We start from the raw sequence: 60948 nt of genomic DNA, 5'->3' as shown, positions 1-60948 counted from the left end.
TATTATTGATCTACTAGTGGTGTGTCATGTTAATCACACTGTGTTATTGATCTACTAGTGGTGTGTCATGTTAATCACACTGTATTATTGATCTACTAGCAGTGTCATGTTAATCACACTGTATTATTGATCTACTAGTGATGTGTCATGTTAATCACACTGTATTATTGATCTACTAGTGGTGTGCCATGTTAATCACACTGTATTATTGATCTACTAGTGGTGTGTCATGTTAATCACACTGTGTTATTGATCTACTAGTGGTGTGTCATGTTAATCACACTGTATTATTGATCTACTAGTGGTGTGCCATGTTAATCACACTGTATTATTGATCTACTAGTGGTGTGTCATGTTAATCACACTGTATTATTGATCTACTAGCGGTGTGTCATGTTAATCACACTGTATTATTGATCTACTAGTGATGTCATGTTAATCACACTGTATTATTGATCTACTAGTGATGTGTCATGTTAATCACACTGTATTATTGATCTACTAGTGATGTCATGTTAATCACACTGTATTATTGATCTACTAGTGGTGTGTCATGTTAATCACACTGTATTATTGATCTACTAGTGATGTGTCATGTTAATCACACTGTATTATTGATCTACTAGTGGTGTGTCATATTAATCACACTGTATTATTGATCTACTAGTGGTGTGTCATGTTAATCACACTGTAATACTGATCTACTAGTGGTGTGTCATGTTAATCACACTGTATTATTGGTCTACTAGCGGTGTGCCATGTTAATCACACTGTATTAGTAATCTACTAGTGGTGTGTCATGTTAATCACACAGTATTATTGATCTACTAGTGGTGTGTCATGTTAATCACACTGTATTATTGATCTACTAGTGGTGTGTCATGTTAATCACACTGTATTATTGATCTACTAGTGGTGTGTCATGTTAATCACACTGTATTATTGTGCTGACAAACTGCCTGGGAGCTCCTCAGTGGTGAAACTCCTCCTCCTTCAATCAGTGGTGAACCAGGTGGAACAAATCTTCCAGGCAATCAGGGCGTGCCAGCACCTGGCTCTGCTGTTGTCTTTAGACCGCAGTGAAAGGAGCATTTATAACACCACAAGACCAAGGAAACTTTATCTTTGTGATCAAGGTGACTGTGCAAGTCCAAGCCCTCCACAAAACTGTGAAAGACAGCCGGTAAGCGCCATATTGGCCATGCTTGACTATACTGACTTAAGCAGTGCACTGCTAATGATACTCTGGAAAACACAGACTCTTAACTCTTAACTTTGATAGGACTTTTGCAGTGGTATTTATAACTTCAAATGTTGTTTGTGGGGTATAAAGGAAAAGTAAGAAGAGCCAAATTCATTGTTGACAAAGAACTTGTTTGAAATGGTTAAAAGTAATTTAAACTTTGTAGAAATCTTAGTAAACCAAGTTCTTAATTCAGTAACAAATGTATAGTCTAAAAAATCTTTGGCTAAAAAATGAAAGATTTGTCTGTTTAAAACTACTGATTAGAAAATAAATGTAATTTTTTACTACTAAAAATATTTTGAATGTATTTGGCTAAAATGCAAATTTAGATAAATATACAGATTCTGCTCATTTGATTAAAAATGGTGGGTTTCTATTTTGGGAAACATTTGCTTAAAAGTGGAAACCTTGTATTTTATAATGGCAGAAATGTGTTTATCTGAGGTGAATGTGGATAATTTTGTGTATTTAATTAGGCTGTCAACTCAAATAATAACTTGTATTTGTCATCTCTTTTTTGAGGTTTTTCACCTGTTTACTGCCAACCAAAGAATGGTAAATAAAAGACAAACAACTGATTCCATGGCTGTTTATTGAGTGAAATCCAGTTAAAATCTTCATGTGGAGGGACTGTCCTTTTCAAGTGGGGAATTGCACAAGAAAGAGGTCAAAACTTGACAATTATTGATCTACTAGTGGTGTGTCATGTTAATCACACTGTATTACTGATCTACTTGTGGTGTGTCATGTTAATCACACTGTATTATTGATCTACTAGTGGTGTGTCATGTTAATCACACTGTATTATTGATCTACTAGTGATGTGTCATGTTAATCACACTGTATTATTGATCTACTAGTGGTGTGTCATGTTAATCACACTGTATTAGTGATCTACTAGTGGTGTGTCATGTTAATCACACTGTATTAGTGATCTACTAGTGGTGTGTCATGTTAATCACACTGTGTTATTGATCTACTAGTGGTGTGTCATGTTAATCACACTGTATTATTGATCTACTAGTGGTGTGTCATGTTAATCACACTGTATTATTGATCTACTAGTGGTGTGTCATGTTAATCACACTGTATTATTGATCTACTAGTGATGTCATGTTAATCACACTGTATTATTGATCTACTAGTGGTGTGACATGTTAATCACACTGTATTATTGATCTACTAGTGGTGTGTCATGTTAATCACACTGTATTATTGATCTACTAGTGGTGTGTCATGTTAATCACAATGTATTATTGATCTACTAGTGGTGTGTCATGTTAATCACACTGTATTATTGATCTACTAGTGGTGTGTCATGTTAATCACACTGTATTATTGATCTACTAGTGGTGTGCCATGTTAATCACACTGTATTATTGATCTACTAGTGGTGTGTCATGTTAATCACACTGTATTATTGATCTACTAGTGGTGTGTCATGTTAATCACACTGTATTATTGATCTACTAGTGGTGTGCCATGTTAATCACACTGTATTATTGATCTACTAGTGGTGTGTCATGTTAATCACACTGTATTATTGATCTACTAGTGGTGTGTCATGTTAATCACACTGTATTATTGATCTACTAGTGGTGTGTCATGTTAATCACACTGTATTATTGATCTACTAGTGGTGTGTCATGTTAATCACACTGTATTATTGATCTACTAGTGGTGTGTCATGTTAATCACACTGTATTACTGATCTACTTGTGGTGTGTCATGTTAATCACACTGTATTGTTGATCTACTAGCGGTGTGTCATGTTAATCACACTGTATTATTGATCTACTAGTGGTGTGCCATGTTAATCACACTGTATTATTGATCTACTAGTGGTGTGCCATGTTAATCACACTGTATTATTGATCTACTAGTGGTGTGTCATGTTAATCACACTGTATTATTGATCTACTAGTGGTGTGCCATGTTAATCACACTGTATTAGTGATATACTAGTGGTGTGTCATGTTAATCACACTGTATTAGTGATCTACTAGTGGTGTGTCATGTTAATCACACTGTATTAGTGATCTACTAGTGGTGTGTCATGTTAATCACACTGTATTAGTGATCTACTAGTGGTGTGTCATGTTAATCACACTGTATTAGTGATCTACTAGTGGTGTGTCATGTTAATCACACTGTATTATTGATCTACTAGTGGTGTGTCATGTTAATCACACTGTATTATTGATCTACTAGTGGTGTGTCATGTTAATCACACTGTATTATTGATCTACTAGTTGTGTGTCATGTTAATCACACTGTATTATTGATCTACTAGCGGTGTGTCATGTTAATCACACTGTATTATTGATCTACTAGTGGTGTGCCATGTTAATCACACTGTTTTATTGATCTACTAGTGGTGTGTCATGTTAATCACACTGTATTAGCGATCTACTAGTGGTGTGTCATGTTAATCACACTGTATTATTGATCTACCAGTGGTGTGTCATGTTAATCACACTGTATTATTGATCTACTAGTGGTGTGTCATGTTAATCACACTGTATTATTGATCTACTAGTGGTGTGTCATGTTAATCACACTGTATTATTGATCTACTAGTGGTGTGTCATGTTAATCACACTGTATTATTGATCTACTAGTGGTGTGTCATGTTAATCACACTGTATTATTGATCTACTAGTGGTGTGTCATGTTAATCACACTGTATTATTGATCTACTAGTGGTGTGTCATGTTAATCACACTGTATTAGTGATCTACTAGTGGTGTGTCATGTTAGTCACACTGTATTTGTCATGTTTTGTCTTTGATCATGTCTTGTCCCTGTGCTTCCCTCTGCTGGTCTTATTAGGTTCTTTCTCTTTCTCTCTCTCTATCGTTCCGTTCATGCTCCCAGCTGTTTCTCATTCTCCCTACGACCTCATTTACTCTTTCACACCTGTCCCCTATTTTGCCCTCTGATTAGAGTCCCTATTTCTCCCTCTGTTTTCCGCTCCTGTCCTTGTCGGATTCTTGTTTGATGTTTGCTGTTCCTGTGTCCTTGTTTCGCCCTGTCGTGTTCTTTGCCTTCTTCAGATGCTGCGTGTGAGCAGGTGTCAATGTCAGCTACGGCCAGTGCCTTCCCGAAGCGACCTGCAGTCTGTGGTCGCGTCTCCAGGCGTTCCTCTCTATTGACGAGAGGATTTCAGTTTCCTGTTTTGGATTACCATTGATTATATCCAGGAGAATCATTATTTGTTTAATACTGGAATAAAGACTCTGTTACTATTACGTCGCTTTTGGGTCCTCATTCATCAGCATAACAGAAGAATCCGACCAAGATGGACCCAGCGACTATGGATTCTCTCAACACTGCCGTCGAGTTCCAGGGAGCAATGCTCGGCAGACACGAGCAGGAATTGTTTGCTGCTCGTCATGCCGTTGAGACCCTGGCCGCTCAGGTCTCCGATCTCTCTGGACAGTTTCAGAGTCTTCGTCTCGTGCCACCAGCTACTTCCTGGTCTTCCGAGTCTCCGGAACCTAGGGTTAATAACCCACCATGTTACTCTGGGCAGCCCACTGAGTGTCGCTCCTTTCTCACCCAGTGTGATATTGTGTTCTCTCTCCAGCCCAACACGTACTCAAGAGAGAGAGCTCGGATCGCTTACGTCATATCACTCCTTACTGGTCGGGCTCGGGAGTGGGGCACAGCTATCTGGGAGGCAAGGGCTGAGTGTTCTAACGATTATCAGAACTTTAAAGAGGAGATGATACGGGTTTTTGATCGTTCAGTTTTTGGGAAGGAGGCTTCCAGGGCCCTGGCCTCCCTATGTCAAGGTGATCGATCCATAACGGATTACTCTATAGAGTTTCGCACTCTTGCTGCCTCCAGTGACTGGAACGAGCCGGCGTTGCTCGCTCGTTTTCTGGAGGGACTTCACGCTGAGGTTAAGGATGAGATTCTCTCCCGGGAGGTTCCTTCCAGCGTGGACTCTTTGATTGCACTCGCCATCCGCATAGAACGACGGATAGATCTTCGTCATCGAGCTCGTGGAAGAGAGCTCGCGTTAACGGTGCTTCCCCTCTCCGCATCTCAACCATCTCCTCCCACCGGCTCAGAGACTGAGCCCATGCAGCTGGGAGGTATTCGCATCTCGACTAAGGAGAGGGAACGGAGAATCACCAACCGCCTTTGCCTCTATTGCGGTTCTGCTGGACATTTTGTCATGTCATGTCCAGTAAAAGCCAGAGCTCATCAGTAAGCGGAGGGCTACTGGTGAGCGCTACTACTCAGGTCTCTCCATCAAGATCCTGTACTACCTTGTCGGTCCATCTACGCTGGACCGGTTCGGCTGCTTCCTGCAGTGCCTTGATAGACTCAGGGGCTGAGGGTTGTTTTATGGACGAAGCATGGGCTCGGAAACATGACATTCCTCTCAGACAGTTAGGGAAGCCCACGCCCATGTTCGCCTTAGATGGTAGTCTTCTCCCCAGTATCAGATGTGAGACACTACCTTTAACCCTCACAGTATCTGGTAACCACAGTGAGACCATTTCCTTTTTGATTTTTCGTTCACCTTTTACACCTGTTGTTTTGGGTCATCCCTGGCTAGTATGTCATAATCCTTCTATTAATTGGTCAAGTAATTCTATCCTATCTTGGAACGTTTCTTGTCATGTGAAGTGTTTAATGTCTGCTATCCCTCCTGTGTCTTCTGTCCCCTCTACTCAGGAGGAACCTGGTGATTTGACAGGAGTGCCGGAGGAATATCATGATCTGCGCACGGTCTTCAGTCGGTCCAGAGCCAGCTCCCTTCCTCCTCACCGGTCGTATGATTGTTGTATTGATCTCCTTCCGGGGACCACTCCCCCTCGGGGTAGACTATACTCTCTGTCGGCTCCCGAACGTAAGGCTCTCGAGGATTATCTGTCTGTTTCTCTCGACGCCGGTACCGTGGTGCCTTCTTCCTCTCCCGCCGGAGCGGGATTTTTCTTTGTTAAGAAGAAGGACGGTACTCTGCGCCCCTGCGTGGATTATCGAGGGCTGAATGACATAACGGTTAAGAATCGTTATCCGCTTCCCCTTATGTCGTCAGCCTTCGAGATTTTGCAGGGAGCCAGGTGCTTTACTAAGTTGGACCTTCGTAACGCTTACCATCTCGTACGCATCAGAGAGGGGGACGAGTGGAAAACGGCGTTTAACACTCCGTTAGGGCATTTTGAATACCGGGTTCTGCCGTTCGGTCTCGCTAATGCTCCAGCTGTCTTTCAGGCATTAGTTAATGATGTACTGAGAGACATGCTGAACATTTTTGTTTTCGTTTACCTTGACGATATCCTGATTTTTTCTCCGTCACTCGAGATTCATGTTCAGCACGTTCGACGTGTACTCCAGCGCCTTTTAGAGAATTGTCTCTACGTGAAGGCTGAGAAGTGCGCCTTTCATGTCTCCTCTGTCACTTTTCTCGGTTCTGTTATTTCCGCTGAAGGCATTCAGATGGATCCCGCTAAGGTCCAGGCTGTCAGCGATTGGCCCGTCCCTAAGTCACGTGTCGAGTTGCAGCGTTTTCTCGGTTTCGCTAATTTCTATCGGCGTTTCATTCGTAATTTCGGTCAAGTGGCTGCCCCTCTCACAGCTCTGACTTCTGTCAAGACTTGCTTTAAGTGGTCCGGTTCCGCCCAGGGAGCTTTTGATCTCCTCAAGAAGCGTTTTACATCCGCCCCTATCCTTGTTACTCCTGACGTCACTAAACAATTCATTGTCGAGGTTGACGCTTCAGAGGTGGGCGTGGGAGCCATTCTGTCTCAGCGCTTCCAGTCTGACGATAAGGTCCATCCTTGCGCTTACTTTTCTCATCGCCTGTCGCCATCGGAACGCAACTATGATGTGGGTAACCGCGAACTGCTCGCCATCCGCTTAGCCATAGGCGAATGGCGACAGTGGTTGGAGGGGGCGACCGTCCCTTTTGTCGTTTGGACTGACCATAAGAACCTTGAGTACATCCGTTCGGCCAAACGACTTAATGCACGTCAAGCTCGTTGGGCGTTGTTTTTCGCTCGTTTCGAGTTCGTGATTTCCTATCGTCCGGGAAATAAGAACACCAAGCCTGATGCCTTATCCCGTCTCTTTAGTTCTTCTGTGGCTTCTACCGACCCCGAGGGGATTCTCCCTGAAGGGCGTGTTGTCGGGTTGACTGTCTGGGGAATTGAGAGACAGGTAAAGCAAGCACTCACTCACACTGCGTCGCCGCGCGCTTGTCCTAGTAACCTTCTGTTCGTTCCTGTCTCTACTCGTCTGGCTGTTCTTCAGTGGGCTCACTCTGCCAAGTTAGCTGGCCACCCCGGCGTTCGGGGTACGCTTGCTTCTATTCGCCAGCGGTTTTGGTGGCCTACTCAGGAGCGGGACACGCGTCGTTTCGTGGCTGCTTGTTCGGACTGCGCGCAGACTAAGTCAGGTAACTCTCCTCCTGCCGGTCGTCTCAGACCGCTTCCCATTCCTTCTCGACCATGGTCTCACATCGCCTTAGACTTTATTACCGGTCTGCCTTCGTCTGCGGGGAAGACTGTGATTCTTACGGTTATCGATAGGTTCTCTAAGGCGGCTCATTTCATTCCCCTCGCTAAGCTTCCTTCCGCTAAGGAGACGGCACAAATCATCATTGAGAATGTGTTCAGAATTCATGGCCTCCCGTTAGACGCCGTTTCAGACAGAGGTCCGCAATTCACGTCACAGTTTTGGAGGGAGTTCTGTCGTTTGATTGGTGCTTCCGTCAGTCTCTCTTCCGGGTTTCATCCCCAGTCTAACGGTCAAGCAGAAAGGGCCAATCAGTCGATTGGTCGCATTTTACGCAGCCTTTCGTTTCGAAACCCTGCGTCTTGGGCAGAACAGCTCCCCTGGGCTGAGTACGCTCACAACTCGCTTCCTTCGTCTGCTACCGGGCTGTCCCCGTTTCAGAGTAGTCTTGGCTACCAGCCTCCTCTGTTTTCGTCCCAGCTCGCCGAGTCCAGCGTTCCCTCCGCTCAGGCTTTTGTCCAACGTTGTGAGCGCACCTGGAGGAGGGTCAGGTCTGCACTTTGCCGTTACAGGGCGCAGACTGTGAGAGCCGCCAATAAACGTAGGATTAAGAGTCCTAGGTATTGTCGCGGTCAGAGAGTGTGGCTTTCCACTCGTAACCTTCCCCTTACGACAGCTTCTCGCAAGTTGACTCCGCGGTTCATTGGTCCGTTCCGTGTCTCTCAGGTCGTCAATCCTGTCGCTGTGCGACTGCTTCTTCCGCAACATCTTCGTCGCGTCCACCCTGTCTTCCATGTCTCCTGTGTCAAGCCTTTTCTTCGCGCCCCCGTTCGTCTTCCCTCCCCCCCCCCCCGTCCTTGTCGAGGGCGCTCCTATTTACAAGGTACGGAAGATCATGGACATGCGTTCTCGGGGACGTGGTCACCAGTACTTAGTGGATTGGGAGGGTTACGGTCCTGAGGAGAGGAGTTGGGTTCCATCTCGGGACGTGCTGGACCGTTCGTTGATTGATGATTTCCTTCGTTGCCGCCAGGGTTCCTCCTCGAGTGCGCCAGGAGGCGCTCGGTGAGTGGGGGGGTACTGTCATGTTTTGTCTTTGATCATGTCTTGTCCCTGTGCTTCCCTCTGCTGGTCTTATTAGGTTCTTTCTCTTTCTCTCTCTCTATCGTTCCGTTCATGCTCCCAGCTGTTTCTCATTCTCCCTACGACCTCATTTACTCTTTCACACCTGTCCCCTATTTTGCCCTCTGATTAGAGTCCCTATTTCTCCCTCTGTTTTCCGCTCCTGTCCTTGTCGGATTCTTGTTTGATGTTTGCTGTTCCTGTGTCCTTGTTTCGCCCTGTCGTGTTCTTTGCCTTCTTCAGATGCTGCGTGTGAGCAGGTGTCAATGTCAGCTACGGCCAGTGCCTTCCCGAAGCGACCTGCAGTCTGTGGTCGCGTCTCCAGGCGTTCCTCTCTATTGACGAGAGGATTTCAGTTTCCTGTTTTGGATTACCATTGATTATATCCAGGAGAATCATTATTTGTTTAATACTGGAATAAAGACTCTGTTACTATTACGTCGCTTTTGGGTCCTCATTCATCAGCATAACAGTATTATTGATCTACTAGTGGTGTGTCATGTTAATCACACTGTATTATTGATCTACTAGTGGTGTGCCATGTAAATCACACTCTATTATTGATCTACTAGTGGTGTGTCATGTAAATCACACTGTATTATTGATCTACTAGTGGTGTGTCATGTTAATCACACTGTATTAGTGATCTACTAGTGGTGTGTCATGTTAATCACACTGTATTAGTGATCTACTAGTGGTGTGTCATGTTAATCACACTGTATTATTGATCTACTAGTGGTGTGTCATGTTAATCACACTGTATTATTGATCTACTAGTGGTGTGTCATGTTAATCACACTGTATTATTGATCTACTAGTTGTGTGTCATGTTAATCACACTGTATTATTGATCTACTAGCGGTGTGTCATGTTAATCACACTGTATTATTGATCTACTAGTGGTGTGCCATGTTAATCACACTGTTTTATTGATCTACTAGTGGTGTGTCATGTTAATCACACTGTATTAGCGATCTACTAGTGGTGTGTCATGTTAATCACACTGTATTATTGATCTACCAGTGGTGTGTCATGTTAATCACACTGTATTATTGATCTACTAGTGGTGTGTCATGTTAATCACACTGTATTATTGATCTACTAGTGGTGTGTCATGTTAATCACACTGTATTATTGATCTACTAGTGGTGTGTCATGTTAATCACACTGTATTATTGATCTACTAGTGGTGTGTCATGTTAATCACACTGTATTATTGATCTACTAGTGGTGTGTCATGTTAATCACACTGTATTATTGATCTACTAGTGGTGTGTCATGTTAATCACACTGTATTAGTGATCTACTAGTGGTGTGTCATGTTAGTCACACTGTATTATTGATCTACTAGTGGTGTGTCATGTTAATCACACTGTATTATTGATCTACTAGTGGTGTGCCATGTAAATCACACTCTATTATTGATCTACTAGTGGTGTGCCATGTAAATCACACTGTATTATTGATCTACTAGTGGTGTGTCATGTTAATCACACTGTATTATTGATCTACTAGTGGTGTGCCATGTTAATCACACTGTATTATTGATCTACTAGTGATGTGTCATGTTAATCACACTGTATTATTGATCTACTAGTGATGTGTCATGTTAATCACACTGTATTATTGATCTACTAGTGGTGTGCCATGTTAATCACACTGTATTATTGATCTACTAGTGGTGTGTCATGTTAATCACACTGTATTATTGATCTACTAGTGGTGTGCCATGTTAATCACACTGTATTATTGATCTACTAGTGGTGTGTCATGTTAATCACACTGAAATTATTGATCTACTAGTGGTGTGTCATGTTAATCACACTGTATTATTGATCTACTAGTGGTGTGTCATGTAAATCACACTGTATTATTGATCTACTAGTGGTGTGTCATGCTAATCACACTGTATTATTGATCTACTAGTGGTGTGTCATGCTAATCACACTGTATTATTGATCTACTAGTGGTGTGTCATGCTAATCACACTGTATTATTGATCTACTAGTGGTGTGTCATGCTAATCACACTGTATTATTGATCTACTAGTGATGTGTCATGTTAATCACACTGTATTATTGATCTACTAGTGGTGTGTCATGTTAATCACACTGTATTATTGATCTACTAGCGTCTGCCATGTTAATCACACTGAAAGTATTGATCTATGTTTACCATTCAAAGTTCACTGTAAACTAGTGTTCTTCCAATCTTTTAGCTGGCATAATATGGACATGTCATGTTTTACAATTTTAATGCCAATGGATTATTGATCTACTCCAAAACATATTTAATGCAACATTTTTTACAATTTTTCAACTTCATATTCATCACCACCATCAACATCTGTGAAAATGGCACATTCTATGTTTTGGAGTAAAAAACATAGAGGAAGATGTGTTTCCAATGACATCATCATGTGATTTTAACCAATTATGAGAAGGCATTACCTACTAACTGCCTGCTAATTGGTTGACCATGTCATTGGAAACACTTGTCTTCTATCTGGTTTACTCCAAAACATAGAAAAGCTCCATTTTCACATGTTGATGTTGGGGTGTTGTTGGAGATGATGAATATGAAGTTGAACATTTTTGATATTTCCCTTTAAGCATAATATGGGCATGTTATAGTATACAATAGTCATCACACTGGATTCATTATCTACTAGTGGCACACAACAAAGTCTACCAGCCATTATTACAGTGATTGTTGTTTTTACATAGGGTCTTCAAAAATCACTCTAATATAGCTACTTAAAAAGTTAAAAGATAAAGAATGTGGGGATAGACCAAGTAAATGTAGCTATTGAACACTTTTTTAAATTGACAATATATCTAATGAAACATATCAAGCTCACTTAGATCTTACTGTGAACGTGTGTGGGTATGTGTGTGTGTCTGTGTTTGTGTTTGTGTGTCATGACTGTAACACATCTTGCTTTCACAATTTAACATTTCCTAAACAGCACCCCCGTTAAACTAGCTTCACTTTACCCCGATATCAAAGTCATTTTAAATAAGGCCGACAAATTAAAGAAACGATTTGGTATAACTTTGATTGAGTAAGTGTGCTTCAGACGTTTTGCTTGGAATGCTTTGTAGCTATGATCTTTATCTGTGCATGAGAGTGCATCATACTCAGTTTCCGTACCAGAAAATGCATCTGACTCAGTTTCCCTACCAGAAAACACGCTATACCATAAAGCAGTGGTCACCATCACCTGGTCGATCTTCACGGCATTCTTAGTTGATCACCAAACATTTCTTTAGAAAAGCCAACTATGAATACAGATGGAAACTGATTAGGCGATGTCTTGACTGTGTTCTGCGAGTGTCGGCTCACTTCACCGAAGTGTTTTCACTGCATACTTATAGATGTAATTTAAGATGATACATTATGCTACCAGCCTTATTGCAATAATAATGGCACATTTCTCTATAATCGCCTACACAACCAGAAGGCCTAATTATAGGCTGATGCTTGAATTCATGAAATATTTTGAGCAAATTTCGAATCCTAATTAGAGCCAATAAACACACAATTGTGAAATTGATTAGGTTAATCTGCGTTTATTTTAATTAATCATATTTGACAATAGCCAAAGTAGCCTAAACGTGTCTTTGATATCAATTTGATATCATATGAGCTATGCAAAATTGATTGAGTCTCTTTGAAAATGTTTTAGAAGAACAGACGGAAAGTTGTTTGTCCTGAATTTATAATTTAATATATATAAATGATTCTGGCCAAGCTAAATGTATTTCCTAAATGATGTCGTCGCGGACGAAATTGAAAATAGGCTATATTCATAGAGTTAGATAGAGGACTCATCATGGATATAACCTATTATAGCATGGATATTGCCATTGAGGGCTTCTACTATTTTGAAGTAGTCAATTGGGTGTGGATTTCTATGGGTTGTAGCTTCAGTGGCGCTGCCCAAGATGTCACAAACGCTAAAATTGCACAGATATAAAGATCAGTCCTCTATCTATCTCTATGGCTACAGTCTTTGGGCTCCAACCTGCACTAAGGCAAGAAGAATGTTTGTCCACTCATACAGGAGTAATAAAGGCTTTTATTTTGATTTATTTCATTTTGATTTAGCAGGGGGTGCTGCACCACCCTCAGCACCTCTACAAATGTGTCTACAAATCCCTGTTAGTGAACATTTCTCCTTTGCCAAGACAATCCATCCACCTGACAGGTGTGGCATATCAAGAAGCTGATTAAACACCATGATAGTTACACAGGTTCACCTTGTGCCGGGGACAATAAAAGGCCACTCTAAAATGTGCAGTTTTGTCACACAACACAATGCCATAGATGTCTCATATTTTGAGGGAGCGTGCAATTGGCATGCTGACTGCAGGAATGTCCACCAGAGCTTTTGCCAGAGAATTGAATGTTCATTTCTCTACCATAAACTGCCTCAAATGTCGTTTTAGAGAATTTGTCTGTACGTCCAACCAGCCTCACAATCACAGACCACGTGTAACCACTCCTACCCAGAACCTCCACATCTGGCTTCTTCACCTGCGGGATCGTCGTAGGGGAGGGTGCTGAGGAGTATTCATGTTTGTAATAAAGCCCTTTTGTGGGGAAAACTCATTCTGATTGGCTGGGCCTGGCTCCCCAGTGGGTGGGTCTGGCTGCCAAGTGAGTGGACCTAAACCCTCCCAGGCCCAACCATGGTTGCACCCCTGCCCAGTCATGTGATATCCATAGTTTAGGGCCTAATGAATTTATTTCAATTGACTGATTTCCTTATATGAACTGTAACGCAGTAAAATTGTTGAAATTGTTGCATGTTGCGTTTATATTTTTGTTCAGTATACATGGGAGATGTGAGTTACAGGCTATTACCAAGTGTCTTGTCCTCAGGTAGACGCCACATTAGCATAGCCATTAACCCAAACGAAGAAACCATGTTTCAGAGTTGATATATGTGCATCCAGGTATAATTATATGTGTGAGTCAACATATTTCATATGATTTAATGCATGTTATTAACAAAGTTTGCTCCATTTTGAAGTAGACATTGAAAATACACTTTATTACTTTAAACAAAATGTTGAATCATTTTGAGACTACAGGAAATAGGTTGACTGCTATGTTAAACAACTGCTGTCATGGATTGCCTTGTGGATAATATTTTCACTGTGGAAAAACAGGGATATCTAAAGTCAGAGATGGTAGAGAAAGCGAGACCCCACTCCCTAATTTATTTGGATTGGGGAGGGGCCACTCGAGTGGACTACTTATTGCCCCTCCACGCGGAGGGGTGCCCCTGGGTGAGACTTCTCACTGGCAAATTCTTTCTGGTCGGGGCAGTGTGGGTGGGGGGAGCAGGATGTGACAATAAGTAAACTCTCTCGAGTGAGCATGCCAGATATTATGGAGGAACCGTGACCTCACGCAGGGAAAGCATGCTCACCATCTTTGCTAAAGTTGTCCCATGTGATGCGTGCACAGATGCTCCTCCCCTCACCTCCTGGCTGTCTTCCTCGTCTCACCTCTGAAACAGCACCTTAGGTTTCAACCCTTTTGTTATAACCCTGTCAGTACATGCTCCAGGCTACTCTGAATGCAGCAGGAAAATGGTAAGTCAACATATTTTTATAAAAGTGTAGCGGTGGAAAAAGGACTCAATTGTCATACTTCAGTAAAAGTAAAGATACCTTAATAGAAAATGACTCAAGCAAAAGTGAAAGTCACCCAATAAAATACTACTTGAGTAAAAGTCAAAGTATTTGGTTTTAAATATACTTACGTATCAAAAGTAAATGGAACTGCTAAAATGTACTTAAATATCAAAAGTAAAAGTACAAGTATAAACCATTTCAAATGTCTTATATTAAGCAAACCAGACGGCACTATTTTATTTTATTTATTTATTGGCGGATAGCCAGGGGCACACTCAGACATAATTTACAAATGAAGCGTTTGTGTTTAGTGAGTCCGCCAGATCAGAGGCAGTAGGGATGAACAGGGATGTTCTCTTGATAAGTGTGTGAATTGGACCATTTTCCTGTCAAAATGTAACAAGTACTTTTGGGTGTCAGGGAAAATGCATGGAGTAAAATGTACATTATTATCTTTAGGAATGTAGTGAAGTAAAAGTAAAAGTTGGCAAAAATATTCATAGTAAAGTACAGATACCCCAAAAAGTACTTTACACCACTGTGAAGTGTCAGGTTAAGATATGTTTTGATGACTGGCAGGTAGGCTGATTCTTATTCAAACTGGGGAAGACTTTAGAGCTCACAATGTCGTAAAAATTGCAATTCCTCTCAGGTAATTTGACCAAGTAAAAATCAAATGGCCCAGATCTCAAATGATGACAGAATGCAAGGAAAATTACAAAAATGGTTTTATTTGTTCTTAGCATACATGAAACAATTGTCTATTGTTAATGTTATTTTTGTAAATACTTGCAAACTGTCTGGCAGCGTTCCAGGTACTTTTTTTTGCGGCTGCGCTGCGAGTCTCAGAAGATTGCAACATGATAATATGTCACATGAAGGGGTTTCCTGATGTGATACATACTTCTCCAGGCGTTGTGAGATGTGATAATGTTCCTATACAGAAAAGACGATCTGGAGCACCATCTTTCTCTCAATGTATTTAGTTTTAGGCCTAATCCCCTCAAATTCAAATCTGGATTTCTAAACCAGTTCCACTGTTTTTCTAAAAGTATTCCTCTAATCAGGGACTGATTTAGACCTGGGTCACCAGGTGGTGCCATAAATTATCAGGTTGAACAGAAAACCAGCAGTAGTCCTCGTAGAGTAAAATGTGAATACCCCTGGCCCAATTGCTATAGCTACATGTGAGGTTAATAGCTGTGCACATAATCCTAATAGGCCAACCTCTTCATGGACTACATTTGAACATTTTCATATTTTAGGGCATGGGTATTCAAATCTTGAAATAGGGCTGTTTTCTCTTCTACCTGATGATTGATTGCACCCACCTTGTGTACCAGGTCTAAATCAGAGGTCCAGGTCTAATGTCCCAGGTCTAATTTGAGGTCAAGATTTTGAATTTGAGGGTTTCAGGGCATGAACTTTAGGGCATGAACAGATTGAGTTAAAACATTGTTATTTTAACAATGCTGGTTATGCATCTTGTTGACATTCATCCAATGACACCTTGACTTGCTTTACACACCCCTTACTGCAGAACATCTTTCTCATGAAATCATGTGACTTATAGTTAGAACGACTCCTGTAACCGCACCCTGCTACAAGCAAGAATCAAGTGGACAAACCAGAAATATTACATATCTGTTTGATAGCAAACCTAGATGATAAGATGAACTGTCATCTTTTTGGCTAACCACATTGGAACATTCTAATCTTTTAGGACATGAACTGGCAGAGCAGGTTTAAATAAAGTGTAGTGCCATTGTTTTCAGTAAGATGTATCCATGGTGATAGGAGGGACAGCAGGCAGACTAAGGGCAGGGCAGCCACCTGAGGACAATATTCACTTGTCTGTGTCAGCTTAATATGGCCTAAAATGGCAGGTGGTAGACTGTCTATTACAAATGAAACTCTACAATTGATGACTATAATTTCATAAGAAATGACTGACATGAAAATTATGAACTAAATCACATGATGATGGTGCACCTTTACAAGTAGTCCATCCTAAATCAACTGATTTATCATACTAGACAAATACAGCAGCCATCAGCATTATGACATTATTGAGGCAGTGCTGAACAGATACCTTGATTTGTTAAGACACCATTGTTTATGTGTCTACTGTTGTCTACTAGTGATCATTACAGAGCTCCAGTCCATGGTTTCATTATACTGATAACTACTGTAGTGTAACCTACTAGTGAACATTACATCAATCCAGTCCATGTTTTCATTATACTGATAACTACTGTAGTGTATCCTACTAGTGAACATTACTGATAGTCCAGTCCATGGTTTCATTATACTGATAACTACTGTAGTGTAACCAACTAGTGAACATTACTGATAGTCCAGTCCATGTTTTCATTATACTGATAACTACTGTAGTGTATCTGACTAGTGAACATTACTGATAGTCCAGTCCATGGTTTCATTATACTGATAACTACTGTAGTGTAGCCTACTAGTGAACATTACATCAATCCAGTCCATGTTTTCATTATACTGATAACTACTGTAGTGTAACCAACTAGTGAACATTACTGATAGTCCAGTCCATGTTTTCATTATACTGATAACTACTGTAGTGTATCCTACTAGTGAACATTACTGATAGTCCAGTCCATGTTTTCATTATACTGATAACTACTGTAGTGTATCCTACTAGTGAACATTACTGATAGTCCAGTCCATGTTTTCATTATACTGATAACTACTGTAGTGTATCCTACAAGTGAACATTACTGAGAGTCCAGTCCATGTTTTCATTATACTGATAACTGATGCACTCAGAATTCCATTCCATGTTTTATTCATGCACTAGTTAGGTACAGGTGTAGTGAACAATGATGGGAGATTCTCAATTAGAAAAAGTTTGTCCTGTCCTCCATCTTCCTTTCAACCATAACCTAGAAACCGATAAGCGGTCAGAGGTTGAGGAAAGTGTAAACTGGTGAATGAAGGAGTTTGCTCCTCAAAGTTGAAGCTCATTTACTGTATTTCTATACAATAAAAAAACGTTAAAACTCTATTTGGAGAACAGCAAAAACAAGCAAAAATGACCCCAGCCATTATCACCTTGGCTGCTGTAGGTTCATTCACCTTAATCAATCTAGAAACACATAGCCTAGCTATACAACTGTACCGTTATACACTGAAAGAGGGGAGATATGTGAAGTGATTCACACTGACATGTAGCACCAGAACAAAAACATAGGACATGTTTAAAACCACATTGGTTGCATTTTAATGTAGGCATATAGGGGAGATGGGGAATGTGAAGATGTTCATATTGAAACATATCTTTTTTTTTTTTTTTTAAAGTTCGTAACTTTAAAGTTCGTAACTTGTTTGATAAGATTAGTACAGACCTGAGTTTGGGAACCACTGTACTAACCTCTGTCTCCTCTGCTTCCTCCTGCATGCATTGCCTGTATCAGCCTCAACACTGAGCGCCACATCTCTCTGTCTCAGTAGCCTACTCTCTGTAAAGTATTGTGACAACTATTTTTTCTCCTGCTGAGATAGGCTCTGTTTAACGTCAGCTTCTTACTTCATACTTCTAGCTGGCTAAGTAATATTATCCAGAGCCCTTCAACGTTCCTGTAACAGAAGTCTCTGTCGGCATCTAGCCACCTGACTGACATATCTAAAAAGCAACTATTTACCAGTCGGTTTTTGTTTGTTTGAGGGATGTCCTTAGTCACGGCAGGGGTAGTGGAAAAGTTTTAAAACTGCCTTTTGTCCGGCATCTCGCAAACACAGTGTCTCCATACTACTCCGTAGCAGAGGAAGCTGGTTGGAGGAGCTATAGGAGGACAGGCTCATTGTAATGACTGTAATGGAAACAAATGGAATGGAGTCAAACAGAGTTTCAATATGTTTGATGTGTTTGACTCCAATCCATTTATGCCGTTCCAGACAATCTCTACAGCTAAACATTGGAAGTAGAATTGCCTTACTGAACAACTCAGTGAAGCTATAACAGTAGCGAGGCTATACAGTTGAAGTTGGAAGTTTACATACACCTTAGCCAAAAACATTTAAACTCAGCTTTTTCAGTTCTGCCCACACATTTTCTACAGGATTGAGGTCAGGGCTTTGTGATGGCCACTCCAATACCTTCACTTTGTTGTCCTTAAGCCATTTTGCTACAACTTTGGAAGTATGCTTGGGGTCATTGTTCATTTGGAACCCATTTGCGACCAAGCTTTAACTTCCTGACTGATGTCTTAATATGTTGCTTCAATATAACCACATAATTTTCCGTCCTCATGATCACATCTATTTTGTGAAGTGCACCAGTCCCTCCTGCAGCAAAGCACCCCCACAACATGATGCTGCCACCCCCGTGCTTCACGAATGGCATGGTGTTCTTTGGCTTGCAAGCCTCCCCCTTTTTCCTCCAAACATAACAATGGTCATTATGGCCAAACAGTTCTATTTTTTTTTCATCAGACCAGAGGACATTTCTCCAAAGAGTACGATATTTGCCCCCATGTGCAGTTGTAAACCGTAGTCTCCTTTTTTATGGCAGTTTTGGAGCAGTGGCTTCTTCCTTGCTGAGCGGCCTTTCAGGTTATGTCGATATAGGACTCGTTTTACTGTGGATGTAGATACTTTTGTTCCTGTTTCCTCCAGCATCTTCACAAGGTCTTTTGCTGTTGTTCTGGGATGTATTTGCACTTTTCGCACCAAAGTACATTCATCTCTAGGAGACAGAATGCGTCTTCTTCCTGAGCAGTGTGACGGCTGCGTGGTCCCATGGTGTTTATACTTGAGCACTATTGTTTGTACAGATGAACGTGGTACCTTTAGGCGTTTGGAAATTGCTCCCAAGGATGAACCAGACTTGTGGAGGTCTACAATTTTTTTTCTGAGGTCTTGGCTGATTTCTTTTGATTTTCCGATGATGTCAAGCAAAGAGGCACTGAGTTTGAAGGTAGGCCTTGAAATACATCCACAGGTACACCTCCAATTGACTCAAATTATGTCGGTGAGCGATCAGAAGCTTCTAAAGCCATTACATCATTTTCTGGAATTTTCCAAGCTGTTAAAGGCACAGTCAACTTTGTGTATGTAAACTTCAGACCCACTGGAATTGTGATACAGTGAAATAATCTGTCTGTAAACAATTGTTGGAAAAATTACTGTCCTAACCGACTTGCCAAAATTATAGCTTGTTAAAAGTTCTTTGGGGTAGGGGGCAGTATTTTCACGTCCGAATGAAAAGCGTGCCCAGAGTAAACTGCCTGCTACTCAGGCCCAGATGCTTGGCTATGCATATCATTAGTAGATCTTGATAGAAAAGTTTCTAAAACTGTTTGAATGATGTCTGTGAGTATAACAGAACTCATATGGCAGGCGAAAACCTGAGAAAAATCCAACCAGGAAGTGGAAAATCTGAGGTTTGTAGTTTTTCAAGTAATTGCCTATCGAATATACAGTATCTATGGGGTCAGATTGTACTTCATATGGCTTCCACTAGATGTCAACAGTCTTTAGAACATTGTTTCAGGCTTCTACTGTGAAGGGGGAGCGAATAAGTGCTGTTTGAACCAGGTGTCTGGTGAAAACCTTTAGTTTTGTCACGCGTGCAGCCGTGAGCACGAGCTCCGTTCCCTTTCATTTCTAAAGACAAAGGAATTGTCCGGTTGGAATATTATTGAAGATTTCTGATAAAAACATTCTAAAGATTGATTTCTGCTTTTTGTGACTCCTCTCTTTGGCTGGAAAATGCCTGTATGTTTTTTGTGACTAGGTGCTGACCTAACATAATCGCATGGTATGCTTTCACCGTAAAGCCTTTTTGAAACCGTACACTGTGGTTGGATTAAGGAGACGTTTATCTTTAAAATGGTGTATAATACCTGTATTTTTGATTCATTTTAATTATGAGATTTCTGATGTTTGAATTTGGCGCCCTGCACTTTCACTGGATGTTGGTCAGGTGGGATGTTAGCGTCCCACGTACCCTAGAGAGGTTTAACAAGACATTTGTGGAGTGGTTGAAAAACAAGTTTTAATGTCTCCAACCTAAGTCTATATAAACTTCCAACTTCAACTGTATATATTTTTTTACATAGTGATATTATTCATAAACACTTTTTCTGCCATTTGCGTTTTTCACAATTGCGTTCTGTACCAAATGCTTTACAGAATGCCATTATAACGTCAATTTAAATCCCCAGCACAGCAGGCCAACTGTAGGCCTACTCGGCTTTTGTATTTAAACGTTTTAATATAATGCTGTTTACTCTTCTTATTTACAGATTGATATGGGACCAGACCAGTCCTCTTCAGGATGCTGAGATCTCCTCTCTGAGAGTTATAATGAGTTATCATCAGATTGTTATGGGACCAGACCAGTCCTCTTCAGGATTGTGAGACCTCCTCTCTGAGAGTTATAATGAGTTATCAGCAGGGGGCTGAGGGTGGAGCCATCACTAAAGAAAGACTGAAGGATGGGTCACCAAACAAGGATCTTGATGAGATCATGGACCCTGATATGAAGAAGTGTGTGTGTTTGTGTGTGTGTGTGTGTGTGTGTGTGTGTGTGTGTGTGTGTGTGTGTGTGTGTGTGTGTGTGTGTGTGTGTGTGTGTGTGTGTGTGTGTGTGTGTGTGTGTGTGTGTGTGTGCACACAAGTGCTCGTTGAAGACTTAGATCTGTATCCTATTTTATAAGTAATATATTTTTAGAAGGACACAGAGTTACTGCACAGTACATTTAACTGAAAATATAAAAGATTTGGTTAGCGTAAATGACTGAGGACAAACCAAGGGCCGACGTTAGTTCACTTCTGTAATGCTGCATTTGATTTGATTTGTCTTGTATTATTAGCAGTGTCCATCCAGAGAGAGACGAGTCGGTTTCCTCTGGTTGTTTATCAATGAAGAGTGGTGAATCTATGGATCGCCCTCTTCATTTCAAAGAGGGGGCCACTTCACAAAGAAAAGGGTGAGTTTCTACATGTTACCAGGTAATAGAACAGTGATGTTATACATGTAGTTGTCTAGAAGAGAAGCTTCAATTCACATTACTGCTATTCACATATTTCACATATTTAGAACCATCTCTATAATTAAGTGATAATGCCAGAGAAGTCGGTGTTTGGAGCATATGTTTGCATGGGTGTTGTTAGGCCCGAACAGCAGCTTCGAGGGCATTATCACTGTTATACAACGGGTTACCAACATATTCAAATAATGATTTACATATTTTCATTAAAAACTTTATTTTGATTAATTTATTCATACTATTTAATTCTTCCACAAGATATAGTCCCGACACAAATCTAGGGTTGCTACCCAAGCCGGCTGTTTTTTTATTTGTGTTTTTTTACCCTTTATTTAACTAGGCAAGTCAGTTAAGAACAAATTCTTATTTTCAATGACGGCCTAGGAACACTGCCTTGTTCAGGGGCAGAACGACAGATTTTTACCTTGTCAGCTCAGGGATTCATTCTCGCAACCTTCCGGTTACTAGTCCAACGCTCTAACCACTAGGCTACCTGCCTTGTGTAGTCGTTGTTCGTTCTATTGGTTCGGTTGCCAGAGACGTGACCCAGTCGTTCGTTCAAAATGTTTCATTGCCCTACTGGCTGGTAACACTCTTATCCCATGCTTTCCAGCTAGCCAACTACGGCTAACTTACAGTCACGTCAAACAGTGCAGCCAGAATAACAACAGTAGCTGCATTTGCATTTGTTTAAACTGTTTTCTAGTGACATTTATTTGGATACATCCATAACAATGAGTATATGAGGAGCGATTTCACCTGGATTAGAACATGTGCTCTCTCGTCAGGACACTGTTGTTCAGAGGTGCTAGCCAACAACACAGCTAACACAATCACTTCAAATTGAAGCTGGAAAGACTAAACTAGCTGCATTTTGTTTCGTTTGACCTTTTTTCAATTGACATTTCTTTGTATATATCCATAAAAATGATGCCAGCTGATTCATGATTTCAACTGGCTGAGAAACACTGCCTGTCTGTCTCATCCTGACCCCTACATGTTCATTACTATGGGACAGCAGGATATCGAATTTCAATATTGAAACAATGTTGCGAATGTCGGAGACAGACAACAAGGTTTATACAAATCTCTGCTGTTGAAAACTAAATGTTAGTCTAAAAGAAATGTGAGATAATGTCTAGATGCTTTTTATAGTGGAGATCAATTTCATAAAGTGCCTGTCTGGGCTGATGAGACAGTGGATTGTGCAGTCAGATGGAACAGAGTAAATAGGCATTTTAACGTCATAGATTAAGCCGGTGGTAATTTATAGAATAGACACTGACTGGAATGCGGTTGTAACCAATCAGCATTCAGGATTAGACCCACCCGTTGTATAATTTAGTAATAACCACCTATAAATCTATATCTTCAGTTATCACATGGTTTACTTTTTCATCTTAATGTTGCAGTGCAGAGTAAACATCAGAGAAAATAATCTGTTCATCAATATATTTGATAAATGGATAAAGGATCAAAATAATTTTACGTCTGTAGAAATTAGTTTAACTAAAATGATGAATTCTGACTCAATATTCATTGTTGTATTATGTTGCATGACTGTCTTGTACTACTAGCAGGGCCCAACCAGAGATGGCAGAGTCTGTTTCATCTGGTTATTTATCAATGAAGAGTGACCAATCCATGAATCACCCTTTTCATTTCAAAGGGTAATATTTTCCATACTCCTTTGAGCCTATGTCGTAATAGAAAAAAAACGTAATTATTTGTGACTGAAGGTGAGACAAAAATGCACAGAAGATATGATGAGTAGGTTACCATGTGTTATATTATCATGATAGCATAGAGTTATAGGAAGGTTACCATGTGTTATATTATCAGGCCATTATGTGTTAAACTGAATGGGTCAGGTTCTTGTGATCAATGTATTTGATAAATGTTATTTCCGATTCCCAACCAGGCCAGGAGAGGTACCCTGTGATATCTGCTCTGAGGTCCAAGCTGTGAAGTTCTGTCTGAACTGCAGTGTGTCCTACTGTGAGACCCACGTTAGGAAGCACTATACAATATCAGCACTGCAGAGACACACACTGGTAGAGGTGACTGGAGACCTGGAGGAGAGACTCTGTCAGGAACACCACAGAGCTCTGGAGGTGTTCTGCAGGACAGACCAGAAGCTGATCTGCTTGGAGTGTTCGGTAACAAAGCACAAAGGTCATGACACGATCATTGAAGAGATAAAACAAGCTGGAAAACAGGTAGTTATTTACCCCCTCATTATACCTGAATATACACTATAATGCCAAAAGTATGTGGACACCCCTTCAAATTTGTGTATTCGGCTATTTCAGCCACACCCATTACTGACAGGTGTATAAAATCTAGCACACAGGCATGCAATCTCGATAGACAAACATTGGCAGTATAATGGCCTTACTGAAGAGCTCAGTGACTTTCAACGTGTTACCATCATAGGATGTCACCTTTCAAACAAGTCAGTTCGTCAAATTTCTGCCCTGCTAGAGCTGCCCCGGTCAACTGTAAGTGCTGTTATTGTGAAGTGTAAACATTTAGGAGCAACAACGGCTCAACCGTTAAGTGATAGGCCGCACAAGCGCACAGAACATTACCACAGTGCTGAAGCGCGTGTCCTCAGTTGCAACACTCAATACCGAGTTCCAAACTGCCTCTGGAAGCAACGTCAGCACACTAAATGTTCGCCGAGAGCTTCATGAAATTAGTTTCCATGGCCGATCAGCCACAAACAAGCCTAAGATCACTATGTGCAATGCCAAGCGTTGGCTGGAGTGGTGTAAAACTCCCCGCCATTGGACTCTGGAGTAGTGGAAACGCGTTCTCTGGAACGATAAATCACACTTTACCATCTTGCAGTCCAACAGATGCATCTGGGTGAATCTGGGTTTGGCTGATGCCAGGAGAACGCTACCTGCCCGACTGCATAGTGCCAACTGTAAAGTTTGGTGGAGGAGGAATATTGTTCTGGGGATGTTTTTCATGGTTCGGGCTAGGCCCCTTTTGATCCATTCTAGACAATTCTGTGCTTCCAACTTTGTGGCAACAGTTTGGGGAAGGCTCTTTCCTGTTTCAACATGACAATGCCCCTGTGCACAAAGCGAGGTCCATACATAAATGGTTTGTCGAGATCTGTGTGGAAGAACATGACTGGCCTGCACAGAGCCTTGACCTCAACTCCATCGAACACCTTTGGGATGAATTGGAACACGGACTGCGAGCCAGGACTAATCACCCAACATCAGTGCCTGACCTCACTAATGCCCTTGTGGCTGAATGGAAGCAAGTCCCCTCAGCGATGTTCCAACATCTAGTGGAAACTCCATTTTAATGCCCATGATATTGGAATGAGATGTTTGATCAGCAGGTGTCCACATACTGTTGGCAATGTAGTGTACTTATTACAGAAGATTTGCTAATACTGTTTATGCAAGTTCAAGCTACAAGCTTTGTCATTGCTTGTTTTGCAACATAAACATTTAGTTTTTTCAATGAAAAGATTTCTTACTCTGTTTCCACTGCTCAAGACTTTTGATGGAGAGCAACACCAAAGGCCAGTGTCAGTCGACAGTAAGTGCATGTACAATCAATAATTAATTGGCCCAAAAGTTGTTCTTTGAGATCTTTAGTGAGAACTTGTGAACAATTATGAATATACCATTTTTTAAATTATTGTTTAAGATATGATTTGTTACTTCTTAAATTCTGATAAAGTAGTATGCATTTGTGGTTCCAATGAAGTCTGTTTTTTTCTCTCCTGTCATGTCTTCACCAGTGCTGCCCCCTCCTGGGAAGATCCGGGTCCTGTCAGTGACATCAGACTCTGTGTCTCTGAGCTGGGGTTCTCCTGAGGGGCTGAAGGGGCCACACCAGTTCAGAGTGACCTGGGGGTGTGACCTGGGGGAAACGGACTCATCAAAAGTGAAAGGCGGGTATCATCTGAAAATAAGCAGTCTCCAACCTGGTGAAAAGTACCAGTTCAGTGTGGCCACAGAGGGAGAAGATGGAAGACAAAGCAGATGGGTCTCAGCATCGTTATCCACAGGTAAAGAGTTTGGTTTTAGTCATGTTTTAAGAGATTTTGTTATGGATCTTCTTAACATAAAAATATTTTTGTTCCAGTGGTTCCACCCAGAGATTTAAAGATAGACCATTTGGAAGAGACCTCCTTCACTCTCCACTGGACCAAGGCTGAAGGAATGGAGAAAGTCCCACAGCGCTTCCTCATATCCTACTACAGCCCAGGAACAGACCTCCATGCAGAGAATACTAAAGACTGCCACAACACATTCTCAAACCTGCAACCTGGTACTGAGTACACTGTCAGCATCTCTACTGTGCTGAAGAATGGGGAACAGAGTGAACCAGTCTCTACAACCATCTGCACTAGTAAGATATCTACCTCACCTTGTTACAGCTCATCTCTTTACCAGTAAACAGAACAGACATTATGTTATATTATAAATCCAACATCTGTTTTAAGCTTATTTCTTCCCATATCTAAAGGAATTGCAAGCTGGCCTTTAATACTTTTTCGACTTATATTCTACTTTTCCTCCTGTAGTTTATTTCTAGAGTTAAACTATAGCACTGACAGTAATGTATTTTCCCTTAGTACTTCCTGCTCCAGACCAGCTGACTGTTGACTCAGTGGACACCACATCAGCTGCTGTTAGCTGGAACCAGCCACCAGGATTGGAACAAACCCAACATCATTACCAGATCTCCTACCACTGTCCAGGGACAGAACCACACATCACTACCACATCTTCACACAGATTTACTCTCTCTGACCTGGAACCTGCTACTGAATACTCTGTCATTGTCTGCACTGTGCTGGAAGATGGAAAGCAAAGTCAACTGGTGTCAACAACCCTCACCACAGGTAAGGAAGTACCGAACTTAATTATGATGTCTGGTGTAAATGTGTATTAAACTTGAACTAGTTATCAAAATAACGATGAACTAATCATAATGGATGTGTCAATATGGGATGTGAAGGTACAATATCTTCCCTGATGAGAAATATATGATGGTGAATTCCCCAGATCTCATCATGCAGTTTGGTGCTGAAATTAATACAAGTTTTTATAATATCTGAATTCTTGCTTCCCATTAGTGTGAGTCATTATGTCAAGGAGTTGATCTGCCTCTGCTTGCTTTAACTTTATCAGTAGCACAGTGTAAAACACTATTTATTGTGGAAAGGATTTATAATCACAGCGTTCTTTTATTTTATATTTAAAGAAATTGGTGTGGTTGCAACAATTTAGCAGCAGTGCTAAATGAATATAGCTGAAACCCCTCATTTCTGTTACTTTACAAATCCAAATTTTGTTGTGTGACTTCTGTTTTAAGCTTATTTCTTCCCATATCTAAAGGAATGCAAGCTGGCCTTTAATACTTTTTCGACTACTAAGGACTGTTCTTAGAGGGTGTTTTTCATGATAATTCCCGGTTTCGAGAGCCTTTTATAAAACGGTTGCCAACATATAGAAAAAGTAATTTTATGAGTTACTTAGTTTCATGTCATCCTTTCACCAGACAATATAGTCCGGGCAAAAGCCATATGTCAAGGACTCCAGCCACCCTAGTCATAGACTGTTCTCTCTGCTACCGCACGGCAAGCGGTACCGGAGCGCCAAGTCTATGTCCAAGAGGCATCTAAACAGCTTTTAGCCCAAAGCCATAAGACTCCTGAACATCTAGTCAAATGGCTACCCAGACTATTTGCACCCCCCCTCCACACCACTGCCACGCTCTGTTGTCATCTATGCATAGTCACTTTAATTAACTCTACATACATGTACATACTGCCTCAACTACATTGACTCTGTACCGGCACCACCCTGTATATATATATATATATATATATATATTTTTTTTTTTTACTGCTACTCTTTAATTACTTGTTACTTTTATCTCTTATTCTTATCCGTATATATATTTTTTAAACTGCACTGTTGGTTAAGGGCTCATAAGTAAGCATTTCACTTTAAGTCTACACCTGTTGAATTCGGTGCAATCAAATACAATTTGATTTGAACCACACTTTCATTACGAGCCCCAGGTGTGTCTGGGTCGACTGCTGTTGACTTCTTTATCTTCTCCTAGTCCTGCTCACTGATGGCTGCATGGTTCATACATGTTTATCCCTGGACTTATTCTACTTTTCCTACTGTAGTTTATTTCTAGAGTTAAACTGTAACATTAACAATAATGTATTTTCCCCTAGTACTTCCTGCTCCAGACCAGCTGACTGTTGACTCAGTGGACACCACATCAGCTGCTGTTAGCTGGAGCCAGATACCAGAATTGGACCAAACCCAACATCATTACCAGATCTCCTACCAGTGTCCAGGGACAGAACCACACATCACTACCACATCTTCACCCAGCATCACTCTCTCTGACCTGCTATGTGGTACTCAGTACTCTGTCACTGTCTGCACTGTGCTGGAGAATGGAACGCAAAGTCAACTGGTGTCAACAACTTTGACTACAAGTAAGGATGTACCCTACTTAATTTATCAGCACTACAGTATAAAACACTTGTTATTGTGGACAGGATTTATATTCACAGCATTCTTTTCATTTACATTTAAGTAATAAGGCTTGAGAACCTGTGGATTATCGTGTGAATAACTCCTGACTAAGGACTGTTCTTAGGAGGGTGTTTTTCATGATAATTCCCGGTTTCGAGAGCCTTTTATAAAACGGTTGCCAACATATAAAAAAAAGTAATTTTATGAGTTACTTAGTTTCATTTCATCCTTTCATCAGACAATATAGTCCAGGAAAAAGCCATTTGTTTAGGACTCCAGCCACCCTAGTCATAAACTGTTCTCTCTGCTGCCGCACGGCAAGCGGTACCAGAGCGCCAAGTCTATGTCCAAGAGGCATCTAAACAGCTTTTAGCCCCAAGCCATAAGACTCCTGAACATCTAGTCAAATGGCTACCCAGACTACTTGCGTTGCCCCCCTCCCCCCTCCACACCACTGCCACTCTCTGTTGTCATCTATGCATAGTCACTTTAATTAACTCTCCCTACATGTTAATACTACCTCAACTAACCGGTGCCCCCTCACATTGACTCTGTACCGGCACCCCCCTGTATATATTGTTATTTTTTTTACTGCTACTCTTTAATTACTTGTTACTTTTATCTCTTATTCTTATCCGTATATATATGTTTTAAACTGCACTGTTGGTTAGGGGCTCGTAAGTAAGCATTTCACTGTAAGTCTACACCTGTCGTATTCGGTGCATGTGACGAATACAATTTGATTTGATGTGAACCACACTTTCTTTACGAGCCCCAGGTGTGTCTGGGTCTACTGCTGTTGACTTCTTTATCTTCTCGTAGTCCTGCTCACTGATGGCTGCATGGTTCATACATGTTTATCCCTGGACTTATTCTACTTTTCCTCCTGTAGTATATTTCTAGACTTAAACTGTAACATTAATAATAATGTATTTTCCCCTAGTACTTCCTGTTCCAGACCAGCTGACTGTTGACTCAGTGGACTCCACATCAGCTGCTGTTAGCTGGAACCAGCCACCAGGATTGGACCAAACCCAACATCATTACCAGATCTCCTACCACTGTCCAGGGACAGAACCACACATCACTACCACGTCTTCACACAGCATCACTCTCTCTGACCTGCTATGTGGTACTCAGTACTCTGTCACTGTCTGCACTGTGCTGGAAGATGGAACGCAAAGTCAACTGGTGTCAACAACTTTGACTACAAGTAAGGATGTACCCTACTTAATTTATCAGCACTACAGTATAAAACACTTGTTATTGTGGACAGGATTTATATTCACAGCATTCATTTCATTTATATTTCAGTAATAACGCTTGAGAACCTGTGGATTATCGTGTGAATAACTCCTGACTAAGGACTGTTCTTAGGAGGGTGTTTTTCCTTGATAATTCTCTGTTTCGAGGGCCTTATTGCTTTTATAAAATGGTTACCAACATATTCAAATAATATAATAATAATAATAACATGAAATATTAACTACATGTTTTCATTAAAAATGTACTTTTTATGAGTAACTTAGTTTTATTTCATCCTTTCACCAGACAATATAGTCTGGGTTAAAGCCAGTTGTTAGTTACACTCTGTGCCTCTTCTTGTAAAGTTTTTATTACGAGCTCCTCAGGTGTCTGGTTCTACTGCTGTTGACTTCTTTATCTTCTCGTGGTCCTGCTCACTGATGGCTGCATGGTGCGTTGCCTTGTCCTTCCCCTGTCGCTGCAGTTGTTTAACGATGTCCACGAGACGTTGGATGTTGTGAACTCTGAGTCTTTCATTAAACACCAGGAAAGGCTCAGAGGGGGGGTCGTTATGTATCAGTTTAACTGGGTACAGAGACCCGTGTAGCTGCTCAGCCTGTACATTCCACCCTTAATATTCCTCACACTGCCATAAAACTCCCCTGAATAGTTTTCTACCTTTCTTTTGCAGTTGTCTCAAAACAGATAGTTGTCCCCTTTTCACTAAGCCAGGCCTTGAAACATCTCAGCCCAGTTTGTCTGCTTGACTGTGTTAGCTTCATTACAGCTCCTGTCCAGGGGGTTATGTATCACTATATTGGATCACTCCAATATGATATACTTCCGTGCGGCAGAATACATTCCGAGTAAGGATTTCAGACTAGTCCTGTGTACCTGGTAGTGCTGAGGCTGACCCCCTTAAATAGCTGCCGACACATTACTTCCTCCTTTTCTCGGCTCATTCCAGAGAGAAGTGGCTTGGTAAGAGCTCTATGTTAGTGTGTAAGAGCAGAAGTATACCTGCAGCTATTCAATAGCTTGGAGCAGCTAGCTAGCCTTACCATCTGGGTGCTCTGCTGTCCTCCCACTTGGTTTGGCTTGTGCCATCTGGTTTGGGTTTTGTCTCTGTTTTAATTACTTGTGACAGTGTACCAACCTGGGCGATACTTGGTTTGGTCTACCAGTATTGCGGCGCTGAGGGTTTGTCTTAGTTGTCTGTGAGACTTGTCTGTCCACCGGTACCCTCCCGGTTATAGCCTTCGGGTTCGGGGACCGCGCCTAACCTGCAAGATCGGGAGACTGTGTGTTTCACTCCGGGAGGTGTTGCGAGGTGCACCACATCTCTTCTCTCACAGGGAGCAGCCATCTTGCCTATTATCTTGTGTGTTCCATGGTGAACGAGCTATGCAAAGTAGCTAGCTTAACGAGAGGTGAACATTGCAGGACTAAGCACAGATATAAACACATTTTCCCTTAAGTCCTGCCAACCTGAACCTACACGTACCTGTATATAGCAAGAAATAACTTATAAACGTGTGTTGGGTAGAACGTCCCTTCACGGATAGTGTATGAGACTAAGGCTGATACTCTAGGTCTTATTATATACTATCATACAGTATTGTGCAGTGTTTACTATAGACAGAGTATTATTACACTGTTTATGCCACCATAGTGAGATTACACTGTTATTCACACAGTTGCTGGGTTAGATTTCTGTTACACTATTTTACAGTACAGAGAGTAACTGTCATAGTTTCCAATGGAAACTCACATCTTAGCTCTATTACAGTCCTTGTGCCCAAGAACACCAAGGTAACCTGCCTGAATAACTACAGACCCGCAGCACTCACGTCTGTAGCCATGAAGTGCTTTGAAAGGCTGGTCATGGCTCACATTAACACTATCATCCCAGAAACCCTAGACCCACTCCAATTTGCATACCGCCCCAACAGATCCACAGATGACAAAAGGAACACGTATGTGAGAATACTGTTCATTGACTACAGCTCAGCATTCAACACCATTGTGCCCTGAAAGCTTATCACTAAGCTAAGGACCCTGGGACTGAACACCTCCCTCTGCAACTGGATCCTGGACTTCCTGACGGGCCGCCCCCAGGTGTTAAGGGTAGGCAACATCACATCTGTCATGATGATCCTCAACACAGATGCCCCTCAGGGGTGCCTGCTTAGTCACCTCCTGTGCTCCTTGTTCACACAAGAATGCGTGGCCAAGCACGACTCCAACACCATCATTAAGTTTGCCGACGACACAACGGTGGTTGGCCTGATCCCCGACAAAGATGAGACAGCCTACAGGGAGGAGGTAAGAGACCTGGCAGTGTGGTGCCAGGACAACAACCTGTCCCTCAAGACAAAGGTGCTGATCGTGGACTACAGGAAAAGGTGGATCGAGTTTACCCTCATTCACACTGAGTGGGCTGTAGTGGAGCCGGTCGAGAGCTTCAAGTTACTTGGTGTCCACATTGTTAACAAACTATCATTGACCAAACACACCAAGACAGTCATGAACAGGGAACGACAATAGCTATTCCCCCTCAGGAAGTCTAGGTCCAAAGGGCTCCCTAACAGCTTTTACCAACAAGCCACAAGACTGCTGAACAGTTAATCAAATGGCTACTATTTGCATTGACCCCCCCTTTTTTTTTCTACACTGCTGCTACTCTCTGTTTATTATCTATGCAAGTGTCACTTTACTCCTACCTACATGTACATATTACCTTAATTACCTCCACTAACCTGTACCCCCGCACATTGACTCGCTCCCGGCACCCCATGTATATAGCCTCGTTATTATTATTTTATTGTGTTACTTTTTTCAAAAAAAATTTAACTTTATTTTATTTAGTAAATATTTTCTTAACTCTTCTCTTTCTTAAAACTGCATTGTTGGTTAAGGGATTGTAGGCATTGCAAGGTAAGGTCTACACCTGTTGTATTCAGTGCATGTGACAAACATTTGATTTGATTGTACCTGTGTTTACTATAGTTGTTACACTTTACAGTACAGACAGTAACTATCTCTTAATTAGAAACTGACATCTCTATTACACTACTGTTTACCCACACAGTGTATAGCTGGGTTTACCATAGTTTTTGTGTTGTACTACTTACAGTAGGCTACATACAGTAACTATGCCTGTTTCCTTTGGAAAGTCACTTTTCAGCTATTACACTGCAGTCTTGCACAGTGTGTAGCTGAGGTTATTTGTTTTCTGTTTTACTTACAGTTAAGAACTAGTTTGAACACTGTTAAAGCTCCCAATTTACCGCTTTATTGACACCGTTTCCATCCAAAACTGAGCTTTGTCATTTCCAACAAACTGAGTGCTCACTTCCCAGAATATACACATGACATCTCACATGACCATTACACACATGACGCATGGTGGGTGTGGAAGCAATTCAACTTTTGTGCACAATCAATCATTATTAATCACAGAGGTACATATGGTCATAAATGATTATGTACATACAAATGGGTTGAAGTTAAAACCTAGGCAATAGTAAAAAAGATTATGCTGGAAACCCCTGCACTTATCCCACAATTTGTTAAGTTACAGCCTTATTCTAAAATTGATTAAATCGTTTTTTTCCCCTCATCAATCGTCAGGAAATACCCTATAATGACAAGGCAAAAACACGTTTTTAGAAATGTTTCCAACTTTATAACAATGTTAAACTTAAATATTACATTTACATAAGTATTCGGACCTTTTACTCAGTACTTTGTACTTTGTTGAAGCACCTTTGGCAGTGATTACAGCCTTGAGTCTTCTTGGTTATGACGCTTCAAGCATGGCACACCTGTATTTGGGGAGTTTCTCCAATTCTTCTCTGCAGATCCTCTCAAGCTCTGTCAGGTTGGATGGGGAGCATCGCTGCACAGCTATTTTAAGGTCTCTCCAGAGATGTTCGATCAGGTTCAAGTCCGGGCTCTGGCTGGGGACTTGCTTCCATTCAGCCACATATTCAGACATTCCGAGACTTTCTTGCATTGTTTTGGGTTTATCAAAATGTGTAAAAAGTCAAGGTGTCTGAATACTTTCCGAAGGCACTTTACACTGAGTGTATAGCCATTAGGAACACCTGCTCTTTGACAAGGTGAATCCTGTTAAATCCACTTCAATCAGTGTAGATGAAGGGGAGACAGGTTAAAGAAGGATTCTTAAGCCTTGAAACGATTGAGACATGGATTGTGTACATGTGCCATTCAGAGGGTGAATGGTCAAGACAAAAGATTGAAGTGCCTTTGAACAGGGTATGGTAGTAGGTGCCAGGTGTACCGGTTTGAGTGTGTCAAGAACTGCAAAGCTGTTGGGTTTTTCAATCTCAAAAGTTTTCCTTGTGTATCAGTAATGGTCCACCACCCAAAGGACATCCAGCCGACGGCAGGTCAGTGGTCAAAAAAGGGTCATTGATGAAAGAGAACAAAGGAGGCTGACACATTGTGCAGAGCAACAGACAGTCTACAGTTAGTCAACTGACAGTCCAGTACAACGTTGGTGCCCAAAGACCCATAAAAGAATGTACAACTTGTCGTACCTTGACACGATTGGGGTATGGCAGCCAACGACCTTACAGAGTAACACTTCTTTCAGCAAAAAACAAAACTGCGGTTGCACTGGGCTAAGGAATGAAAACACTGGACACTGGAGAGTTTAAAAAACATTGCCTGGTCTGATGAATCCCAGTCCCTGCTGTTTCACGTTGATGAGAGAACTAGGGTACGGAGAAACCCACACGAATACATGCATCCATCATGCCACGTGTTACCATTACAGGCTGGTGGTGGTGGTGTGATGGTGAGGGCTGTGTTTTCATGACACACATTGGGCCCCTTGATAAAAGTGGAGGCACGTTTGAATGCCACAGGATATCTGGACATCATTGTCGATCAGGTGCATCCCTTCATGGCAGCAGTGTATCCATCTGCTAATGGATTTGTTCAGCAGGATAATGCAGGATAATGACCCAACAAATTGAGGCTGTTCTGAGGGCAAAAGGGGGTGCAACTCAATATTAGGAAGGTGTTCTTAATGTTTTGTACAATCAGTGTAAACAGCAACACCATGTAGATGTTCTAACCATATATTGCTACCACTGTATCATCAAAGGAATTATCTAAGTCAGTTTCAGAGATAGAGAGTATACAGTGGTGGAAAAAGTACTCAGATTTCATTCTTGAGCAAAAGTAAAAAGTGCAAGTAAATACTATACATCAAATTCCTTATATTAAGCAAACCAGGCGGCACGATTTTCTATTTGTTATTTATTTACGGTCAGTCAGGAGCACACTCCAATGCTCAGACATAATTTACAAACACAGTATTTGTGTTTAGTGAGTCCGTCAGATTAGAGGCAGTAGGGATGACAATGCGTTATATTGATAGGTGCGTGAATTGGAACATATTGCTGTCCTGTCTAAGCATTTGAAATGTAACGAGTACTTTTAGGTGTCAGGGAAAATGTATGGAGTAAAAAGTACATTATTTTCTCTAGGAATGTAGTGGAGTGAAAGTAGTCAAAAATATAAGTAGTAAAGTACATATACCCTCAACAACTACTTAAGTAGTACTTTACACCACTGCCAGTATATGAAAGCTTTTGGTTTCTAGCAAGTTATCTATATCATTAACCTTGTTTCTTAGGCTACATATGTTAATGTGGCTATTTTTAGCACCTTTCTGGGTTGCTTGATAGTTTTTTATTGCTTTACTGGGAGAAGACATCAATCAAATGTATTTATAAAGCCCTTTTATACATCAGCCGATATCACAAAGTGCTGTACAGAAACCCAGCCTAAACCCCCAAACAGCAAGCAATGCAGGTGTAGAAGCGTGGTGGCTAGGAAAACCTCCCTAGAAAGGCCAAAACCTAGGAAGAAACCTCGAAAGGAACCAGACTCTGAGGGGTGGCCAGTCCTCTTCTGGCTGTGCCGGGTGGAGATTATAACAGAACATGGCCATTAAGGCCAGATCTTTCTCCAAGATTTTCAAACGTTCATAGAGGACCAGCAGGGTCAAATAATAATCACAGTGGTTGTAGAGGGTGCAACAGGTAAGTACATCAGGAGTAAATGTCACTTGGCATTTAGATGTTGAAATAGCAGGTGCGGTAGAGAGAGAGAGTTGAAAACAGCAGGTCTGGGACTCGGTGGCACGTTCAGTGAACAGGTCAGGGTTCCATAGCCGCAGGCAGAAGAGTTGAAACTGGTGCAGCAGCACGACCAGGTGGACTGAGGACAGCAAGGAGTCATCAGGCCAGGTAGTCCTGAGGCATGGTCCTAGGGCTCAGGTCCTCTGGGAGGGGAGGGAGGATGGGAGAGAGAGAGAATTAGAGGGAGCATACTTAAATTCTCACAAGACACCGGATAATAACACCAGATATAACAAACTGACCCTAGCCCCCCAGCACATAGACTACTGCAGCATAGATACTGGAGGCTGAGACAGGGGGGGTCGGGAGACACTGTGTCCCCGTCCAACAATACCCCCAAACAGGGCCAACCAGGCAGGATATAACCCCATCTACTTTACCAAAGCACATCCCCAACACAACCAGAGGGATATCAACAGACCACCAACCTACTACCCTGAGACAAGGCGGAGTATAGCCCACGAAGATCCCCTCCACTGCACGAGCCCGAGGGGGCGACAAACCGGGCAGGAAGATCAAGTCAGTGACTCAACCCACTCAGCCATCAGTGACTCAACCCACTCAGCCATCAGTGACTCAACCCACTCAGCCATCAGTGACTCAACCCACTCAGCCATCAGTGACTCAACCCACTCAGCCATCAGTGACTCAACCCACTCGAGACATGACCGTGGTATTTATTTGAGCTAATAGTGCAGGGTGAACTGCTCACAGTGGGCTTTCTACTAGGGTAAACTGTCTGTGCTAACAGTATAACTCAGGTTCATAGGCACATGATTACTGCTGACAGTAGCTGTAGGATAAAATGAAGTTACTTACATTATGATTGACAACACACCTGGGAAAATGTACATTTGCAGCAGCATTATGACAGCTCAGTGACACAATGGTAGAGATTATCTGAGCAGAGCTTGGGTCACTAAGTCATTGTCTCAACACGCTCTTGAATTACGAGGACAGGGCCCAGGCACTAAGATGATTCTGATGGTCATTCCTGTAGAGCATCTGCTGTTTCCAAAAGGTGTTGAAGTTACCTATAAAAGTTATGCCAACAGGTCTACAGTAGTCTTTTAGCCAGATGTGTAATGCCAGGAGCTGAATCTTCTGCTGTTGCGGCCGAGCAAATACACAGGGCCTGAAATAACCGTCTGCTTTTGGAGTCTTTCAGAGTTAGAATCAGCTCTTTAAAATCCAGTTTCACCAGTTCTGAGCTGCTCTCCTGTCATTTTACCCCAAATGGACTACGAGAGCGTCAGTCCCCGGCAGCTATCGAAGAACGGTAGGAAGCAGCCTAGTAAATGTAAATTGTATAATTTTGCAGTTTTGGTTTGCTAGCTTCCAGTTAATGCTAGCATTATTTGTGTGTACCCCGTGCATGCTACCTCGTTTTAGTGTGGTTATCATTACTATATTTTTTATAACTGTTAGTCATAATTGCTGCCTATTACGTATGTGTATCAGCAAGGTTTTTGTTTGTATATTAATGTTACCACTGTAATGTATAGCCTTAGATGGTACTGCTGTAGTAAAGGGCACCATTGCCATGTTTCTATAGGTCCCAGAACGACCAGTCCTGGTGGCCTTTTGATTAATTGTTCAGCAGTCTTATGGCTTGGGGGTAGAAGCTGTTAAGGAGCCTTAAGGACCTATACTTGACGCTCCGGTACCGCTTGCCGTGTGGTAGAAGCAAGAACAGTCTATGACCTGGGTGACTGGAGTTCTTGACACATTTTTTGGCCTTCCTCTGACACCACCTAGTATATAGGTCCTGGATGGCAGGAAGCTTGGCCCCAGTGATATACTGGGCTGTACGCATTACCCTCTGTAGCGCCTTAGAGTCAGATGCAGAGCAATTGCCATAGGTGGTGATGCAACTGGTCAGGATGCTCTCGATGGTGTAGGTGTAGAACTTTTTGAGGATCTGGGGACCCATGGCAAATATTTTCACCTCCAGCTAGCCGTTTTTTCATGATCCTAGGTCTCTGGATTTAGTGACCAATAGATGCACCACTGGGTGGCTTTGCTGAGGCAGGATGAGCTGTCATCTTGATATAGAAGGATATTCTACCTATGTAACATAGCTACTGGACGGCTGACACAATCACGATCATAAAGAAATACTGCAGGAAGTCATGTAGCTCCACAATCTCAGAATCAAACAAATGTAACATCGTAGAGCAGAGGATCATGGTCCCTGATCTTGAGGGTGAAACCGGGACTACATGAGAAGCAGTATCAGGGACGATGCAGAATTGAGTGGCTCAGAGCTAGCGGTCAGCGTTGACGAAGGGAACAGAGCTGTGATGAGTTCCAGTATATTGTCATTGGCTGCTAGCATCAATGTTGAACAGATGCTCAGTATGCAGGTAGCATAACATGAGAGGACAAAGCAGTGTTGGTTCTAGTGATGACGACTGATGTTCCATGCTAATTATTTTATCTAGGAGTGTATGAGAGTACGGTTAACATGTGAGTGTCCATAATGCAAACAGAACTTAAGAGATCATGCTTAAAGGGTAGGAACCTTTTGTGTATTTCAGACTGAAGAACCCATAAAAGTTATCATATGGACCGCCTCTGGAAAAGCAGAATGTAAACACAACACTGTTGCATTAACTTGGACTCAAACTTGTGCTACTGAGAGAGGAGAGATACTCTTCGACGTGCATGTTGTCCTCTTTTCTGTAGGCCATGAGATTAGCAGAGAGATGGATCCTGAGCAGACTACACAATGATCTGACTCCCTTCTATTGGACCATGATAAAGAAACGCTGCACTTAGCTGATGGACATTTGTAATGGAAAAGAATGCATGGTGATATAACAGAAGACATCGTACAGAGAGTAGACAGAATGCTGCAGCTCAGCCATCACATACCATCACATAGCATCACATAGCATCACATAGCATCACATAGCATCACATAGCATCACATAGCATCACATAGCATCACATACCATCACATACCATCACATAGCATCACATACCATCACATAGCATCACATAGCATCACATACCATCACATAGCATCACATAGCATGACATAGCATCACATAGCATCACATAGCATGACATAGCATGACATACCATCACATACCATCACGTAGCATAACACAACATACAGTATACTAACAAACCCCCAGAACTGCAACTAAACAGTAGCTATGTATAACCACCTGTACTATCTAATCCTTGATTCATAAAACCAAAATCGCTACTGTCATTAACGTTGTTCCTCAATTATATAATAGTATTTGGTGTCCAGATGTTTAGTTACGCCGGGACACGTTCCATCATCAGCTGATCCAGGAAGTCATTTTCTGACGATATTGCATGTGACTCAACAACAGCCCAAAGTGAAGGGAAAACAGTGTTTGTGAGGAATGTCAAGAATATTTTGGTGTCTCATTCGACCAACCACTGGCCTTGTGGTTAGTGTCCGCCCTGTGATTGGTAGGTTGGGAGTTTGACACCCGGCCGAGTCATACCAAACACTGTAAAACTGGGACTAAATGAGTCTCTGCTTGGCACTCAGCATTAAGGAAACTAAATGAGTCTCTGCTTGGCACTCAGCATTAAGGAGACTAAATGAGTCTCTGCTTGGCACTCAGCATTAAGGAGACTAAATGAGTCTCTGCTTGGCACTCAACATTAAGGAGACTAAATGAGACTTTGCTTGGCACTCAGCATTAAGGAGATATATTGGTGGTAAGGCTCTGTGATATACTATCATCCTGTCCAGGGCTTGTACACTACTTGTATATCAGGCTGCCTCACACTACACAAACAGGACCTGTTATTGTACCTTTATTCCATGCTGTAATGTATAGAGATACTGATATAGCTCTAGAAACAGGACATGTTATTGTACCTTTATTCCATGCTGTAATGTATAGAGATACTCATATAGATCTAGAAACAGGACATGTTATTGTACCTTTATTCCATGCTGTAATGTATAGAGATACTGATATAGATCTAGAAACAGGACATGTTATTGTACCTTTATTCCATGCTGTAATGTATAGAGATACTGATATAGATCTAGAAACAGGACCTGTTATTGTACCTTTATTCCATGCTGTAATGTATAGAGATACTGATATAGATCTAGAAACAGGACATGTTATTGTATCTTTATTCCTTGCTGTAATGTATAGAGATACTGATATAGATCTAGAAACAGGACATGTGATTGTATCTTTATTCCTTGCTGTAATGTATAGAGATACTGATATAGTTATAGAAACAGGACATGTTATTGTACCTTTATTCCATGCTGTAATGTATAGAGATACTGATATAGATCTAGAAACAGGACATGTTATTGTACCTTTATTCCATGCTGTAATGTATAGAGATACTGATATAGTTCTAGAAACAGGACATGTTATTGTACCTTTATTCCATGCTGTAATGTATAGAGATACTGATATAGTTCTAGAAACAGGACATGTTATTGTACCTTTATTCCATGCTGTAATGTATAGAGATACTGATATAGTTCTAGAAACAGGACATGTTATTGTACCTTTATTCCATGCTGTAATGTATAGAGATACTGATATAGTTCTAGAAACAGGACATGTTATTGTACCTTTATTCCATGCTGTAATGTATAGAGATACTGATATAGTTCTAGAAACAGGACCTGTTATTGTACCTTTATTCTATGCTGTAATGTATAGAGATACTGATATAGATCTAGAAACAGGACATGTTATTGTACCTTTATTCCATGCTGTAATGTATATATACTGATATAGCTCTCGAAACAGGACATGTTATTGTACCTTTATTCCATGCTGTAATGTATAGAGATACTGATATAGTTCTAGAAACAGGACATGTTATTGTACCTTTATTCCATGCTGTAATGTATAGAGATACTGATATAGATCTAGAAACAGGACATGTTATTGTACCTTTATTCCATGCTGTAATGTATAGAGATACTGATATAGTTCTAGAAACAGGACATGTTATTGTACCTTTATTCCATGCTGTAATGTATAGAGATACTGATATAGATCTAGAAACAGGACATGTTATTGTACCTTTATTCCATGCTGTAATGTATAGAGATACTGATATAGTTCTAGAAACAGGACATGTTATTGTACCTTTATTCCATGCTGTAATGTATAGAGATACTGATATAGCTCTAGAAACAGGACATGTTATTGTACCTTTATTCCATGCTGTAATGTATAGAGATACTGATATAGTTCTAGAAACAGGACATGTTATTGTACCTTTATTCCATGCTGTAATGTAAAGAGATACTGATATAGTTCTAGAAACAGGACATGTTATTGTACCTTTATTCCATACTGTAATGTATAGAGATACTGATATAGATCTAGAAACAGGACATGTTATTGTACCTTTATTCCATGCTGTAATGTATAGAGATACTGATATAGTTCTAGAAACAGGACATGTTATTGTACCTTTATTCCATACTGTAATGTATAGAGATACTGATATAGTTCTAGAAACAGGACATGTTATTGTACCTTTATTCCATACTGTAATGTATAGAGATACTGATATAGTTCTAGAAACAGGACATGTTATTGTACCTTTATTCCATACTGTAATGTATAGAGATACTGATATAGTTCTAGAAACAGGACATGTTATTGTACCTTTATTCCATACTGTAATGTATAGAGATACTGATATAGTTCTAGAAACAGGACATGTTATTGTACCTTTATTCCATACTGTAATGTATAGAGATACTGATATAGTTCTAGAAACAGGACCTGTTATTGTAACTTTATTCCATGCTGTAATGTATAGAGATACTGATATAGATCTAGAAACAGGACATGTTATTGTACCTTTATTCCATGCTGTAATGTATAGAGATACTGATATAGTTCTAGAAACAGGACATGTTATTGTACCTTTATTCCATGTTGTAATGTATAGAGATACTGATATAGTTCTAGAAACAGGACATGTTATTGTACCTTTATTCCATGATGTAATGTATAGAGATACTGATATAGTTCTAGAAACAGGACATGTTATTGTACCTTTATTCCATGCTGTAATGTATAGAGATACTGATATAGTTCTAGAAACAGGACATGTTATTGTACCTTTATTCCATGCTGTAATGTATAGAGATACTGATATAGATCTAGAAACAGGACATGTTATTGTACCTTTATTCCATGCTGTAATGTATAGAGATACTGATATAGATCTAGAAACAGGACATGCTATTGTACCTTTATTCCATGCTGTAATGTATAGAGATACTGATATAGTTCTAGAAACAGGACATGTTATTGTACCTTTATTCCATGCTGTAATGTATAGAGATACTGATATAGTTCTAGAAACAGGACATGTTATTGTACCTTTATTCCATGCTGTAATGTATAGAGATACTGATATAGTTCTAGAAACAGGACATGTTATTGTACCTTTATTCCATGCTGTAATGTATAGAGATACTGATATAGTTCTAGAAACAGGACATGTTATTGTACCTTTATTCCATGCTGTAATGTATAGAGATACTGATATAGTTCTAGAAACAGGACATGTTATTGTACCTTTATTCCATGCTGTAATGTATAGAGATACTGATATAGTTCTAGAAACAGGACCTGTTCTTGTACCTTTATTCCATGCTGTAATGTATAGAGATACTGATATAGATCTAGAAACAGGACATGTTATTGTATCTTTATTCTATGCTGTAATGTATAGAGATACTGATATAGTTCTAGAAACAGGACATGTTATTGTACCTTTATTCCATGCTGTAATGTATAGAGATACTGATATAGTTCTAGAAACAGGACATGTTATTGTATCTTTATTCTATGCTGTAATGTATAGAGATACTGATATAGTTCTAGAAACAGGACATGTTATTGTATCTTTATTCCATGCTGTAATGTATAGAGATACTGATATAGTTCTAGAAACAGGACATGTTATTGTACCTTTATTCCATGCTGTAATTTATAGAGATACTGATATAGTTCTAGAAACAGGACATGTTATTGTACCTTTATTCCATGCTGTAATGTATAGAGATACTGATATAGTTCTAGAAACAGGACATGTTATTATACCTTTATTCCATGCTGTAATGTATAGAGATACTGATATAGATCTAGAAACAGGACCTGTTATTGTACCTTTATTCCATGCTGTAATGTATAGAGATACTGATATAGTTCTAGAAACAGGACATGTTATTGTACCTTTATTCCATACTGTAATGTATAGAGATAGTGATATAGTTCTAGAAACAGGACCTGTTATTGTACCTTTATTCCATGCTGTAATGTATAGAGATACTGATATAGTTCTAGAAACAGGACATGTTATTGTACCTTTATTCCATGCTGTAATGTATAGAGATACTGATATAGATCTAGAAACAGGACCTGTTATTGTACCTTTATTCCATGCTGTAATGTATAGAGATACTGATATAGTTCTAGAAACAGGACCTGTTATTGTACCTTTATTCCATGCTGTAATGTATAGAGATACTGATATAGATCTAGAAACAGGACATGTTATTGTATCTTTATTCTATGCTGTAATGTATAGAGATACTGATATAGTTCTAGAAACAGGACATGTTATTGTACCTTTATTCCATGCTGTAATGTATAGAGATACTCATATAGTTCTAGAAACAGGACATGTTATTGTATCTTTATTCTATGCTGTAATGTATAAAGATACTGATATAGTTCTAGAAACAGGACCTGTTATTGTACCTTTATTCCATGCTGTAATGTATAGAGATACTGATATAGTTCTAGAAACAGGACCTGTTATTGTACCTTTATTCCATGCTGTAATGTATAGAGATACTGATATAGTTCTAGAAACAGGACATGTTATTGTACCTTTATTCCATGCTGTAATGTATAGAGATACTGATATAGATCTAGAAACAGGACATGTTATTGTACCTTTATTCCATGCTGTAATGTATAGAGATACTGATATAGTTCTAGAAACAGGACATGTTATTGTACCTTTATTCCATGCTGTAATGTATAGAGATACTGATATAGCTAGAAACAGGACATGTTATTGTACCTTTATTCATGCTGTAATGTATAGAGATACTGATATAGATCTAGAAACATGACATGTTATTGTATCTTTATTCTATGCTGTAATGTATAGAGATACTGATATAGCTAGAAACAGGACATGTTATTGTACCTTTATTCCATGCTGTAATGTATAGAGATACTGATATAGATCTAGAAACAGGACATGTTATTGTACCTTTATTCCATTCTGTAATGTATAGAGATACTGATATAGATCTAGAAACAGGACATGTTATTGTACCTTTATTCCATGCTGTAATGTATAGAGATACTGATATAGTTCTAGAAACAGGACCTGTTATTGTACCTTTATTCCATGCTGTAATGTATAGAGATACTGATATAGTTCTAGAAACAGGACATGTTATTGTATCTTTATTCTATGCTGTAATGTATAAAGATACTGATATAGTTCTATCACAATAAACAGTTAGCTGACAATTTCTCCATTTAATGGATATTTCATTGGTGTTTCAGAAAAATGTTTGCTTCCAAAATTAAACCAAACAGAAATTACCATACCTTATCTGATCTCATAACAGCTTCCTTAGGAGTTAAGGAGCTTAACGGATTCACAGCTCAAACTGTATCTGAATTCACATGTTTGCTTCCATTTCTGTGAGTCACTGTGTCACAGAGATGGTCTGCCTCTGCTTGCTTTAACTTCATCCAAAGTACAGTGTAAACACCTTTAGTCTGCTTTTCTGCGACACGTTGAAGAGGATTTGTAATCATGGCTCTCTTTTCATTTCTATTTACAGGACCTTGTCTCAGGGAGCTGTTGTCAAAGACTGGACTAGAAGATCATTATGAAAACAAGCTGATGTTAAGTTCTGTCCTTGAGATAAATGCTGATACTACATCAGATGAACCTCTTACCACTATGCAGTCACTTCCAGGGGCCTTCCTTAAGAAATTAATGATGGCAAATGTGAATGCTAGGAGTGTGAAATGTCTGACCACTGACCAGGAGGTTTCCTATTGTGGTGTAGACAACCTGGACACTGACACTGATAACAGCAATGTCATTAATCCACTGGACCTGATAACTGCCCTGTTTCTGTGTTCAGATGGTTTCCTGCAGCAGGAGATGGTCCAGAAAATGTCCATGTGTCAGTTTGCTGTTCCTCTGCTGCTGCCCAACTGTGACACAGAACAAAGCACTTTGATGCTGTGGGCCTTGAGGGACATAGTGAGGAAATTTAGACCCTCTTCCCAAATGGCCACAAAGGCTTTTGTTGAGGAGAGAATTGTTATCTCTGATATTCCTATGGTGTCCTTTGTTAGGATAGGAGAGAGCAGCTTGTCCAAGTCTCATATTTTGAACAAGTTGCTGAGGAACCCTCAACAGTACCATGATACATTTGTTCATCATGATATGGACTGTGGCACTGTCTCTCGTCAAATCTCAAATGGACTGGTTGAAATCAGCTGGTACTTTCCATGTGGGAACAGAAACATAGACATGTTCACTAAGCCTGTGTCTGTTGCCAATCTCAGAGGAGACATCAGGTCCTTTGAAACACAGTTCTCCTTTCTGTGTCAAACATCAGCTGCAGTTTACATTTTCATTGATAATTTTGAGGCAGATCTCAAGGTTTTGGAAGGAAAAATCACAAAAGCAGAGTTATTTCTGGTCGTCAACTCTCAGAAAAAAACCTTCAGGGTGGAAACATTGAAGAAAATGATCACAAACTACAGTATCAACCCAACATGTGTGATTAAGAAGAAAAAGCAGAATGATGCAGAATTTGTCAAAACCCTGCAGTCATCTGTGGGTGACATCATCGAAAATAGAAAAAACAGATTGACAATTGAAAACATGGTTACCGTGGCTCATCAGATGGGGATTCTGGTTGATGAAGACAGTGATGAGTGTCAGAATTCCAGGAAGATGGCAGATGAAATCACTAGGAGCATCAAAGACACAATTCAATTCAAAGACCAACAGCTACCCTTACAAGGGAAAATCTGGAAAGAGCTTTCCCAGTTGGAGAAAGAGAGATGTAGACTGAGAAAAGCAGGGGATCAAAACATTGAACACTACAAGAACTCTCTGAAGAAAAAGGAGGAAGAGCTGAGAAAGAAACAATATACATGTGACATGTCAGATGCAATGGCAAGCTTCATTTCAGGATTGTCAGGTTCAGGAGCGGAGCGTTCCTATTTCCTCAAATGGATGCGGATAAATCTGGACAATCTGTCACGTCAGAATCTGTCTGCTTTGAGGGACCGGTACAAAGATTTTTGCCAAAATTCTCGGGAGACAAAAGACGACATTAAAGATTTGGATAAGAAATTGTCTGACTGTTCCTTGGGACTTGAACACTTCCTGCGTGAGTTGGGCCATTTATATGAGTCTGCCTGCTCCCTCCCTGGAGACAGTCCTCAAAGGAAACAGATGGAGCATCTCCCTGGATTGTGTGCTCAGATGCTGTTGGATGGTTTCCCCATTGAGCTTCTGGATGGAGATGCATCAAATATCCCTCTGAAGTGGATATCAGCTGTTCTGACTCAGCTTCATACTCTTGTGGACTCTAACAGCAAGATCCGGGTGGTCACAGTTTTAGGGGTCCAAAGCACAGGGAAGTCCACTCTCCTCAACACCATGTTTGGGGTCCAGTTTGCTGTCAGCAGTGGAAGATGCACCAGAGGCGCCTTCATGCTACTGATTAAAGTCAACAAAGACCTCAAGGAGGAGCTGAAATGTGACTTCATCATGGTCATTGACACAGAGGGGTTGAAATCACCAGAGTTGGCTCAACTAGATGATAGCTATGAACATGACAATGAACTGGCAACACTGGTGATAGGACTCAGTGATGTCACAATTATCAACATCTCCATGGAGAACAACACAGAGATGAAAGACATTCTACAGATTGTTGTTCATGCTTTTATCAGGATGAAGGAAGTGGGGAAGAAGCCGATATGTCATTTTGTGCACCAGAATGTGTCAGACATGTCTGCTTATGACAACAACATGAGGGACAGAAAGAAGTTGTTCGAACAGTTGAATGAAATGACCCAGGCAGCAGCCAGAATGGAGAAGAATGAGAATATCACTAAGTTCACTGATGTGATGAAGTATGATCCAGACACAAGCAGCTGCTACATCCCAGGACTCTGGAATGGGACTCCCCCGATGGCTCCAGTCAATGCTGGATACAGTGAGGCTGTGTACAGCTTCAAGAAGACCTTGATGAAAGATTTCAGAATCTGCCAGAGAAATGATGACATGACACATTTCCTGAAGTGGACACAAAGCTTGTGGGAGGCAGTGAAATTTGAGAAATTCATCTTTAGTTTCAGGAACAGCTTGGATGCAGATGCGTACTCCAGATTATGCTCTGAGTACAATGGTTGGGAATGGGCCATCCAGAAGGAGATGTATACATGGATGGTGAGTGCTGAAACTAAAATATCCAATATTGTCATGACAGATCAACATCCCCAGAGGTCCATAAGAGATGTGCTACAAGACTTGATGATAGAAGCATCTGGGAAACTGTCATTGGGAGAAAAGAAAATCCAAGACAATCTAGTAAAATACTTTGAAAAGGAAGATGGCCATGTCAATCTGGTGGAAAAATACAAGGAGGACTTTGTGTCCAGTGCCAAAACTCTGAGAAAAGAGATAGAAAACACAGTGAAGAACAAACTGCAAGGAGTTGTTGAAATCAAAGAAGGAATGGCCAAACTAAACAACAAGAGCTCTCAGGCAAATACAATGGAGAGAAAGATTCTGACTCTGCTACAGAACTGTAGAAAGAAAGAATCTGTTCTATCAGATAAGGAACTCCGTAAAGAGTTTGAAAACATGTGGAAGAAAACTCTGTCTGATATGCACTTCAGAGGACTCCCAAGAAGAGATGTGGCTCAAGATGCCTTTATCATGTTAAGTGGAAATCTATCAACAAGGGGGAGTCATGTCAATAGTATGGTGGTTGGAAACAATCTGGTGGATTGTGGTAAAAGAGAATTTGCTGTGGAATCTGGGGGTTTAGCGGAGAGGGTTGATAGCTTAGTTAAGCACTGGGACATCGACCATTACAGGAAGAAACTACAAGAGTTGTGTGATGACATCATAACACAGTGTCATTTGTTTATAACACAGAAGGTGGAAAACACAACAGATTACCATGATACTTACATCAAAGAGCTGCTGAACAAGATTGATGAAACATTGGAACAAAACAAGAATGTAAAAATCAGTGAGGAATGTGAGGTTTCTCTGAAGCTACACATCTGTGGCAGAGCAGCCAGAGTGTTCCAGAAGATGCATAATGATTTCATTGAAGTTAATGACCCAAGGAAGTGTCTGGAACAGTCTAAGAACAAGTATCTTACTGAGTTCATAGACTTGTTTCATAACCGAGATCAGTGCCTTTAAGAAAGCTGAGGAGTTCTCTAAGCTCTTACGACCAGCTGTACAGGATTATGTGACCAAAATGATTGGTCCTGATGTGGTTGATGAAGTGAAGACAGGTGAAGGGTCAGAGGATTACAGCACAAGAGGGGCTTTCCAGTTCTCCATTTTAAAACCGCTCCTGACAGATGGAGAATATGAGACATGTAAAGGGTACATGATATCCCAGAGGACTGGAAGGCATTAACAACTCATAATGCAATGAAGAGCTTGAAAGCGGATTTCAACATGAAATAAAGTGGAGTTCTACTGTATATAATGACTCTTGTTGACCAACATGTTAACATATCATTTAACATTCAAAGACTTGACAACCAGAAACAATTCTGGTTTCATCACAGAATCAAAATATAAGGAGGCAGTCACCCAGAGTTGTTGAAATAATGTGCAGATCAGGAAATACACAACTGGATCACAGAAAGTCATATTTACAAATACATTAATAAACTATATGACCTCTTAGCAATTTACAGGTCTGATGTTCCATAATGAAATAGCTAACAGGTTGATTGAGCTTGACCTTATTAACACAATATACAGGTAACTCATGAGCTAGTCTGACATTGTTTATTTATTTTCAATTATAATAATGATATTTCTCATTTACTTTTCCATCTATCCTACAGTAGGGCTTGATATGCCTTAATCACAGATTATGAAGGTACTGCATCATTTAGTGGTTGACTTGCCATTTGTTTTTATTTGTTATTTGACCTTTTACTTTTTAATCTTAATGTCATTTTTTATTTAGAGAATAATTTGTTGTTTCATATACAGGTATTACACATGTATTGGTATCTTAAATAATTAACTTCAACAAGAATGATTACTAAGTAGACTTCAAATCTGTTTTTAATTGATCACACCTTCTAATAGTGATTTTGTTTCAATGACTTCATTACTTTGAACACATTAGTTTGGATAAAGTATAATTCATAATCAGTGATCATCAGTAATGTAACTTCATTGAAACTCTTCAGGTATGCTTGATGTATATAGTATGTTTTGAGGTACTGATCAGTGATCATCAGTAATGTAACTTCATTAATACTCTTCAGGTATGGTTGATGTATATAGTATGTTCTGAAGTACTGCTTAGTGACCATCAGTAATGTAACTTCATTAAAACTCTTCATGGATGCTTGATGTACACTACCGTTCAAAAGTTTGGGGTCACTTAGAAATGTCCTTGTTGTTTAAAGAAAAGCTATTTTTTTGTCTATTAAAATAACATCAAATTGATCAGAAACACAGTGTAGACATGGTTAATGTTGTAAATGACTATTGTAGCTGGAAACGGTAGATTTTTTAAAATGGAATATCTACATAGGCGTACAGAGGCCCATTATCAGCAACCATCACTGCTGTGTTCCAATGGCATGTTGTGTTAGCTAATCCAAGTTTATCATTTTAAAGGGCTAATTGATCATTAGAAAACCCTTTTGCAATTATGTTAGCACAGCTGAAAACTGTTGTCCTGATTTAAAACAATAAAACTGGCCTTCTTTAGACTAGTTGAGTATCTGGAGGATCAGCATTTGTGGGTACGATTTACAGGCTCAAAATGGCAAGAAACAAAGACCTTTCTTCTCAAACTCATCAGACTATTCTTGTTCTGAGAAATTAAGGCTGTTCCATGCGAGAAATTGTCAAGAAACTGAAGATCTCGTACAACGCTGTGTACTACTCCCTTCAGAGAACAGAGCAAACTGGCTCTAAGCAGAATAGAAAGAGGAGTGGGAGGCCCCGGTGCACAACTGAGTAAGAGGACAAGTACATTAGAGTGTCTAGTTTGATAAACAGATGCCTCACAAGTCCTCAACTGGCAGCTTCATTAAATAGTACCTGCAAAACACCAGTCTCAACGTCAACAGTGAAGAGATGACTCCGGGATGCTGGCCTTCTAGGCAGAGTTCCTCTGTTCAGTGTCTGTGTTCTTTTGCCCATCTTAATCTTTTCTTCTTATTGGCCAGTCTGAGATATGGCTTTTTCTTTGCAAGTCCTCAATTACCCTCAACAGCACAACTCCAGTCTTCCAGTACCCTCAACAGCCCAACTCCAGTCCCCTCAACAGCCCAACTCCAGTCCTCCAGTACCCCAACAGCCCAACTCCAGTCCTCCAGTACCCTTAACAGCCCAACTCCAGTCCTCCAGTACCCTCAACAGCCCAACTCCAGTACCCCCAACAGCCCAACTCCAGTCCTCCAGTACCCCCAACAGCCCAACTCCAATCCTCCAGTACCCCCAACAGCCCAACTCCAGTCCTCCAGTACCCCCAACAGCCCAACTCCAGTCCTCCAGTACCCCCAACAGCCCAACTCCAGTCCTCCAGTACCCTCAACAGCCCAACTCCAGTCCTCCAGTACCCCCAACAGCCCAACTCCAGTCCTCCAGTACCCCCAACAGCCCAACTCCAGTCCTCCAGTACCCCAACAGCCCAACTCCAGTCCTCCAGTACCCCAACAGCCCAACTCCAGTCCTCCAGTACCCTCAACAGCCCAACTCCAGTCCTCCAGTACTCCCAACAGCACATCTAGGAGCAGTAGCTGTGTGGGCTTCTCAGCCCTCATCACGGTGGACTACCACCTGACTATCTTCATCACTGTGATACTGGCCAGGAAACTGGTGTGGACCATAGTGTCAGAGGTACTACCCCCTCTCTCTCTCTGTCTCTCTCTCCCTCTCTGTCTGTCTCTCTCTCCCTCTCTCTGTCTCTCTCTCCCTCTCTCTGTCTCTCTCTCTCTCTCTCTGTCTCTCTGTCTCTCCCTCTCTCTGTCTCTCTCTCTCTCCCTCTCTCTCTCTGTCTCGCTCTCCGTCTGTCTGTCTCTGTCTCTGTGTCTGTGTCTGTGTCTGTGTCTGTGTCTGTGTCTGTCTGTCTGTCTGTCTGTCTGTCTGTCTCTTTCTCTCTCTTTCTCTCTCTTTCTCTCTTTCTCTCTTTCTCTTTCTCTCTTTCTCTCTTTCTCTCTCTCTCTCTTTCTCTCTTTCTCTCTTTCTCTCTCTCTCTTTCTTTCTCTTTCTTTCTCTTTCTTTCTCTCTCTCTTTCTCTCTCTCTCTATTCTGTCTCTCTCTCTCTCTCTATTCTGTCTCTCTCTCTATTCTGTCTCTCTTTCTCTCTCTATTCTGTCTCTCTCTCTCTCTCTTTAATTTAATTCAAGGGGCTTTATTGGCATGGGAAACATGTGTTAACATTGCCAAAGCAAGTGAGGTAGATAATATACAAAAGTGAAATAAACAATAAAAATTAACAGTAAACATTACACATACAGTAGTTTCAAAAGAATAAAGACATTACAAATGTCGTATTATGTATATACAGTGTTGTAACAATGTACAAATGGTTAAAGTACAAAAGGGAAAATAAATATGGGTTGTATTTACAATGGTGTTTGTTCTTCACTGGTTGACCTTTTCTTGTGGCAACAGGTCTCACATCTTGCTGCTGTGATGGCACACTGTGGAATTTCACCCCGTAGATATGGGAGTTTATCAAAATTGGGTTTGTTTTCGAATTCTTTGTATCTGTGTAATCTGAGGGAAATATGTGTCTATAATATGGTCATACAGGAGGTTAGGAAGTGCAGCTCAATTTCCACCTCATTTTGTGGGCAGTGTGCACATAGTCTCTCTGTCTCTCTCTCGCTCTGTCTCTCTCTCGCTCTGTCTCTCTCTGTCTCTCTCTGTCTCTCTCTGTCTCTCTGTCTCTGTCTCTCTCTGTCTCTCTGTCTCTCTGTCTCTGTCTCTCTCGCTCTGTCTCTGTCTCTCTCGCTCTGTCTCTCTCTCGCTCTGTCTCTCTCTCGCTCTGTCTCTCTCTCGCTCTGTCTGTCTCTCTCTGTCCGTCTGTCTCTCTCTGTCTCTCTCTGTCTCTCTCTGTCTCTCTCTGTCTATGTGTCTCTCTGTGTCTCTCTCTGTCTCTGTCTGTCTGTCTGTCTCTGTGTCTCTGTCTCTGTCTCTCATTCTCTCTAGGGGTCTGGAGACAGGTTATTACATTAGAAATTACAAAAACACTAGTACATTATGGACTAGACATTAATGATAAGATTGTCCACTACTGGTTTAAGTCTGTGCTCTCTCTCCTCCATCTCTCTTCTCTCTCCCCTCTCCTCCATCTCTCTTCTCTCTCCCCTCTCCTCCATCTCTCTTCTCTCTCCCCTCTCCTCCATCTCTCTTCTCTCTCCCATCTCCTCCATCTCTCCTCTCTCTCCCCTCTCCCCCATCTCTCTTCTCTCTCCCCCATCTCTCCTCTCCTCCGTCTCTTGTCCCCAGGTGGAGTAATTATGTTCTGGCTGATGAGAATAGCCTTACAAAAACCATCCAGACAATCTCCTTCCTCAACCGGAGACAGCAGCAGGGGCATGGTACGACCAGGACACAATGACACAACCTATTTGTTCGTAGGGCTGTTACAGTGACCATATTACCGCCACACTGGAGGTCACGAGTCACGAAGGCAGTACAATTCAACGAGACCGTTTAGTCACGGTAATTAAGCTTCTAGCTCTGATGCTGCTGATGGTCATTGGTAGGCTACCAAACTTGCTAACTGCATGGTACTCAGCACTCTGTTGTCCCTCTAATTACTCTGACATCAGTGCAAATGTAATGAAAAATCTAACCAAACACTAAATGAGAGCCCCTGAGCTCATGTTGCGCAACATTACTACAGGCTAGGCCTACTATATTTCTGAACTTTCTTAATATTAAGCACATTGCTTATATTTACAACAGCAGACTGGGATAAGAATTGATTGAATATGTCCTTAAACACCAGCCAGCTGCTCTGCGCATGCTCTGAGGACGCGGCTAGGGATGCCGTCTGGGCCGGCAGCCTTGCGAGGGTTAACACGTTTAAACGTTTTACTTACGTTGGCTGCGGTGAAGGAGAGTCTGTAGGTTTTGGTAGCGGGCCGTGTCAGTGGCACTGTATTGTCCTCAAAGCCAGCAAAGAAGATGTTTAGTTTGTCTGGGAGCAAGACGTATGTGTCCGCAACGGGGCTGTTTTTCTTTTTGTAATCAGTGATTGGCTGTAGACCCTGCCACATACCTCTCGTGTCTGAGCCATTGAATTGCAACTCTACTTTGTCTCTATACTGACGCTTAGCTTGTTTGATTGCTTTGCGGAGGAAATAGCTACACTGGTTGTATTCGGTCATGTTTCCGGTCACCTTGCCATGATTAAAAGCAGTGGTTCGCGCTTTCAGTTTTGTGCGAATGCTGCCATCAAACCACGGTTTCTGGTTGGGGAAGGTTTTAATAGTCACAGTGAGTACAACATCACCGATGCACTTGCTAATAAACTTGCTCACAGAATCAGCGCATACGTCAATGTTGTTGTCCGATGCTATCCGGAACATATCCCAATCCACGTGATCGAAGCAATCTTGAAGCGTGGAATCAGATTGGTCGGACCAGCGTTGAACAGACCTGAGCACCTGTTACACTGGCAATACTAAAGTGCCTATAAGAACATCCATTAGTCAAAGGTATATGAAATACAAATCGTATAGAGAGAAATAGTCCTATAATTCCTATAATAACTACAACCTAAAACTTCTTACCTGGGAATATTGAAGATTCATGTTAAAAGGAACCACCAGCTTTCATCAGACCACATGACCTTCTCACATTCCTCCTCTGGATCATCCAGATGGTCATTGGCAAACTTCAGACGGGCCTGGACATGCGCTGGCTTGAGCAGGGGGACCTTGCGTGCGCTGCAGGATTTTAATCCATGACGGCATAGTGTGTTACTAATGGTTTTCTTTGAGACTGTGGTCCCAGCTCTCTTCAGGTAATTGACCAGGTCCTGCCGTGTAGTTCTGGGCTGATCCCTCACCTTCTTCATGATCATTGATGCCCCACGAGGTGAGATCTTTCATGGAGCCTCAGACCGAGGGTGATTGACCGTCATCTTGAACTTCTTCCATTTTCTAATAATTGTGCCAACAGTTGTTGCCTTCTCACCAAGCTGCTTGCCTATTGTCCTGTAGCCCATCCCAGCCTTGTGCAGGTCTACAATTTCTCTCTGATGTCCTTACACAGCTCTCTGGTCTTGGCCATTGTGGAGAGGTTGGAGTCTGTTTGATTGAGTGTGTGGACAGGTGTGATAAAAATTACAGACCTCTACATGCTTTGTAAGTAGGAAAACCTGCAAAATCGGCAGTGTATCAAATACTTGTTCTCCCCACTGTATGTCTGTCACTCTATATCTGTGTGTCGTCCATCCTCATCCATTTCTCACCTGTTCTTGGGTCCCTTTTGCTGTTGCTGAGGCTGCTTCCTAGTCCTAACAGTGTCTGTAGGGAGGGCTGAGCAGAGCGGGTTAGCTGCTCTCTACTCAGTCCTCTCCAGCACCCGGGCCTGGCCTAGCATGGACACCACCTGAACACCCACAGCCACTCCTCCACTGCAGGCTCCTCCTGCCTCTGCTTCTCCGCCCAGATCAGTACCCAGAAACCATCACCACCACCTCACAACCCGGCCCAACACAACCAGTCCACTGTGGGGAAAAAAAGAATCCCTTAAAATTGGCATAATATGGGCATGTTATCACACTGGATTAATGATCTACTAGTGACACACATCTCAAAAATATGTTTACCAGTCATTTTGTCTGTTATCTTAATTTATATACACTCAATGTTCACTGTAATATAGAATAATCAATCATTTTACCCCATATTTTAAAATAGAATCATATGGGCATCGTATGGTATACAATGGTCATCACTCTGGATTAATTATCTACTAGTGGTACAACAAAATTCTACCAGCCATTGTTACAGTGCCTTTTATTTTTTTACACAGGGTCTTCAAAAATCACTGTAATATAGCTACTGAAAAAGTTAAAAAGATAAAGAATGTGGGGATTTGTATGTAGACCAAGTAAATGTAGCTATTTAACACCTTTAAATTGACAATATATGTAATGAAACACATCAAGCTCACGTAGATATTACTGTGAACGTGTGTGTGGGTATGTGTGTCTGTGTTTGTGTGTTTGTCTGTGTTTGTATGTCATGACTGTAACACATCTTGCTTTCACATTTAACATTTTCTAAACAGCACCCCCGTTAGGCTAGCCTTACCCTACCCCTGATTTAGTTATTTTTGATAATGCATGAAAATTAAATAAACGAGTTGGTATAATTTTGATTATGGAAGATTGATTGACTATCACTTTTACTCTCACCATAATCTAGGTATGTGTAATGTTCAATTTAGTTATAATTGTCCCTATATTTTACACAGCCAGCTGTCCTCCCTGTCCTATGAGCTATCTCCTATAACAATATACATAGACTCTCTTAGAAATAACACCCCTCTACTACCACAACCTTAATTTATGAGCCCCCCTCAGATCCCCAATGCAGTCACAGTCCATCTAACCCATAACACATTAGTCACTACTCCTAATTTACAACCACAGTTAGAAACATACTAAAACATTCTCAAACCAATTTAGTCAATATACATCAATATCGAGGAGTATTTCACTTTCTCTGGTCAAAGGACCAACATTAAGAGGGGTGTTATTTCTAAGAGAGTCTATGTATATTGTTGGAGCGAGTAGTCGCATTTCGCTTCGCTCCACAGGTAGTATTACATTTCATTTCATTACAGTACAACGGTTTGATTTGTTTGATCTTAGCAATTCTTTCTTAGCTAGCTACATAGCCGTCTTTGTATCAAAGATAATTGTGTAGTTTAGAGTAATTATCGAGGTTAGCTAGCCAGCTATTTTTGTCCTTCTAACGTAGTCAGCACTGCTAGCTAGCCAGCTAGCCAACTTCTACCGAATAGCAGCCTGTAGAAACTATTACATTATAACGGAACGACTTGATTAGTGTAGTGTTAGCTAGCTACATAGTTGTCTTTGCTGTCTTTGTATCTAAGATAATTGTGTAGTTTAGAGTAATTATCGAGGTTAGCTAGCCAGCTATTTTCGTCGCCGCGCCGCCGTTCTCCTACCTAGTCAACACTGCTAGCTAGCCAACTTCTACCGAATAGCAGCACTGTAAAAATTATTACATCACAACGGAACGACTTGATTAGTGTAGTGTTAGCTAGCTACATAGTTGTCCTTGCTGTCTTTGCATCCAAGATAATTGTGTAGTTTAGAGTAATTATCGAGGTTATCGAGGTTACCTAGCCAGTTATCAAGGTTACCTAGCCAGCTACACTTTCAAACAAAGTCAACAACGCAGCCACTGCTAGCTAGCCTACTTCACCAGCCAGCAGTACTGTATCATTTTAGTCAATAAGATTTTTTGCAACGTAAGCTTTACTTTCTGAACATTCGAGACGTGTAGTCCACTTGTCATTCCAATCTCCTTTGCATTAGCGTAGCCTCTTCTGTAGCCTGTCAACTATGTGTCTGTCTATCCCTCTTCTCTCCTCTCTGCACAGACCATACAAACGCTTCACACCGCGTGGCCGCTGCCACTCTAACCTGGTGGTCCCAGCGCGTACGACCCACGTGGAGTTCCAGGTCTCCGGCAGCCTCTGGAACTGCCGATCTGCGGCCAACAAGGCAGAGTTCATCTCAGCCTATGCTTCCCTCCAGTCCCTCGACTTCTTGGCACTGACGGAAACATGGATTACCACAGATAACACTGCTACTCCTACTGCTCTCTCCTCGTCTGCCCACGTGTTCTCGCACACCCCGAGAGCTTCTGGTCAGCGGGGTGGTGGCACTGGGATCCTCATCTCTCCCAAGTGGACATTCTCTCTTTCTCCCCTGACCCATCTGTCTATCGCCTCCTTTGAATTCCATGCTGTCACAGTTACCAGCCCTTTCAAGCTTAACATCTTTATCATTTATCGCCCTCCAGGTTCCCTTGGAGAGTTCATCAATGAGCTTGACGCCTTGATAAGTTCCTTTCCTGAGGATGGCTCACCTCTCACAGTTCTGGGTGACTTTAACCTCCCCACGTCTACCTTTGACTCATTCCTCTCTGCCTCCTTCTTTCCACTCCTCTCCTCTTTTGACCTCACCCTCTCACCTTCCCCCCCTACTCACAAGGCAGGCAATACGCTTGACCTCATCTTTACTAGATGCTGTTCTTCCACTAATCTCATTGCAACTCCCCTCCAAGTCTCCGACCACTACCTTGTATCCTTTTCCCTCTCGCTCTCATCCAACACTTCCCACACTGCCCCTACTCGGATGGTATCGCGCCGTCCCAACCTTCGCTCTCTCCCCCCCGCTACTCTCTCCTCTTCCATCCTATCATCTCTTCCCTCTGCTCAAACCTTCTCCAACCTATCTCCTGATTCTGCCTCCTCAACCCTCCTCTCCTCCCTTTCTGCATCCTTTGACTCTCTATGTCCCCTCTCCTCCAGGCCGGCTCGGTCCTCCCCTCCTGCTCCGTGGCTCGACGACTCATTGCGAACTCACAGAACAGGGCTCCGGGCAGCCGAGCGGAAATGGAGGAAAACTCGCCTCCCTGCGGACTTGGCATCCTTTCACTCCCTCCTCTCTACATTCTCCTCTTCTGTCTCTGCTGCTAAATCCACTTTCTACCATTCTAAATTCCAAGCATCTCCCTCTAACCCTAGGAAGCTCTTTGCCACCTTCTCCTCCCTCCTGAATCCTCCTCCCCCTCCCCACCCCCCTCCTCTCTCTCTGCGGATGACTTCGTCAACCATTTTGAAAAGAAGGTCGACGACATCCGATCCTCGTTTGCTAAGTCAAACGACACCGCTGGCTCTGCTCACACTGCCATACCCTGTGCTTTGACCTCTTTCTCCCCTCTCTCTCCAGATGAAATCTTGCGTCTTGTGACGGCCGGCCGCCCAACAACCTGCCCGCTTGACCCTATCCCCTCCTCTCTTCTCCAGACCATTTCCGGAGACCTTCTCCCTTACCTCACCTCGCTCATCAACTCATCCTTGACCGCTGGCTACGTCGCTTCCGTCTTCAAGAGAGCGAGAGTTGCACCCCTTCTGAAAAAACCTACACTCGATCCCGCCGATGTCAACAACTACAGACCAGTATCCCTTCTTTCTTTTCTCTCCAAAACTCTTGAACGTGCCGTCCTTGGCCAGCTCTCCTGCTATCTCTCTCAGAATGACCTTCTTGATCCAAATCAGTCAGGTTTCAAGACTAGTCATTCAACTGAGACTGCTCTTCTCTGTGTCACGGAGGCGCTCCGCACTGCTAAAGCTAACTCTCTCTCCTCTGCTCTCATCCTTCTAGACCTATCGGCTGCCTTTGATACTGTGAACCATCAGATCCTCCTCTCCACCCTCTCTGAGTTGGGCATCTCCGGCGCAGCCCACGCTTGGATTGCGTCCTACCTGACAGGTCGCTCCTACCAGGTGGCGTGGCGAGAATCTGTCTCCGCACCACGTGCTCTCACCACTGGTGTCCCCCAGGGCTCTGTTCTAGGCCCTCTCCTATTCTCGCTATACACCAAGTCACTTGGCTCTGTCATATCCTCACATGGTCTCTCCTATCATTGCTATGCAGACGACACACAATTAATCTTCTCCTTTCCCCCTTCTGATAACCAGGTGGCGAATCGCATCTCTGCATGTCTGGCAGACATATCAGTGTGGATGACGGATCACCACCTCAAGCTGAACCTCGGCAAGACGGAGCTGCTCTTCCTCCCGGGGAAGGACTGCGCGTTCCATGATCTCGCCATCACGGTTGACAACTCCATTGTGTCCTCCTCCCAGAGTGCTAAGAACCTTGGCGTGATCCTGGACAACACCCTGTCGTTCTCAACTAACATCAAGGCGGTGACCCGTTCCTGTAGGTTCATGCTCTACAACATTCGCAGAGTACGACCCTGCCTCACACAGGAAGCATCCGCATCCGCTACAAGACCATGGTGCTTGCCTACGGAGCTGTGAGGGGAACGGCACCTCCGTACCTTCAGGCTCTGATCAGGCCCTACACCCAAACAAGGGCACTGGGTTCATCCATCTCTGGCCTGCTCGCCTCCCTAACTCTGAGGAAGTACAGTTCCCGCTCAGCCCAGTCAAAACTGTTCGCTGCTCTGGCACCCCAATGGTGGAACAAACTCCCTCACGACGCCAGGTCAGCGGAGTCAATCACCACCTTCCGGAGACACCTGAAACCCCACCTCTTTAAGGAATACCTAGGATAGGATAAAGTAATCCTTCTAACCCCCCCCCCCCTTAAAAGAGTTAGATGCACTATTGTAAAGTGGTTGTTCCACTGGATATCATAAGGTGAATGCACCAATTTGTAAGTCGCTCTGGATATGAGCGTCTGCTAAATGACTTAAATGTAAATGTAAATTAATTTGTGCATGAGGCGACTCGAGTTCCGCCATCAGGTGGAAGACAGTGTCCCCTCTCTCTGGTCTGTCTCACTGGAGGAAAGGAAGGAGAGAGCAGGGACCGTGAGAGGTGGACACTCTGCTGCTATTTCCCTCCCTCCACTGAGATTAAATCTCTGACTTCCGACTTCAGTGCGTTCAGAACATCTGGGAACTCTGGGAAAAATCTTTTGAACGTTCATCCAACTCAGAATTCCAAGTCGTTTTTTTCCTCCGACCTGCCAGTTGTCTTGAAAGCATGTGAATAAATGCAGGTACCATCAGTCCAGTAAAATAAAAAAAGCTAATTTGTTAAATTTATGCTCAGCTGTGCCTCGCAAGTGCTACATCACCTGGTCTATTATGTTATCAAAACTCGAGTTTTGAAATTATAATGTGGTCTGAGAAGAACAATATTGTCAGGCCTGATATATAGCCAATATGCTCTGCTAATATATGGCTGCGATCCCCATACAGGGATCAACACTCGGGGAAATTACAGAGTGACTAACTAAAAACACAACGTCGTAACATTAAACATTTTTGAAAATGCAAGTGTCTTACATCCTTCAAAAGATTAGAATCCAATTTAAAATAGCTATTACAGAGAACAAATGCCATGCTTTTGTGTGAGAAGAGCGATCAACAACAACAAACATTTCCCGCCATGACAGTTTCGACAAATTCACATCTGAAGGTAAAATTATGACTTACATTCTGATATCTTGCTCTTATTTCTCTTCCTGAGGGTCCCAGTGATCAAATGAAGTGCCGTTTTCTTTGATAAAATCCATTTTTATTGCCTAAAACAAAACATTTTGTAAACCGTTTGTGTTGTGATTTCCATCTCTATCAACTTTTTACGGAGCATACTGACTCAACTCCAGCCACTTTAAAAATGGGAATTGATGGAAATTATGTAAAAATGTACCACTAGCCACTTTAAGCAATGCCACTTAATACAATGTTTACATACCCTACATTACCCATCTCATATGTATATATACTGTACTCTATATCATCTACTGCATCTTGCCATCTTTATGCAATACATGTACCACTAGCCACTTTAAACTATGCCACTTTATGTTTACATACCCTACAGTACTCATCTCATATGTATATACCGTACTCTATACCATCTACTGCATCTGCCATGCCGTTCTGTACCACCACTCATCCATATATCTTTATGTACATATTCTTTATCCCTTACACTTGTGTGTGTGTGTAAGGTAGTAGTGTGGAATTGTTAGGTTAGATTACTGTTGGTTATTACTGCATTGTCGGAACTAGAAGCACAAGCATTTCGCTACACTCGCATTAACATCTGCTAACCATGTGTATGTGACTAATAAAATTTGATTTGATTTGATTTGATTTGATTTGAATTACACACACTAAACAATCGTGTATCTAGGCATGGTTGGTTCCATTGCAATCCTCTGGATGTTAGTAACACAGCCAAACATTATAGTTTTTTTTGCGGGGAGTATTGACCGAAGTGAACTGATTTGAAGACAACGAGCAATGAGTTCATTGCACACCAATAATATTAGCGAAGCTTTGTTGATTGACTGTATTTCTGCCCAATGACCACTGATCTTCTTGAAATCTAGCTGGGTAGATAGCCAATGAG

At 41.5% G+C, this 60948-nt stretch overlaps 1 protein-coding gene across 1 annotated transcript; it reads left to right on the top strand.

Annotated features, from left to right (window-relative positions):
• Window positions 1-14277: 14277 nt before the first annotated feature.
• Window positions 14278-49267, top strand: LOC139579406 (interferon-induced very large GTPase 1-like). Its single transcript, XM_071407998.1, is given in 13 exon segments — window positions 14278-14448; window positions 20769-21012; window positions 21339-21455; window positions 23093-23185; window positions 23437-23734; window positions 25037-25079; window positions 25285-25554; window positions 25632-25898; window positions 26125-26394; window positions 27745-28014; window positions 28998-29267; window positions 44351-47976; window positions 47978-49267. Coding segments are annotated over 12 exon segments (5859 nt in total). The 5' UTR covers window positions 14278-14448; window positions 20769-20905; the 3' UTR covers window positions 48206-49267.
• Window positions 49268-60948: the final 11681 nt, after the last annotated feature.

The sequence above is a fragment of the Salvelinus alpinus genome, chromosome 6 (assembly GCF_045679555.1).
Source record: "Salvelinus alpinus chromosome 6, SLU_Salpinus.1, whole genome shotgun sequence".
NCBI classification, from domain to species: Eukaryota; Metazoa; Chordata; class Actinopteri; order Salmoniformes; family Salmonidae; genus Salvelinus; species Salvelinus alpinus.
This window is presented reverse-complemented; position numbering and strand designations above follow the sequence as displayed.